General features: G+C 26.7%; 9 protein-coding genes across 9 annotated transcripts; 7 read left to right on the plus strand and 2 right to left on the minus strand.

The window, feature by feature from the left end:
- Positions 1–5,094: 5,094 nt before the first annotated feature.
- OCT59_023863 (uncharacterized protein) lies at positions 5,095–7,412 on the plus strand (the record flags this gene model as incomplete). The annotated part of the gene is made up of 5 exons (XM_025319659.2): positions 5,095–5,334; positions 5,414–5,486; positions 5,566–5,741; positions 5,816–6,152; positions 6,226–7,412. 5 exons carry the CDS (start codon positions 5,095–5,097, stop codon positions 7,266–7,268), a joined length of 1,869 nt encoding a protein of 622 aa, XP_025173224.1. The 3' UTR covers positions 7,269–7,412.
- A 4,442-nt stretch (positions 7,413–11,854) lies between these two features.
- OCT59_023864 (uncharacterized protein) lies at positions 11,855–13,468 on the plus strand (the record flags this gene model as incomplete). Its single annotated transcript, XM_066135015.1, has 3 exons — positions 11,855–12,574; positions 12,642–12,911; positions 12,980–13,468. The coding sequence occupies 3 exons, from the start codon at positions 11,855–11,857 to the stop codon at positions 13,466–13,468; spliced, it is 1,479 nt and encodes a 492-aa protein (XP_065991086.1).
- Positions 13,469–18,635: 5,167 nt separating this feature from the next.
- Positions 18,636–21,545, plus strand: OCT59_023865 (uncharacterized protein; the record flags this gene model as incomplete). The annotated part of the gene is made up of 7 exons (XM_066135016.1): positions 18,636–18,814; positions 18,885–18,921; positions 19,328–19,363; positions 19,448–19,525; positions 19,846–20,083; positions 20,263–20,821; positions 20,891–21,545. The coding sequence occupies 7 exons, from the start codon at positions 18,636–18,638 to the stop codon at positions 21,543–21,545; spliced, it is 1,782 nt and encodes a 593-aa protein (XP_065991087.1).
- A 10,736-nt stretch (positions 21,546–32,281) lies between these two features.
- OCT59_023866 (uncharacterized protein) lies at positions 32,282–36,314 on the plus strand (the record flags this gene model as incomplete). Its single annotated transcript, XM_066135017.1, has 9 exons — positions 32,282–32,287; positions 32,763–32,960; positions 33,032–33,104; positions 33,224–33,357; positions 33,432–33,759; positions 33,835–34,502; positions 34,568–35,372; positions 35,435–35,678; positions 35,774–36,314. 9 exons carry the CDS (start codon positions 32,282–32,284, stop codon positions 36,312–36,314), a joined length of 2,997 nt encoding a protein of 998 aa, XP_065991088.1.
- Positions 36,315–38,454: 2,140 nt separating this feature from the next.
- On the plus strand, positions 38,455–38,774 carry OCT59_023867 (uncharacterized protein; the record flags this gene model as incomplete). Its single annotated transcript, XM_025311281.2, has 2 exons — positions 38,455–38,580; positions 38,649–38,774. 2 exons carry the CDS (start codon positions 38,455–38,457, stop codon positions 38,772–38,774), a joined length of 252 nt encoding a protein of 83 aa, XP_025173226.2.
- A 2,775-nt stretch (positions 38,775–41,549) lies between these two features.
- Positions 41,550–44,808, plus strand: OCT59_023868 (uncharacterized protein; the record flags this gene model as incomplete). Its single annotated transcript, XM_066135019.1, has 4 exons — positions 41,550–41,786; positions 41,863–42,096; positions 42,186–42,534; positions 42,622–44,808. 4 exons carry the CDS (start codon positions 41,550–41,552, stop codon positions 44,646–44,648), a joined length of 2,847 nt encoding a protein of 948 aa, XP_065991089.1. The 3' UTR covers positions 44,649–44,808.
- A 3,729-nt stretch (positions 44,809–48,537) lies between these two features.
- On the minus strand, positions 48,538–48,786 carry OCT59_023869 (uncharacterized protein; the record flags this gene model as incomplete). The annotated part of the gene is made up of 1 exon (XM_066135020.1): positions 48,538–48,786. One exon carries the CDS (start codon positions 48,784–48,786, stop codon positions 48,538–48,540), a length of 249 nt encoding a protein of 82 aa, XP_065991090.1.
- Positions 48,787–52,828: 4,042 nt separating this feature from the next.
- Positions 52,829–54,787, plus strand: OCT59_023870 (uncharacterized protein; the record flags this gene model as incomplete). The annotated part of the gene is made up of 6 exons (XM_066135021.1): positions 52,829–53,065; positions 53,142–53,214; positions 53,301–53,467; positions 53,552–53,885; positions 53,957–54,607; positions 54,765–54,787. 6 exons carry the CDS (start codon positions 52,829–52,831, stop codon positions 54,785–54,787), a joined length of 1,485 nt encoding a protein of 494 aa, XP_065991091.1.
- A 550-nt stretch (positions 54,788–55,337) lies between these two features.
- Positions 55,338–56,694, minus strand: OCT59_023871 (uncharacterized protein; the record flags this gene model as incomplete). The annotated part of the gene is made up of 7 exons (XM_066135022.1): positions 55,338–55,429; positions 55,498–55,647; positions 55,737–55,892; positions 55,958–56,042; positions 56,122–56,214; positions 56,278–56,415; positions 56,476–56,694. The coding sequence occupies 7 exons, from the start codon at positions 56,692–56,694 to the stop codon at positions 55,338–55,340; spliced, it is 933 nt and encodes a 310-aa protein (XP_065991092.1).
- Between the last annotated feature and the right edge of the window lie 4,254 nt (positions 56,695–60,948).

The following is a 60,948-nucleotide window of genomic DNA, read 5'->3' on the forward strand; positions in this document are numbered from 1 at the left end:
AATAAATTATAAATTATGTAAAATTATTAAATCAGTGTTTTAAATTGTCACAGTGTTTACACTAAATTGTTTAAAATTATTACTAAATTTCACTCAATTGTCCAAAATTATTGCAAAATTGTCTCCGTAAATGTTGCATTTATACCGTTTACACTCAATTGTCCAAAATCGGTAAAAAATTTTTACTCAATTGTCCGAAATTATCCTAAATTCCACTAAATTATTCAAAAATTTAGCTAATATTTACCGAAAAAATGCAAAATTCACCACAATTTGCATTACATTTGCATAACATTGCCGAAAAAGTCACCTAAATTTTCAACAATTTACATAACATTACTAAAAATATATTACAATTTACCACAATTTGCATTACGTTTGCATAAAATTACTAAAAATTTACTTAAATTCACCACAATTTGCATTACGTTTACATAACATTACTAAAAATTTAACTAAATTCACCACAATTTGCACTTCATTTACATAACATTACTAAAAATTTACTTAAATTCACCACAATTTGCATTATGTTTACATAACATTACTAAAAATTTGACTAAATTCACCACAATTTGCACTTCGTTTACATAACATTACTAAAAATTTAACTAAATTTCACTACAATTTGCATTACGTTTGCATAAAATTACTAAAAATTTAACTAAATTCACCACAATTTGCATTACGTTTACATAACATTACTAAAAATTTAACTAAATTCACCACAATTTGCACTTCATTTACATAACATTACTAAAAATTTAACTAAATTCACCACAATTTGCATTACGTTTGCATAAAATTACTAAAAATTTAACTAAATTCACCACAATTTTCATTACGTTTGCATAAAATTACTAAAAATTTACCTAAAATTCACCTCAATTTACATTACGTTTGCATAAAATTACTAAAAATTTAACTAAATTCATCACAATTTGCAAAGATTTGCCTAAAATTTTCCACAATTTAATGATAATTTACTGAAAAATTTCTCAACATTTGAATTAGGAATTCTGTAGGAATTCCGCCATTTTGACAAAATTTGCCAAATTGTAAGACCTCCATTATCCCAAAATTGTAACACAATTTACCCCAATTTACCGGGATAATTCTCAATTTGCCAGAAAAATTCCAGGCAAATTTTGCGACAATGACATCTGTTCGACCTGTGATAGGTGGAGTGCTTCACACAAAGTATATCCTTATTGAGTCCGGTCTGATGATCTTTTTGAGTCCAGTCATGTCAGTTTTTAGCACAGTCATGTGAATTTTGATGCAGACCAAATTTTTACTTTGATCAGACTTCGCTACCATCGAACTGAGTTAATTATGCCAAGTCCTGTGATGTTGATCAATCGGACTGAACTAAATTTACATGACTAGGGATGGCAACGGTCGGTTATGGTTGGTCATCAGTCAGTCATAACCAGTCAAGAACCTTTGACCGACCGACCGACCGTTTGACCGACCGGTCTGACTGACCAGTTAACCAACTGTTTAACCGATCCTGAAAACGTTTGCGAAATGTAATTTAATAAAAAAATATTTGAAATACTTAATAAAAAATGTTTTCGCAATGTTTTCTATTAAAATAATTAAAAAAACGTTTGCGAAACATTTTTTTATTAAATTACGTTTCGCAAACATTTTCAGAATCGGTCAAACGGTCAGTCAAACGGTCGGTCAGAGGTCTTTGACCAACCGATATCGGTCACGGTCATGACCAGTCATAACCAGTTAATGACCATGACCGTTGCCATCCCTATACACGACTGATAGTATTTAATATTATTATAAAATAACATTAATATTAATATTAACATGAAAATTTTATAACTAACATTTGGTATTACTATTAGTGAATTAGTTGTAATATTATTTTTATTATTTTCAGTAATGTCAATTACATCCATGTTTTTCTTTATAAAATCAAATACATGAAAAATTGAAAGAAATACTTTGCAAATTTCATTTGGAAGGCTTACAAATTTGAAATTATTAATTAAAATTATTAATTATATAATATTAATGACATTATAATTATTCATTATGGTATAATATTAATATCTTATTAAATTAAAAAAATTTTTTTTTAATGACTCATTATAAAGCGAATGGCAAAAAAAAAGCCCAGCTTTATAATTAATCGGTCCCAAGTGATTTTAAGTGGATCATCGGACCGCATGGTCCAAGGGTCTGGACCCAAATCCACATGACTGTACTAAAAATTGACATGACTGGACTCAGAAAGATTATCAGACCGGACATTGTAAGGCATAACTGCTTCACACGCACTATTCAATATATTGTCTGTTAAACAGGGGTATACTATTGATGTAAACTAAATCGGATTATAAATAGCTACAATTAAAAAGTGATTAGACTCATTACAAAGAGAAATCTATATAAAAAGTGTTCGATAAATCCAAACAACTGGAAACAATTGTTGGGTGGTAATAGTATCTCCTTTGAGATATCAGATCAAACATTAAAGATTAGTAGTGTGATGAACTATCACAGTCCATATCAGAACTGGATGTACATCAAAGTTTTTATCTATATGTTTAGACTCAAAAAGGCCTAAATTAAAGGTGTTACTGGCATTACACTTGTTCGGGCATAATTCAATAATCGTGTTTTCTACTGAAGTGTTATTGATATTTCGATATCATTTTACAGACAGTAAAGGTTTTACGTAGGTGAGACTAAAATCTTGATATTCTCGATTGAGCTCAGTGATTTGTGTGGGCATTTCACATTCTTTATGATGGTCGAGAATGGAAGTTAGTGTTTGGATCTGGATAAAAACCGTTATCCAGATAAAATAATTACTCAATCCAGATAAAAACTTTAATTTTGTAAAAGGTGGAATTAAATCCAATTATCAACAAATTTGAGTACTATGATCGTATTTGTAACACTAAGAGCTTTCAAACAAGCCATAAATCATAAAGTTCTGATCATTAGTTCATGAAATACAACAGTTTATCCAAAATCTGCAATCCGGATAAAATCCGACAAAATCCGGATAAAACCGCAGTTTTTACCCGGATAATCGCACTTTATCCGGATTGACCCGAGTCAAACCGGATTCGGATCCAAACACTAATGGAAGTAAGTTTTTCATGGTATAAGTTAACGTAATGCATGAGTTTATTAATGGCGTATCTTCATTCATTTTGAGTATTTGTTGCGATCCGGTTGCCTGGTATTTCATAGTAAAAGAGATACCTTGACGTCTAGAAAATACTTATTTAACTTTATGTTCCTTCCAAGAATTAAAAAGTTGGTTAGCATAGTAAGACTTGGAAGAAAGTAAAGGAACTAGTGTTTCTATTGGCTTCTTAGTAAAAGTGTATCTTTCAAGATATTTCTGATGGATGATGTAAGCGCATCTGTCATTCAACATTATGAAAGGACTAGGAACATTACACGTAAAGTGATGAATTGAGTGAATGTTTTCAGCCACCAGGTGATTGCAAAGTAAAATCTATAAAGTTTTATAACTAAAGTTGAAAAAGGTTTGCGAAGACGTATTGTGACATTGTAGTTCTTGACCACGTGATAAGATTATATCAATTCTATCCAACAATTTTGAACGAATGAGTCAACATTGTGCTTACTTGAAATTTGTCATTAGGAAAGCCACTCGTGGAGTTGTAGCTAATCGGGTAGTTTCATATGGTAATCATTTATGTGTATCTTAAGATGAATATCATTGGTGCACTCATTTCGATCAAAAAAAGAAACTTTTGGATCTGCGGATTTCGTTGGAACTAGCCCGATTAGGTCTGGTCACATGAAATTTGTTAAACGAGACAAGGAATGTTTTCTTAATATTTGATAAGGGTTTTTTTTATGAGAAAAAAAAAAGTTGAGTTTTTAAGCACAACTGTCTTAATAGCGGTATTAAAGTTCACCCTCATCTCTCTCAAAGGTGTTACCACCAATTTATGACGTTTGGTAGGTAGTAACAGAAAGAAAAATAAGGATCGGTTTATTAATGGTAAGGTAATATAACAATATATAACAATCAATCAGGTAAAAGTGTATATAAAAACAATTTATTATGCGATGTATATGAAAATCAATGATGTATAGTAAAAATCAACAAATATTAATAAATGATAATATTAGTAAACGATATTAGACGATGATAAACAATAACAATATGTGATAAAACGTGTATAAATAATTCGGAAGCAAATCGACAGGTTTATTCGTTAATAAAAAGAATACGATATTACTGCCTCAACCGGCGCTCTGTAATATCCCGATATCTATCTTATAACAATAAAACTAAACGAATTCAAACTGAACTATCTATCTTTCAACACTGGTCCTTTATATAACATTAAATTTTTTTGGACGATTCTGTCCTTCGGACATAATCATCTCCCGGCCAATATCGTTTCCCGGCCAATTGTGGCGATCTGGGCACATTTGTCTATACAGCCACTTGTATTCAGCCACTTTATATCGCTAAGCTTCCGCTTTTTATCTAATCTATAAACAACCAAAAACAACTACAAGTAATATAACTAAAAATAACAAAAAAAAATAAAAATAGAAATAAATAAAAATAAAAACAATAAAAATAAAAAAAATAGAAATAAAAAAAATATCCCGTGACAAAGGTTCAAAAGTTAAAGAGGAGGTCTTTCCGTAGAGGCCACCAAGTGGTCCTCTCTCTTCAAGGATAAAAAGTGTTTGTTGGAAAATTAGTTTTTACTGCGGACTACTAACAAAAAAAACGGAAAGGGAAGAGTTTTTTTTTTCATTTTTAGGATTCTTCATATATTAACGTTATCTCACGTGACTTGCCGGCAAAATTATTCTCCAGGAATTGCTTATCGGTTGTTGTTTTAACCGGAATTTCGGAAATCTTTCCACTTGGATAATTTTGTGACAGTTAACTTTGGCGTTCAGTGACATCATATTATTTATAAATAGTTAAATAGTTAAACAAAAAAAAAAATTATTATTTATAAATAGTTAAACATAAATAGTGAGACAAAAAATATTTCTATTTTTTTTCAATTTTTAAATTTAAATTCCGCAGTAATAATTTTTTTTTCGTACCCAACAATGTCTAATAGCGATGAACATACTAGTAATTCAAACGATTGGAATGAATGGATTGAAGAAGCGATTTCTAAAAAACATATTAAATATTATGAATATGAAAAATTTTATAATATTCAAGAAATTGGTTCCGGTGGTTTTGGAAAAGTTTATCGTGCAAATTGGAAGAATTCTCATAAGCGTTATGCAATAAAATCTTTTTTTAATATCAATGATGCTGCAGTTAAAGCAATAGTTCATGAGGTAATTATAATGTCAAACATTTTTCATTATTATTATAAATATTTAAGTTTTTTGATGTAATAATTTATTTATTGACTAGATTCAACTTCAACGTGAAGTTGATTTTCATGATAATGTTATTCGTTTTTATGGTGTCACAGCTTCTATTAAAGGTATGATATATTCTAATATTATTTATTTCATAAAATACAATAATTAATTGATTAATAAAAATTTTTTTATTTTTTAAAGAAAACCAAAGAAAAGAATATTCGTTGGTGATGGAATATGCTGAAAATGGTACCCTCCGAAAATATTTGAAAGAAAATTTTGAAAATCTCACTTGGGACGATAAATTTAATTTTGCACTTCAATTGGTTTATGCAGTATCATGTTTGCATGATGAAGGGATCATGCACCGTGATTTGGTAAATATTTTACAATTTATTATGTGTTTTATTTTAATTATTCTCTTATTTTAACGTTAATATAATATTGATAGCACTCCAATAACGTGTTAGTCCATCAGAATACTGTCAAGCTAGCAGATTTTGGCTTATCAAAAAGAATTGAAGAAACATCCAACTCTCAATCAAAAACATTTGGATTAATTCCTTACGTTGATCCAAAAAGTTTTAACAGAAGTGCAACAGAATTTTATTTATTAAATAAAAAAAGTGATGTTTACAGCGTTGGTGTATTATTGTGGGAAATATCCAGTTGTCAGCCTCCTTTTCACGGTCAACCATATGATGTTGGTTTGGCTATAAGTATTCTACAAGGCCTTAGAGAGACACCCATTCATGACACGCCTGAAGAATATATAAAAATTTATACTGGTAAATACAATTTAGACTATAACTTATATATTATATTATTTTAATTAATTAAAAACGTTCTTTTTTTTTGTAGATTGTTGGAATATTGAACCTGATGATCGTCCAACTATTAATCAAGTAGTTGATGAATTAAAAGTGCTCATAACAAAAGAAAACATAATTATAAAAGATTTTCACTTACATAATGATACTAATAATGTCCAATCATCAAATAACCATCAACTGCCTGATTTAAATATTTCTGAAAGTATTAATTTATCACATGGAGAATTTTCTCAATTTATTCAAAATTTTGATATGATGAATACAAAAGAAATAGAATCTTCAGTATCATCGATTAACCAATTTGAGGATAACTTTAATATAATAGTTAATAATATGTTCAATTTTTTTGATGATGATGATGTAGTTGGAAAACAAAAGGTTTTAAGTTATCTTAATGAACAAAATATAACTTTGCAAGAGATTAATAATTTATTATTAAATAATCAAAACAACTCAAATTCTATTTACTTACTTGGAAAATTTAATGACTTAGGAATTGGAATTGATGTTGATAATGAAAAAGCATTGGAGTTATATCAAAAAGCAGCAGATTTAGGAAATGCATTAGGAATGAAAGATTTAGGATATTGTTATGCATATGAAACTGGAGCAGGTGTTATTGACAAGAAAAAAGCATTTGAATTGTGTCAAAAGGCAGCAGATTTAGGAAATTCATCTGGTATAAATAATTTAGGAGGTTTTTATTATAATGGAATTGGAACTGATATTGATGTGAAGAAAGCATTTGAATTATATCAAAAGGCTGCAGATTTAGGGAATTCACTTGGAATAAATAATTTAGGATATTGTTATCAATATGGAATTGGAACTGATATTGATGAGGAGAAAGCATCTGAATTATATCAAAGAGCTGCAGATTTAGGAAATAGTTCAGCTCAATATAATCTTGCTATTATGTATGAGAATGGAAATGGAATTATTAAAAGTATTGATGTTGCAATTTATTGGTACAAAAAATCGGCTGAGCAAGGAGATCAATTTGCTCAAAATAAATTATGTATACTACTTGATAATGAGAAAATAAAGAAAAATTCATGTAAAGTAAATTAAAAATGTTTTATTTAAAATATTTATTTTATTATTACTATTATAGCTATTTTTTCTTACATTTTTAGATTGTTATTACTACTTGCTAATTATTTTATAATAAAATAAATTCATCCTAATAAATTTGTTATTTTTCATTATAATTAAATTTTAAAATTGTAAATTGTATTTATTGATCTTTTTTGTATAAAATACTCGCTTGGTAAAAAATTTTTTTTAGTTAATCTTTGAGTTACTTGTACTTGTTATTAACTAAAATGTCATAGTGGCTGAGTGGCTGGCGGTGAGAATATTACGTTTAATTTATACTATTTAATTATTAGGAAGTAAAAATAAATAGAAAAATTATATAATAGTAGATAGATATTTTTGTAAAGAATTTTTTAGTTTTTTTTTCCAAAAACTATTTCGAAATAAGTAATAATAAAATTTTAAAAAATAAACGACTTTAAAATTGAGCACCATCACGTTATTTTTTTTTTTATAAGTTTAATTTTGATAAATTTAATAAAATAAGTATAAATTTTATTTTATGTAGTTTTTAGTAATATCTCAAACATAAATTACTTTTGAAAATAAAAATTTCCAGTTTGTGGCTTATTTTACGGGTATGCGCATATTTTATTTTACAGATATAAAAATTTGCAAAAAAGACAAGTATCGTACTACGTAGTATAGAATATTTGTACGACAATATTGAACTTGAAAAAAAGTTTAACATTAACAATATTTTCTAATATTTATTTCTATTTTACATTGAGAGTATATTCCAATAATGTATATGCAAAACTCAAATCTATAAAATATACTGCAAACTTGCTAATCTTTTAACCGTGATACTGTTATCAGTTATACTGACACTATCAATATCGATATTATAATACTAAAGTAAGTTAAATCACTTTAATTATACAATAAAAAGAAAAAAAAAGAAGTAAATGTTTTAACCAATATAAGAATTAATCACGCACAATGATTTCAAGAAAATTGCACCTCTTGACTATGGTCGTCTATATTTGCACATTATAAAATTAACTCAAACCGCTCTATTGAATAAGCGTAAAATAGCTGGAGATTCGTATGGTATGCGGTAAGCTTTACCTGGCAGTAAAATGGGCAGAACATCAACGATTATAAAATCTAGATTACCGTATACAGTAAATTTCAATAAGTATATTTTTTGGTAATAACTTTATAATTAAATTTTGTGAACATTAATTAATGGAATTTAAAACAAAGAAAAATATTCTTTCGTCCTATTTAAAATATTACGTGAGTGTTCTTTCTTAATATGTCGTAATTTTTAGTTTTCTACAAAAAAAACATTTTTTTAATCAAAATAAGAAAATTATCTTTTTCATGCTTTTGAAAAATACATTAGATTAACGTCAAATAATGTGTCACGACTGTCATGACATGTAATCTTATGTAAAACACTGTTATCTATTAAAATATAATACATACATTTGCGTTCAATAAATGTTACATAAATTTGGAATGTCCGTTTAATTATACCTTTATTTTAAATTTAGTCATGTAATTAACTATTTTCTAGTAAAATAAAACGCTAGAAGGAAAATTAGCAAAGCACATAGAATTAATTGTTCTAGTTTATAGAAATTTATGATTATAAGCATATTACAGTATTATTCAAATATCTAATACATTATATGATTATAAAATTTTAATATTTCAATTATTTCATGCATTTAATCCTAAAAATTATTTTAGTTTGTTAAGAATTGTCTAGCATTGTAATCATTTATCGTTCAAAATGTCGTCAACCAGCAGTAAAGTTACTAAATTTGGAAAGGCTACTAGATTAATAAAAATAGATAAAATTTGACAGGAGCAACAAAAGGCATTACAACTTCGACATCAATGATAATTTCGTAAGCCCATCACGTGTCAATGATATACCAAAAATGAGAAGAGAACGAGACTAAAGTTTCATTTAGATAAATTTGGCTACGTGACAAAATTGCGTATAAAAAATAATTTCAATACCAATCGGAATGGCTGACATTAGACTAACTCCGACAGTTTCGTTTATTGGTTTTCTGACTCGATGAAACTTTTACAAGTCCGGAAAAGATATGCTTGGCAACTTACCAACGAAATAAAGAAATTAATTTTATTATTGTATATGTTAAAAAAATATAAAAGTTTTTTGGCAAAATTATTAGGATTTAATAATAAGGATAAACAAATTTTAATTATATATTTTAAAAATGATGTATCCATTGGAAAAGAATGAAAGAATTTTTGATGGCCTACAAGTAAAATCTCCAGATGAACTTTTTTTGATAAGGAAGGTATTATAATTTTTTTAAAAAAAATCAAATTTCAAGGTTTCACTAACAAACGTACTATCTTTCAAGTTCTAAGGACAGTAGGGTTATTTCATCAAAAAAGGATATAGATACAAGTCTGAACCAAGGTATGAGGGAAGACATTTTTGTTAATAATACTGGGAGTTGTTTCAGCGTCTTTGGACATGGGCACGAAGGAATGTGAGAAGAAAGGGAAATAGGTTTGAAGATGCTTTTGCGTGTTTAAAAAGGATATAATGATGGAATAATTAAAATAGCAATACTATTTTTAGTTATATGAATCATTAGGGTGTACCATCAAATAATTAAACCAAAATATACGAAATTATTTTTTCTAGAAAAATACTCGTCAAATAATAGGTCTGCTGCTCTAACTCGCTCTGCATCAAATTGTCTGGCATCTTGTGAAATTATATTTGTATTATTTTTCAAATCTAACCCCTACAATGGTTGTTTTCTTAGTTTTGATTGTTGTAATTTCTTGATTCATATTTGGAATGCATTTTCCCATGAAAAAATCAGAAATCTCGGAAACTCGATAAATCATGTATTATTGATTTTTATGCAATACCAAAAGACTAAAAAAATACACAATAACTTAAAGAATAACGCAATACCTCGATTTGTTTTAAAAAACAAGTAAAGAAAAAAGTTTTATTATTAAGGATTAACTAAGAAGGCTGGTTCTGAGCGCGGATGACCTTCTTTGAAAAAAACAAAGATGTTACACAAAAAAGACAGCTATTTTGGATATTCTTGGAGAATTTGAAACGTAAATAGTGGGAATCCCTATAAAAAAATCGGATACGTTTTTTATAAAGTTTTTATACGATTTTTTTTCCTTAGAAATAACGTATCATGAAAGGATACGGGAAAATGCACAATTCCGTATCACAATAAATATGGTTTGGATACGGAATTTACACGGGATTCGTATGGAATTTACATGATTTGATCACTGAGTTTATCATGAAATTTATACGATTTGTTACTGAATTTACCATTATATTACAGTTTATTATAGTTGTATTTACATAAATTTAATTCTACTTTATTAAATTAAATATAAATTAAAAATTAAACAAATACAAATATATTAAATACATTATTAAAATTCCCTTCCTTATCAAAACCACCTATTGCAACCCAAATTATCTATAATATGTTCAGGTTCATTCAGAGTCAAAAAACCTAAAAAGAAAAAAGAAACATGAGAATGTTTAACTTAACCGGAAACCAAAACACCCTCATATAGTATCTGCAATCGTCCAAGTCACCAAGGGTTAGTATTCCTACAAAAAAGAAAAAGAACTCCAAAATGTCTGACCTACATAAAAGAAAAGAATCATAAAACGTCTGATGAAAAGAAACCAAAACAACTTACAAGAAAAAAATCCAGAATCTGAACCAAACTTACAAAGAAAAAAGAAAATTTGAACTGACCTAAAAAAGAAAAAAAAATCCTGTACCATCCTACAAAAAGAAAAGGACTCCCAAACTAATTTACAAAAAAAGAAAAAAAGAAACTTTCAAAAAAAATCTGTTGGCCTATGAAAAAAAAGAGATAATATAAATAAAAAAGAAAGGGTAGTGAGTAGGGAATAAAAGAACAAATCAAAAAAATATTTTTCTTTAAAAAGAGGGGTGACGAAGTTAGGAAAGTTAAAAAAAGGGAGGATGTCAAAGTTAGAAAAATAAAAAATTTTTTATAAAGAATAGAAAGAAAATTTTTTTTTTTAAAAAAAAAGGAAAGAGTGGTGAGTGGGGAATAAAAAATAAAGTCAAAAAAAAAATTTTTTTAAAGGAGTGACGAAAAAAAATTTTTTTTTTAAAGGAGAGTGATGAAAAAAAATTTTTTAAAGGAGTTGATGAAAAAAAAAATCTCTTTTTAAAGGGAGGTGACGAAGAAAGAAGAAAGAAAAATTTTTTAAAATAAAAAAAAAAAAAACAAAATAACAAAAGACAAAAGAAAGGAAAGACAAAAAGGAAGATCAAAGTAATTGTTAAGGGTTTATATAAAAAACAAAAAAACGTATTATAACAAAACAATAAACAATCACGTGATCACGTGTTATGATACGGGATGATTGTAAAATTATTTTCTAAAATATTATCGCCATTTTCAAAATTATGCGATTTTCAAAATAATCAAAAAAAAAAATTCGAATTTGAATTTTGTGTAACATTGTGATCTTATGCATCAAATTTAAAGATTAAAAATATATCGCGTAAAAAATTTTATAGCGTCACGTAAAAATGTCTTCTATTTCACCAAGAAACTACCAAATTGGAGTTTGTTTTACATGCCAATTGTGTATGTATTGTGGTTTAGACTTAACATCAAATAACTGTAATTGTGATAAATCCATCAAACCAACCAAAAAAAATCGTACTAAAGAAGTAGCAAATTTTCGAAACTTAACTTACAAGCCAGCCATAGTACATGAAAAAATAAAAAACACTTTATCAAATAGCAATCAAAAATATGGATATAAGCTGGATATAGAACTGCCGTATAACTGTACACTTTGTTCAGCATGTAATAGTCAAATTAACAGAAATGTTAAAGCAGCTGACAAAGAAAAAAAAAATATTATAGTTATTCCTTCTTCACCAACGGATGGTACTTCTCTACCTTCTACACCATTACAAATGGAATTTAAATTGCGCATGTCTATCAAACAAAATAAACAAGTGTTGCCTTTCGTAATAATTAGTTTTACTTTAGATAATCCAAATTTTATTAATTTTAGAGACAAACTTGAATCATATATTTGTGAACAAGTTGGACTAGTTTATAGAAATGAATATACTTTAGCATATAAATCACATTCAGAAAGTGGAGCTGGAACACTTTTAGGTAATGAAGAAGCATTTGATGAATTTCTAAAGGATTATCAAAGTATAGTAGCGGGAAATAAGAAAGTAGTAATTATTGTTATACTTAGAGAATTATCAAAAAAACGTTCACATGAGGTATTTATTTTGAAAATAATTATTTGTATATATTAATTATTCAATTAAATTTTTAATAATATTATAGAATGAAGTTTCAGAACAGGAATCTAATGATGAATCAGAAAATGAAGCTTATCAAAATACCAAATCTAAAAAACAATTAAAAAAACATATCAAAAAACGTATACCTAAAGAAGCTACTTTAAATGAAAATGAAGCATTAGTTGGATCATATGTGATGAAATTAAATGATAAGTATATTTGTGAGATTCAGAATCACAAACGTTGTTTTATTAAAGAAGATCGTCATTTATCTTTAACAAATTTTGCAATTAGTTTATGGGCCAAAGAAATTGTGTGTATTTAGTATTGGAATTATCATTATAAATACATTTTTAATAACATTAAATTCGTTTATTATAGGTAAACAAAAATGCAGATTTGGATACTCCTCCTAATCATGCTATATTTAGTATGATGCATTCAGTAAAGGTAACTAGAAAAGATTCTTCTAATATTGATAATTATCCTCAATCAATGACAGCATATCCTCAATATTCTCAACAAATGTATTTTCTGTCGCCATTTTCATATAATTATCCTGATTGTGATTATAATATTCAAAGCAGAACTTCAATTTCGCAAATATCAGATCATAGCACATCAGTTAATTCACAAATATCAGATCATAGTTCAATAAAAAAAATAGTGCCGAATATGGAAGATTTTCTACAAAATTTGGATCAAGAATTTGGTGATGGTAAATTTACTTGTTATCTATCTATTTTTGAAGAACAAGAAATTCTTGTTAATCAACTTGCAAGATTATCAGATTCTGAATATATTTTAATGGATGTAACAATTATTGGACGTAGGCAAATTTTACGTGATGAAGCAAAAAAATATGAATGATTTTTTGTATATATTTTGTTATAAACTTATAATATAATTTGATTAATTTCTAATAAATAAAGTTAGCAATATTATAAATAATATATTCTTAATATTTTAATTTGTAATTCTAATAATTATAAACATTATTTACAAAAAATAAAAACTATATTTTATTTTATATATAAACCGATTTTTCAAAATAATTTTTTGCCATTTCTGGTGTAATTTGAGCTAATGCAACTAAAATTAAATATATTGGATCAAAATAATCTACAAAATCTCTGTACCTTTTTAACCAAGACTTTAATGCCGAGAAGGCCGTTTCAATAGGATTAAAATCTGGTGAATAGGGAGGCAAATAAAGTACTCTACCACCAATTTCTTCTACTGCTGCAACTAAATCATCATTATGATGTATACGTGCATTATCCATAACCAATACACTATGTTTAGCTGGATATGGATTCATTTGAGGTAACTTAATTTAAAATAAATAATATTATTAATAAAAAAATTTCAATTAATTTAATTATAAAAATAATATAATAAAATATTTACCAATTGTGTTAAAATAAAAGTTTGGAATCTTTCCTTATCACAACTTCCTTCCATAATATCAACAGCAATAAAACCTTCTAAAGACAATGCAGGTAAAATCGTATAACGCTTTCCTCTAATAAAAACAACACTTTTTTCTGCTCTAGTATTAACAGGAGAGTAACCATATAACCTGGTGAGTGTTCTCTCATCCTTTGAAAATTCATCAATAAAAATTAATTGTTCAGCAGTATAATTCATTCCAATATTATACAAATAAACACCACGTAATATCTCACTTCTTTCTTTAGCTGCTTTTTGTATTTTCTTTCTAGTTATACCGCAAAATTGAAGAGAACGCCATAATGTTGGCACAGAAACTAATTTTCCTGTTCTCTGTTCCATTTCATGTACCAACTCATCAAGATACCAATCTATTTTATCTTTAACCAAACTTTTTAACGCCTATAAATTTGTAAACTTTGTTAAATAATTATTATAAAATAATAAATCACAAAAGAGTAACCATCTAAATTTCTTACCGACATATCTTGTGTTGTAAAAATTTTTCTTCTTCCCACTCTACAAATAAATGGGTCCTTTACACATCCCCAGTTTTTAAAAATCCTACAGACTTTATTGACAGTAGCCTCGCTAACATACATTCTTTTAGCAATTTCATTTTGTGTAAAGCCTTCAGCCTGACAATAAATAATACGCCACCTTAAATCTTCGCTTAAACTTTTTACCATCTTGGTCTAAAATTGTTTTAGTAAGAATTAGTATACTTGAAAACTTAGACGTGAATAACTAAAATACTTACATTTTATAGAGTTTTTTGTGAATTTGCGAAATCCGGTTTAGTAAGGGTTAGTATTTTTGAGAATTCGAAGGAAAAAAATACTCATATAGTTATAAAACTTAGACTTTAGTAACTAAAAGTCTTATAGTCTAAAAATATAAAAGGAATTCGCAATATTTGTTTTAAATTTTAAAAGGAGTTCGCAAAAAATTGTGAAATTCGTGACATTTTGTAATATATTGTCACGTGATGTAGATCGCATAATTATGAAAACGGCGATAAGTTTAAAAATTCCGTATACATTCCGCATTATTGATTTTTTCCGTATTTGTATACGGAATCTATAGAAACGTACATAAAATGTATACAAAACGTATCCATTCCATATACAGATTTCTTATAGGAAATGAGTTAGAGTTATGAAAGTGTGAAATTTTGTCTATTTTAATATGAAGTTTTATGAATTATAGTGATCGTCAAAAAAATCTCTGATAGTAATTTTTTATATGGTACTTTACCTATTTTGATTTAATTATTTGATGGTACACCCTAATGAATCATGTAAAAACTTTTTTCTATTTTTATTATATTGTAATACAATTATTAAATAAAATAAAAGATATAAAATTAAATTATTTCACACAAAACATTTTTCTTTTTTCCATTCATTGATCATCAAATTCTTTTTCCACTTTCATTTCTTTTTTTGTGAGCCATTTTCTTTAACAACTTTTCAAAATTTTCCATATTTCCAATTTAATGGCAACCTATTTCTTGTGAAAAAAAAACTTTTTAACTATTTTATCATATTTTTTTGTGAATTGTTTCATTTTAGCTATATTTCTTTTTTCTCTTTAAAAAAAAGCCAACCCGAAAAAGATAAAGTGAAAAAAAAATAAAATAAATCAAAAAAATCAACGTTCTGCTGCGGCTGATAGCTAATCACATGGTGATTGATAATTTCATTAACCGGAATTGGAACGTACACGTTACAGTCATTACACTCGTTACAGTGTCGTTACACGATTGTCTTTACCACCTCAACAAACCGCAGCACCTTTTGGTGTATTAGGAACAGGTGTAAAATATTCAAATGTAAAGATTTATTTACTGTATACTGGTAAATGTATTTATTTAATTATTTATTTGTTGTAATATTTTTTTTTTTTAAGAGTAATAACTGATTTATTAATATGATAGAGAACATAAAATAAATTAGTTTGGAATAAATCCTCCCTTCTTACCCGCCTTCTCCTGTAACTGTATCTAATTATACCTTTTCGTCTCCTAAGAGAAAGAGTAGCGAGTTTCCTCTATTCTAAAACTAATCTATTACAAAAAGAGAAATAATAGATCTAATTTAACTATTCTAAATAAACTAAGCAAAATCCACGCACTGTCCTTTGTTCTAAATTTCTTAACTATCTAACGCCTCCCTGACCCAGTTTAAGCGTACTTGAACTTTTTGTCATATATATATATATCACAATCGTGCAACTTCTTCTTTTTCTAACCTTTTCTTTCCTTCCTTAATAATTACTTATTTATAACCGGATGATTATTTGTCTCACTTTCCAACAAGAAAAAAAAAAGAAATAATAACATATATAAGAAATAAAAATGAATTTAACACTATTGTAACAAATAAATGGTTAACGAAGCGTGTTCGGCAAGATTAAACGACGTTCCACAGAAAAAAATTGAAGAAACCACAGTGGAAATAAATAAATGTGAATTCAATAATAATATAATCGTAAAAATGATCAATTATCAAAACAACAAAATTTTTAGAATGTCGTTGAAATTATTAATGAGAGATATAAATATTGGTGGCAATAATTTATAGGTTAATGAATGTTCTTTTTTGAGAATTGCTAAATATCACCTATGGTGATCGTCACTTCACCAGAATTAGGATAGAATTTTGGGCAGAATTAAAAATGCCATGAAACTCTGCCCGCTAATGCTGGTGCGGTAAGAATCACCTGCGGTGAGATTTAGCAATGCCTTTTTTTGTGGAAATAAAATATTACTAATTTTATTCGTAACTTTGTACAAAAAATTTTACTCATATGAAGATTGTAGACAATATTATAATTATAGGTAAGATCTTTTATTTTAAACTACCCCAATTAGTAATTAAGAAATTAGTAAACAAAATTTATTGTTGAAAGATTAACTTATAATTTTACCATTGTGATGCATTCTTGCGAAATAAAAAATAAATTTTTTAAATTATTTATTAAATTAGTTTAAATAAAGTTAATTTCATTGAAAGATTAAACAGTAAACATCGAAGTTTGATGAAAAATTAGATGATGATAATAAACAAAAAAATACTTTTTTCAATTTTTGAAAAGCATAAATTTAAATTCCGGAGTAATAATTTTTTCTATACCCAACAATGTCTAATAGCACCGAACTTATTAGTAATTCAAATGATTTAAATAAATGGATTGAAGAAGCAATTTCTAAAAAATTTTTTAAATATTATGAATTTAAACAATTTCATAATATTCAAGAAATTGGTTCTGGTGGTTTTGGAAAAGTTTATCGTGCAAATTGAAAGAATTCTCATAAGCGTTATGCAATAAAAACTTTTTTTAATATCAACGCCCTACAAAAAATTTTTATTCGGTACACTCCGATTTTTTTCTGAATATTTCGAAATGTCCCGAATATTACTGAAAATATTCCGATTATGTTGTGAATGTTGTTTTAGTCAAATTTTAGGAATTTAACATAACTGAAAATTTCTAGAAATATTCCGAAAAATAATCCAGTTTTATATTTAATTTGAAAATACTCCAGAAAGCAATTTCATGTAGATCACTTAATAAATCAGTTAAATTACATAGTGGACGCGTTTAAAAATATATGTATAAGTATAAAAAACGCGTTTTAATTTAGTCAAAAAAAATAAGCTCGCAATGAATGATCATTGAAGTATGAAAGTATAGATAAAAACGTATTTTTGCTTTTTAGAACTTAAATCTTATCATTTTTTTAAAAAAATTACTATTACAAAATACTTATAAAATATTCAAAAAAATAAATATTAAATAATAACAATACAATAAGTAATATTATTTGAATAGTAGTTCAAGGATAAAGATTTAATGAAATTTTTAATTATTCTGAATTTACACATAAATACTAGCGAACCAAAAGTTCTGCTATAATGATATCCAACAAACCCCTTCTGCGCCAACTCCAACTCTACTGTTATATCATCAAATACTCCTACAAGAATTATTAACACATCGGTAATTAAATACAAAAATATTTCAAAAATAATATTAGTGATATTAATAATAATTGTTAGTTTCCACATGTTTCAGTATACAAAATCCTATTACCAAAGAAGAATGGAAACAATGGAAAAAAATGAAACAACCAAAAGAAGACTGGGAAGATTTTCTCCATTTATCGTATGATACATATTGGATTTATCAGGCAAGTATAATTTAACAATTTTATATAAATTTAACAATATTTTCTAACGAAGAATTTGTAAATTGCAGAAATTGCAGAGAAACTTCGGGTAAAATTCAAAATGTCATTAATAATTTAAGTTATATATTTATATCTTCCATATTCTTAAACCTAATTAACTTTTCTAAACTATTATTTAGTTTAAAAATGATTTTCCAACATTTCCTGTTTCAGTGGGAGACTTTATTTTGCAAAAATGACTGTAATATCGTTGGAAATTGGGTAATATTTAGTATGTTATTATTATGTACAATTTTAACCTGATATTAATATAAATTTTATAGCTGAGACTGAATGCAAGAAAAAAGTTAAATAAGTTCATTACGAGGTATGATCCACCTCCCAACGAAAATGTATCACTCTCTCTTATCCAAAACTCAAGAAAACAAGTCCAAATTCACAAACACCAAATCATTATCAAGTATTGATATTAATGTCAAATTGTCCTCACCTGAAGTTATTAAGAAATCTGCATCAACTCCTTCTAAAACAATTATTGAAGCATCTTCAATCACTGAAAGAATGAACTGGTGTTTAATTAGTATCTTCACAAATACAAGATGATTCAAGAAATTCTGGTATATTTATAATTTTTGTTAGTGATTACAATATTTATAATATTACAATTTATAATTTGGTAAATATAAGAGGCAATAAAAGTTTAACTAGAATAACGAAATCAAGTTCAACAAAAGAAAAAAACAGCTAATAACCAAATTACTACTTGAAAAAATCATAAGAAAGCTAAAAAATAGAATAAGTACTTTCAGATAATAGCTGAAAAATATGAATAAAAGAACCTGTAAATCTGTAATATTCAATAAATTTTTCTGGATACTTTCGGATAATATATATTGTAAAATATCTGATAATATTCCGTTTACATTCATAAAATTTACTGAGCAATTTCGGGTGAAATCTGTAATTATCATTCCGAAAAATGATCACTTTCTGTAGTAAAATCGGATAATAAAAATCGGAAAATTTTCGGAATACATAAACCAGATAAAAATCAGAATACATCCAAAAAAAATTTTTTATAGGGTAACGATTCTACAGTTAAAGTGATAGTTCGTGAGGTAATTATAATATTAAACATTTTTTCATTAAAATTATTGTAAATATGTAAAGATTGTTAATGTAATAATTTATTTATTAACTAGATTCAACTTCAACGTGAAGTTGATTTTCATGATAATATTATTCGTTTTTATGGTGTCACAACTTCTATTAAGAATATGGTAAATTCTATTATTATTTATTTTATAAGATACAATAATTAATTGGTTAATAAAATTTTTCTTTTTTTTAGAAAATCAAAGAAAAGAATATTCATTGGTAATAGAATATGCTGAAAATGGTACCCTCCGAAAATATTTGAAAGAAAATTTTAAAAATCTCAGTTGTGACAATAAATTTGATCTTGCATTTCAATTGGTTATGCAGTATCATGTTTGCATGATGAAGGGATCATGCACCGTGATTTGGTAAATATTTTACAATTTATTATGTGCTCTATTTCAATGATTCTCTTATTTTAACGTTAATTTAATATTAATAGCACTCTAATAACGTGTTAGTCCATCAGAAAACTATTAAGCTAGCAGATTTTGGTTTATCAAAAAGAATTGAGGAAATATCCAACTCCCAATCAAAAACATTTGGATTAATTCCTTATACTGATTTAAAAAGTTTTGACAGAAGTACAACAGAATTTTATTTATTAAATAAAAAAAGCGATGTTTACAGCGTTGGTGTTTTATTATGGAAAATATCCAGTTGTAAGCCTCCTTTTCATGGTAAACCATATGATGTTGGTTTGGCTATAAGTATTTTACAAGGCCTTAGAGAGACACCTATTCATGATACTCTCGAAGAATATATAAAAATTTATATGGTAAATACAATTTAGACCATAACTACCATAACTTATATATAATATTATTTTAATTAATTAAAGACGTTCTTTTTTTTGTAGATTGTTGGAATACTGAACCTGATAATCGTCCAACTATTAATCAAGTTGTTGATGAATTAAAAGTACTCATAACAAAAGTAAACATTATTATAAAAGATTTTCACTTACTATATAATGATACCAATAATGTCCAATCATTAAATAACCATCAACTGCCTAATTTAAATATTTCTGAAAGTACTAATTCATCACATGGAGAATTATCTCAAGTTATTCAAAATTTTAATATGATGAATACAAAAGATATTGAATCTTCAATATCATCAATTAACAAATTTGAGGATAATTTTAATATAATATTTAATAATATGTTCAATTTTTTTTATGATGATGATGAAGTAGCAAAGCAAAAGGTCTTAAGTTATCTTAATGAACAAAATATAACTTTGCAAAAGATTAATAATTTATTATTAAATAACCAAAATAACTCAAATACTATTTACTTACTTGGAAAGTTTAATCATTTAGGAATTGGGATTAGTGTTGATGAGCAAAAAGCATTTGATTTATATCAAAAAGCAGCAAATTTAGGAAATTCATTAGGAATAAATGATTTAGGGTGTTGTTATCATTGTGGAATTGGAACTGATATTGAAAAAAAAGGCATTTGAATTGTATCAAAAGGCAGCAGAATTAGGAAATTCAATTGGAATATAAATTTAGGAGGTTGTTATGAAAAAGGAATTGGAACTGATATTGATTATCAAAAAGCATTTGAATTATATCAAAAAGCAGCAAATTTAGGATATTCATCTGGAATAAATAATTTAGGACATTGCTATCAAAATGGAATTGGAACTGATATTGATAAGGAAAAAGCATTTAAATTATATCAAAATGCAGCTGAATTAGGAGATTCATCTGGAATAAATAATTTAGGATATTGTTATCAAATTGGAATTGGAACTGATATTGACAAGAAAAAAGCATTTGAATTATATCAAAGGGCTGCAGATTTAGGAAATTCATCAGGAATATATAATTTAGGACTTTGTTATAGAAATGGAATTGGAACTGATATTGATAAGAAAAAAGCATTTGAATTACATCAAAAGGCTGCAGATTTAGGAGATTCATTTGGAGTAAATAGTTTAGGATATTGTTATCTAAATGGAATTGGAACTTATATTGATAAGGAAAAGGCATTTAAATTATATCAAAAGGCAGCAGATTTAGGAAATTCATTTGGAATAAATAATTTAGGAAATTTGTATCAATATGGAATTGGAACTGATATTGATAAGAAAAAAGATTTGAATTATATCAAAAAGCTGCAGATTTAGGAAACAGTTTAGCTCAATATAACCTTGCTAGAGTTCCAAACAGGTCGACCAAATTCAGGTAACCTGACAGGTTGATCTGAATTTATCAGGTCAGGTTTAGCAATTGCAATTCAGCATCAGTTCAGGTTGAATGACCTGTTGACTTGAAACTATGATTTTATATAATAAGTGAATTATGGTATTATAATTCACTTTTTATATTGATTTTATATAATAAAAGTGAGTTGCGATTGGGATTCACTTTTTTATATTGATTTTATATAATAAAAGTTAGTTGCGATTTTAGAATTCACTTTTTATATCGATTTTATATAATAAAAGCGAGTTGCGATATTAGAATTCACTTTTTTATATCGATTTTATATATAAAAAGTGGATTGCGGTACCGGAATTCACTTTTTTATATCAATTTTATATATAAAAAGTGAATTGCGGTATCAGAATTCACTTTTTTATATTGTTTTTATATTTAAAAAGTTAGTTGCGGTATTGCGATTCACCTTTTTATATGATTTTAATATAAAAAACTGAATCGCAATATTTCAAAAAAAATGTTTTGCACCATTTTTTTTTGATATTTTAATAAAAATCCTGAAATTTTCAGGTTTCAGTTCAGGTCAGGTCAAACAGATAATTTGATATAACCTGACCTGACCTGACCCATTCGGAACTCTAAACCTTGCTATGATGTATGAGGATGAAGAGGAAATTGTTAAAAATATAAATGAAGCAATTTATTGGTACAAAAAATCAGCTGAACAAGGAAACCAAAATGCTCATAATAAATTGGAGGAACTTAAAAATAGGGAAATAGAAAATAATTCATGTAAAATAAATTAATATTTGTTTGTTCAACTATTTTAAATTTTTAATACTACTATTATAGTTATATTTTTCATACATTTTCAGATCTTTAATACTACTTGCTAATTGTTTTATAATAAAATTCATTCTAATAAATTTGTTAAATTTTGTTGAATATAATAAACAAGAAATTGGGTTGATTTTTAGAGAAAATATCTGATGTTTTATATATTAAAAAACCTATTTTCATTAGATTTTATATAAAATTGCATTAAAATTTGGTATCATATTAAGGTTTACAGAAAAAATAGGCTATTTTTAAATTTAATTTAAAGAATTAAATAAAAAGAATTTTTCTAACTATTACCGGAGTGATGATTACCGGTGTCTGAAATTATGACGATCGACCAGCATTAAAAAAATATAGTGCCGGTAAAAATTGATAATTCTGGCCAACGGTGATGATCGCCCCCGGTGATTTGAAGATAAAAATAGTACTTAAAATGGATATATAACTTTAAATTTGAAAATTCTGATATGTAGTAACTAATATCTGATTTATGAAATACAGTTGTCCCCTCTATAGTCATCCTCTATATAATCACTCCTCCACTTTAGTTACGCTATCATTTAGTCCCAACCTTTTTAAATAGAAAATACCCTCTTCATAATCACAGATATATTATAAAATATAATCATACCAATTATAAGGCCTGATATTATAGTAGATATAAGAAATTTGCCCCTTATATAATCACAGTAAAAATTTCCCTCCTATATAATCACTATAATCACATGTTAAATGGTATTGTGCGACTATGATGATCCTATAGATATAACGTGCCTATAATGTGCAGTTTGTGCATTTTGCGCAGTTCTTGCATTTTACGCAGTTTTGTGTATTTTCTTTATATAAAAGTGCCACCTATCCAACTAAAAAGAACTATTAGTTTTGATATTAAGAGAGAAATCTGTGAATATAGTATGGTAACAAATCCCAATGTAAATCAAGGTGGTGTTGCTTCATTTTTTAATAAAAAATAGCATAGCAGGCTTTCGATTTTATCACACAAGTTTTTTCGATTTTATCACGTGATATACAATTCCGATATGAAACATTGTTTAATTTTTTGAATAATTCGGCATATTAATATATCCTTAAATTCTATCAATATATATGTCCTATATTAAATTTTAATTATACCAATTTTTATTAAAATCAGATTATTATTGGCTAACTTTTATATGTAACAACTTATTAATTTAACGTGATCAATACATTTTTTTGATATAAATGTTTGGTGAATTCAAAATTCTACATAATAATTATAACTCAAACTTTCCAAATTAATAAATAGCAACTTGATATACTTGTATTCAAAATTTTACTGAATATGGATGTAAAATAAAGAACTTTAATATATATCATCTGTGTAAAATTAAAATCAAACATAATTCTTATAAAAAAAATGCAAATAATTTAACTTACATATAAACTAGGCGGACGTTTTTATATTCACTTTAAATAATAGACCAAGACCTATCCAACAAATTAAAAATTACTTTGGTTGAATCATTGGTTGATGAATAAATGCGTTCAACACATTTATTCCTAATTATGAATTTGATTGTCAACATTTCTATATGTAGTGAATCAATTGGAAAGATCTTTGATTCCAAAATTAGAGTGTGATTTAATCTTTTAAAATGTAGAATTATTTGTTTAGCCAATATACACACTGAGAAAATAATACCATATTACTAATATTACATCATAAAATTTCTTACCAATAAGTTATTTTTAAGATTTTGTATTTTATTCAAAGGAATGAAAAAGAGTCATTCACTATTCAAAGAAAATAAAATAATAGATAGATCAGTTTCTAACAGAGAAAAATTATGTAAATAATTTATTATAAAACCCAAAAAATTTGTTTTTTAAGAAGTTGTTAAATATACAAAGAAAAGAGCTTCTTCAAAAGGGTTCTTCCATCATAAATTTCAATAAACATATAGTAGATTAAAAAGCTTAAGTAAAAACAAACCTTTGAATATGTCTGTTTCCATTGTTGTAAATAGATCTCATATTTCTTTGTTTCTTCAGCTTATTACAATTCGAAAGAAAATGTACTATGCTTATTTTCATTTTATAAGAAGTTTTCAAGTGTTTATAATTTCTGGATTCCATCTCCAATAGCCAGATTCCTTTGTAATACGTTTAAACATAACCTGAAGAATTGATTTTTTTTATCGTCCTTTGCTATTAAATTTTTTGTGGCACAATTAAAATAAATTAGTACAATTATCATATGCCGATACATTTGATATCCAGCCAATAAAATACATATCTATGTAACAAACAATTACGTCAGTGTTACGACTGTTATGTCATTTAAAATTACTTGAAAACTTGATGATTTACTTAAATTTTATTTGTTATTTAAGTAAAAATCACATTTGCCAATCGTCATGTGATTATTTGAAAATCGGAAAGCCTGCTATGCTATAAAAAATATCAAAATTAAATATTGATAGAATGACTATTAATAAAATCTGGAAAAATGGCTTTCTGTTTTATCTACTTCACAAACTTCACATATTTTTTGCCACCGTTCTGTTCGATTTCCAGAACTTGATAAGGCTATGCAAATTTGGACTTCACAAGCAATAGCTGATGGAGTTCCTTTAACTGATGATATGATATTACAACAAAAAGGCTTAGAGTTTGCTAAAACATTAAATGTTAAAGATCAGTTAAAATGTACTAATGGTTGGGTATACAGATTTAAATTGCAAAATGGTCTTCAAAGAATTAATATGTCAGGAGAAGCTAATAGTGCTCCACTCGAGACTCTTCCAGAAGAACGTTTGCCTGTGTACTCTTTTAGCTAAATATAATGAAGAAGATATTTATAATGCAGATGAAACAGGACTTTTTTTTCGAATGGAACCAAATCAAACACTTGGTACAGGTAAAATTTCTGGCCAAAAAAAGGTAAAATTAATATAATTTATATTAATTAAAAATTTGGTTTATTTATTTATATTTTATTTTAATTTTGTAGGATAAAACCCGAGTTTCTATTCTTTTTTGTGCTAATGCTACAAGTTCTCATAAATTTCGGCCTCTTGTAATTGGAAATCACTTAATCCTAGGTGTTTTAAAAATTTCAACAAGTCAGCCCTTCCTGTAATTTATCATGCTAATTCAAAGGTGTGGATGAGAGCAGATATTTTTATTGAATGGCTCCATCACCTTGATAATTATTTTTGCATAATGAATCAAAAAATATTACTCCTTATTGATAATGCAGGGTCTCACTTTAATCCAAAAGTATTTGAAGAAACTAATTCTGACTTAAGTGAGAGTGATGAAGAAGAAGTTGCAGAATCATCTCATTCAGCTCAAAATAGGAAAAAGGCTAAAAAAAAAGGTAGCAAAAAAGAAACCTGATATTAAACTTACTAATATTGAGATTGTTTATCTCCCACCAAACACTACAGCCCATTTGCAACCAATGGATGCAGGCATTATCCATAGTTTTAAAGCAAAATACAAAAGGAAGTTTTATAATCACACAATTCGTCAATTTGATAGGGGAATAAACTGAGAAACGTAAGTTTAATCATTTAAGTTTATAGCATTTATCTGTTTATTTTACAGTAATTTAATATCTTTTTTTATTTAGAAATTAAATATCAAAGAGGCAATTGATTACATTGCTGAGGCATGGGAGAATGTCACGCAAACAACTATCCGAAATTGTTAGGTTAAAACAGGAATATCACCATCTTCTGATTGTATTATAGACGATGTTAATATACAAGGTATTGAGTTAAATAAATTAAACGAATTAAATGAAATTAATCTTGATCTTTTACCAGAAGCTGATGATTTACAAGAATATTTTCATATGCTTGACCATGATATTCCAACTGAAGAACATCTTACTTATGAACAAATTATTACAAATTATTAATTTGTTGCATGATGAAGGAAATGAAAGCGATAGCGGGGAGATATATCAAATGATAAGAAAGCAATAATAGTAACAGAAAAAAAGGAGTTGGAGCATTAAAGCATTAAAAACATTTATTAATTATTTTGAGCAACAAAATGATCCAGAATTTAATATTGATGAACTGCATGTTTTTAGAAAATACTTGCGAATTATCAAAGTTAGAGAGTTTATTTAATTCAAAGCATCAAACTACACTTGATATCCTTTTTAAAAGATGAAATTAATAGTTATAATACCATTAAAATTAACATTATAATATAGTAATAATTATAGGTAATATAGTAATATAATTTTATATCAGTAATAAAGGGGTGCATTCTTATATGATTTTACGTGTTTTTTGTGTATGTGTTTGTGTACTGTAAATCAAAATTGTATAAGTTTGAAATCGGAAGGGTGGGTAATGGGAAATCAAGATTTTTTTAAAATGTGTTAATTCTGCTTTTATTTACTTAAACTTTTCATTAAAAAATTCATATATAATAAAAAAAATTTCACATATAATCACACTAATTCAAAATTTTATGTAAATGTGACTATAAAGTAAAGCTTCACTAAAAGCACTCTCCTTTATAGTCACATCATTTGGTGGTCCAAAGGGGTGTGATTGTAGAGGGGGACACTGTATCACAATTTTACTAATAAATTCAATGTATTTTAATTATTTGAATAATTATGACAGATTGAGCAGAAAAATATGAGATAACAAATAATAAATGATTAATAATTAATCGGATAATTTAATAGTTACTAATTAATTGACAAACAATTTTAACCTGCCACGATTCACATTTTATTAATTTTAGCGTATTAATTTTTCGATTTGCTGCATCTTAATAAAATTTCTGTATTTTTATTTGTTTATTTTTTTTTAACACTGCTTATAATTTTTGTAATTGAATATTTATATGAATAAGTATGTAATAAATATATTTCGGTTACTTATAGTGAACTAATAAATTTTTATTTATTATTTAGAAGAAAATACTCAAATTTTTATTATTATTAAAAGAACGTTTCAATTATATGATTAAAATATTACTTTATTAGCAGCAAGTGTGAACATTTCAATATATTTTGAATTTCTTTTGGCGAAAAGAATTTTCATTTGCTGTTGTTAGCTACTAGTTGTTATTTCCAAAAATGATGACCTTTAGAAATTGTAGTGAAAGATGCAAGCTTTGATGACTCAAGTAAAGTTTCTTCAATATTTTCAGAAAATCATCATTCAGTTCATTATCACACATGTTAAATAGCTACTTTATAAAATAAGATGTAATATAAAACAAAGGTTTATTCTATTAAACAAAACAATTTTTTTTTTACAAGGTCAAACCAACTAAATATATTAAAAAAAAACTTATTAAAGTAATAATTATTTATTTCGATTAACCTAGAATTGAATAAGGTTTAGCTTTAAAATATAGGGATGACTTTTACAATATTATTTCAGTATATTAGTATTATATTTACGGAATTTTTTTTAGGAAACAATTCATAGCCAATAGAAGCGTGTTGATTTGTCTACTTATTTTGTCAATGAATAAGTACTGATTGATTTAATTTAAGATAAACAATAAAAGACTTATTGCTGAAACCGATATGATGAAAGCGGTACTGTATATAATTCAGTGATGAACGATAAATATAAAAATCTTAAAAATTTTAAAGTATAAATTTTATTTTACGTAGTTTTTAGTAATGTCTCAAATATAAATTACTTTTTAAAAAAAATTTCAATTTGTGATAACCTTTTTATTTTACGGGTATGCGCATATTTTATTTTGCAGAGATAGCAATTTGCATAAAAGACAAATAAGTTTCCTTAAGGAGATCGTGCTACATAGTATAGAATATTTGTATGACAATATTGAAATTACAAAATTTATTTCTATTTTACATTGAGAATATATTACTATATTTCAATGATGTATATGATGCAAACAGTTGATATAACTCAAATTTGTAAACATAAAAATATACTGATTAAACTTGCAAATCTTTTATTTAATGCCGTTCCAACTTAAAGTACCCACCTCTCTATTTTTTTTAAAAATCTAAATTTTGATAAACATATAATGACACATGTTTACTCTATAAAAAATTTTATCACGTGTCTGAGTTTCTTCGAAATAAAAACTAGAAAAATGATCATTTATCGGAGTTTTTTCCAGAATTTTTTTATAGGGTTAAACCCCCCTTCAAACTATTCAGAAAATCTAGACGTTAAACAAACAATCAATATGTGCTCTGGTAATTTTCCTTCTAACGCTTTAGTTATTTTAATAGAAAATAGTTAATTACATGACTTAATTTAAAAAAAGGTTTAATTTTAAATGGACATTCCAAAATCACTAATTCCAAATTTATGAAACATTTATTTGAACACAGATGTGTATTCTATTTTAATAGATACAGTGTTTTACATAAGATTATGTATCATGACAGAATAAAATTTTTTTTTTTGTAGAAAACTAAAAATTACGACATATTAAAAAAGAACACACACGTAATATTTTAAACAAGGCGAAAGAATATTTTCTTTGCTTTAAAATTCCATTAATTAATGTTCACAAAATTTAATTATAAAGTTATTACCAACCCTGTAAGAAAAATGATCACATGTCTGAGTTTCTCCGGAATAAAAACCAGAAAAATGATCATTATCCAGGAGTTTTTTCCATAAATTTTTTTATAGGGCAAAAAATAATCTAGGATAGTGCTTCGATCCCGTCATCAGGGTTACACAAAAAAGGATCCGGATTTTATCCGGATCAATCCAGATTCTTATCCGGGTCAAATAATCCGGATAGAAACCGGAATCCGGATTGGATTTACAACTGATCGGCAATAATTCTGGCCAGAATTCATAACGCCGGCCAGAATTACAAATTTGTGTAACATTAAAATTCTTCGTGGCACTATGCTTAGCCAATAAAAAATGTTTTACCCGGTGGCTAAACTATTTTTCCGGTATCACGTGATATTAATTTCGGCCAGAATTACATATTTGGCCAAATTATCTAAGACCGCGAAATTTTCATAGTTCCAATTTTATTCAATACTTTTTTTAACCAATTACATATTATTCAGCATTTTTCAGACTATTGTTTAACATTTATTTGTAAATTAACTATTAAACTATGAAATTTTGGATAAACAAAATGTTTTGTATACAGCTGAAGATTACTATAGATAGATGTTTTGAGTTAGTAAGGCAATTTTTAAATGTTAAAATGAGATTTGTTTCTTCTTTCAAAAATTAAAGAATCATTTGAATCAAATTATATAACACTAAGGTTTTAATTTTTAAAAAAAAGTTGTCTCAAATTTTATAATATCCCAATTTTTTTCATTTAAAGTCAGTTGACCAAACATGTCATTCAAGTGTTTTCAGTGTTTTCACTTTTCAATATTTAAAGTTTTGTCTATAGTCGTACTTTAATGAAAAAAAACATATACTTATTTCTTGTAAATCTTAAAATTACAGTGCTATGAAAAAAAAAAATATAAATATTCATTTCATCTGGATTACAATCCGGATGAAAACCGCAAAATCCGGATATCCGAAAAAAAAAATATCCGGATCGATCCGGATACGGATCGAAGCACTAATCTAGGAATTTTATAATCGTTGGTATTTGCCCATTTTACTGCCAGGTAAAGCTTGCCACATACCACACTATTTTTAAATTTTCGTCAGCAGTTTCACGCTTATTCAATAGAGCAGTTTAAGTTATTAATCCTATAAATGGTTTGCAAATAAAGACGATCATGATGGTCAAGAGGTACAATTTACTTAAAATCGTTATGATTAATTCTTATAACGGTTAAAAATTTTGCTGCTTTTTAGTGTATAATTAAAGTGATTTAACTTACTTTAGTATTAATATCGATATTGAAAGTGTCAGTATAACCGATATCGTATCACGGTAAAATGTTAATCAATAAAGCTGTTCCAACTGGAATTAGTTACTTTTTCAGGTTTATTTATACATAAGAAATTTATGTTTGTAAGCATATCTTATAACACATTATATGATTATAAAATTTCAATTATTTCATGCATTTAATCCTAAAAATTATTTAGTTTGAGATTGTAATAGTATTTATCGTTCAAAATGTCGGGAATCAGCAAAAAAGTTACTAGATTTGGAAAGGTTACTTAGCTTCTAGATCAATAAAGATTAGCGTTAGTTTATTTAAAAAAGTAATTCACATGTCGTTAAGGAGTTAAAAAAAAAATGAGCAACAAATGGTATTACAAAATCGATAAAAAAGGTTGATTGATCCGGTAAAAAGAGTACCCATAGTCAATCAGTCAATCAGTCATACTGTCATACATCATGAAGCCATCACGTGTCATTGATTTTTTTATATATCGAAGAAATGGGACAAGACTAAGCAACATTTAGATAAACTTGGCTACGTGACAAGATTACGCATAAAAAATTATTTAAATACTAAACGGTAAGGGCTGACATTAGACTTACTTTGGTAGCAAGCGAACAATTTAGAACGGGGCTTGTAATGTAGTTTTTACAAAAATAATAGAAAATATTTCGTTCATTGGTTTTCTGACTCGATGAAACTTTCACAAGTTCGGAAAAGATATGCTTAACAGCTTACCAACGAAATAAAAATATGATCAATCCGAAATTGAAATCCAATTTTATTATTGAAAATAAAAAATATAAAGGATTTTTGTTTATATTTTAAATGAAAATGGGATGATGTACACATTGGAGAAGTCAGAACTCAGAAGTCTATTCAGGATTAAGGAATTTCTGATGGCCTACAAGCAAAATTTCCAGATGAATATTTTTGATAAGGAAGGCATTATAATTTTTAAATTAAGCATCAAATTTCAAGGTTTCACTAACAAACGTAGTCTTTCAATTTCTAAGAACAATAGGGACGGTATGTAAAGATATCCCTTGATCAGCATAGGATACAGATACAAGTCTGGACCAAGGTATGAGGGAAGAAATTAACAAAATTAATAATACTGGGAAATGAGAATTGTTCAGCGTCTTTGAACATGGACACAAAGGAAACAAGTTTTGAAGATGCTTTTGCGAGTTCAAAGAATTTAGAAAAAGAAGAATACAGATAGGACCTTCCAGATTAAACTTTCAAATCAGTAAATATTAGTTTAGTGATATTAGAATTAGGATATTGCAGAAAATTTAGAAAATTAGAAAAATACTGTAAAAATTCAAAATGCATACTTTAGAAAATATTTTGATATTCACATAGGAGTCTGCTTTTGATAGACTAAATGATATTTGTTTATATTTGTATATTTTACACCTGATCCTAGTACACCAATAGATTATGCAAAGATTTAATATTTATATATTTAATTATTTGTTGTAATAGTATTAAATTCATTTCATTTCTTATAAATATACTTCATATTTTTGTTGGAAAAGTGAGCCAGATAATCGTCCGGTTATAATAAGTAGTTATTAAATAGAATGCTAATTTTACAATAATATAATTGTAAAAGAATCAATTATCAAAACAACAAAATTTTTAGAATATCGTTGAAATTATTAATCAGAGAATAATTTTTTTAAACGTGTTAAATAAAAAAATACTAATCTCATTCTTAGATTTTAGACAATATTGTAATCTGATATAACTATAAGATCTATTACACTCTAGTTAGTAATTAAGAATCAGTAAACAAAATTTTGTTTTTGAAATATAAACTTTGATTTTATAAATTTTTAAAGTATTTGTTGATAAAACGTTAAAATAAAGTTATAATGATAAACATTTCGATCATCAAAGTTTGATGATCTAACTTAAAAAAAGTAAATAATCGACAGTTACCTTTTATGGAAAGCCGTCCTTGACAAAAGGTTGATGTCCAGACATCATGAAATATAATGTTTAGACATCATGATGGTATGTCTAGACATCATGTTTGATATATGTAGGATGATGTTTATACATTATTTAACATGATGTAAAAGACATCAACCGACATGATGTCTAGACATCATGCTGATCAAATTACCAAATATAGTATATTATAAGTTACACAAAATAAAATTTACTATATTTGGTAACATGATGTCTAAGACATCATGTCGGTTAATGCTTGAGCATCATGTTGAATGATGTACAAACATTATTCTACATATATCAAACATGATGTCTAGACATTATCCAACATGATGTCTGGATATCAACCTTTTGTCAAGGACGGCTTTCCATAACCTTTGGCGTTCTGTGATACCATTTTATTTATAAATAATCAAAAAAATTTTCTTCATTTTTTCCATTTTTGAAAAGAATAAATTTAAATTCCGCAGCAATAATTTTTCTATACTCAACAATGTCTAATAGCGCTGAACTTATTAGTAATTCAAATGATTAGAATGAATGGATTGAAGAAGCAATTTCTAAAAAACATATTAAATATTATGAATATGAACAATTTTATAATATTCAGAAAATTGGTTCCGGTGGCTTTGGAAAGGTTTATCATGCGAATTGGAAGAATTCTCATAAGCGTTGTGCAATAAAATCATTTTTTAATATCAATGATGCTACAATCAAAGCAATAGTTCGTGAGGTAATTATGATGTCAAACATTTTTTCGTTATTATTATAAATATTTAAGTTAATAATTTATTTATCACCTAGATTCAACTTCAACGCGAAGTTGATTTTCATGATAATGTTATTCGTTTTTATGGGGTTACAGCTTCTATTAAGGGTATGATAAGTTCTAATATTTATAATATTATACAATAATTAATTAATTAATTTATAAAAATTTTTTTTTTAAGACAATCAAAAAAAAGAATATTCATTAGTGATAGAATATGCATGCAGAAAATGGTACCCTCCGAAAATATTTAAAAGAAAATTTTGAAAATCTCACTTGGAACAATAAATTTAATCTTGCATCCCAACTGGCTTATGCAGTATCATGTTTACACGGTGAAGGGATCATGCACCGCGATTTAGTAAATATATTACAATTTAATTAGTTATTTTATTTTATTGATGTTTTGTCTTAATGCTGGTTCAATATTGATAGCACTCCAATAACGTGTTAGTCCATCAGAATATTATTAAGCTAGCAGATTTTGGTTTATTAAAAAGAATTGAGGAAACATCCAACTCTCAATCGAGAACATTTGGATTAATTCCTTATACTGATTCAAAAAGCTTTAATGGAAGTGCATATTTATTAAACAAAAAAAGTGATGTTTACGGCGTAGGTGTATTACTATGGGAAATATCCAGTTGTCAGCCTCCTTTTCATGGTAAACGATGTGATGCTGGTTTAGCCTTGAATATTTTACAAGGCCTTAGAGAGACACCCATTCATAATACACCAGAAGAATATATAAGTATTTATACTGGTAAATACAATTTAAACTATCATAACTTATAAATAATGTCAGTTTTAATTAATTAAAAGCATTCTTTTTTTGTAGCTTGTTGGAATGTTAAACCTGATAATCGTCCAACTATCGATCAAGTGGTTAATAAATTAGATAAATTAAAGGCAAAACAAAATATAATTATAAAAGATTTTCACTTATATAATAATGACAATGATATACAATCATCATATAACTACCAGTCTAATTCAGATGTAATTTCTGAAAATATTGATTCATCACATGGAAATTTATCTCAAATTATTCAAAACTTCAATATAATGAATACAAAAGAAATAGAATCTTCAATGTCATCAGGTAACCTATTTGAGAATAGCTTTGATACTATAGTTAATGATATAATTAATTATCTTGTTGGTGATAGTATTGAAGTAGGAAAACAAAAAGTCCTAAATTATCTTAATAACCATAATATAACTTTACAGGACTTTAATAATTTATTATTAAATAATCAAAATAACTCAAATTCTATTTACTTACTTGGAAAATTTAATGACTTAGGAATTGGAATCTGTGCTGATAGTCAAAAAGCATTTGAGTTTTATCAAAAAGCAACAGATTTAGGAAATGCATTTGGAATAAATGAGTTAGGATATTGTTATGAAAAAGGAATTGGAACTAATATTGATAAGAAAAAAGCATTTGAATTATATCAAAAAGCAGCAGATTTAGAAAATTCATTTGGTTTATATAATTTAGGAGTTTGTTATGAAAAAGGAATTGGAACTAATATTGATAAAAAAAAGCATTTGAATTATATCAAAAGGCTGCAAATTTGGGAAATTCATATGGAATAAATAGTTTAGGACATTGTTATCAATATGGAATTGGAACTGATATTGATAAGAAAAAAGCATTTGAACTATATGAAAAGGCTGTAGTGGATTCAGAAAATTCATTTGGAATGATTGATTTAGGTTATTGTTATGAAAATGGAATTGGAACTGATACCAATAATAAAAAGGCATTTGAATTATATCAAAAGGCAGTAGAATTAGGAGACACATCCGTAATAACCAACTTAGGATATTGTTATGAAAAAGGAATTGGAACTGATATTGATAATAAAAAAGCATTTGAATTATATCAAAAAGCAGCAGATTTAGAAAATTCATCTGGGATGTATAATTTAGGAGATTGTTATGAAAAAGGAATTGGAACTGATATTGATAATAAAAAAGAATTTGAATTATATCAAAAAGCAGCAGATTTAGAAAATTCATCTGGGATGTATAATTTAGGAGATTGTTATGAAAAAGGAATTGGAACTGATATTGATAAGAAAAAAGCATTTGAATTATATCAAAATGCTGCAGATTTAGGAAATTCATATGGAATAAATAGTCTAGGATTTTGTTATGAAAAAGGAATTGGAACTGATATTGATAATAAAAAAGCATTTGAATTGTATCAAAAGGCTGCAGATTTAGGAAATGCATCTGGAATGAATAATTTAGGAGGTTATTATGAAAATGGAATTGGAACTGATACTGACAAGAAAAAAGCATTTGATTTATATCAAAAGGCAGCAGAATTAGGAAATTCATTTGGAATGCATAATTTAGGAGATTGTTATGAAAAAGGAATTGGAACTGATATTGATAAGAAAAAAGCATTTGAATTATATCAAAAGGCTGCAGATTTGGAAATTTATATGGAATAAATAATTTAGGAAATTGTTATCAATATGGAATTGGAACTGATATTAATGAGAAAAAAGCATTTGATTTATATCAAAATGCAGCAGATTTAGAAGATGCATTTGGAATGAATAATTTAGGATATTGTTATGAAAATGGGATTGGAACTGATATTGATATGAAAAAAGCATTAGAATTATATCAGAAAGCGGCAGATTTAGAAAATTTATCTGGAATGTATAATTTAGAAGATAATTATGAAAAAGAAATTGGAACTAATATTGATAAGAAAATGCATTTGAATTATATGAAAATGTAGCTGCTGAATTAAGGAATTCATTTGGAAAAAATAATTTAGAAAATTGTCATCAACATGGAATTGAAACTGATATTGATGATAAGAAAAAAGCATTTGAATTATATCAAAAGGCAGCAGAATTAGGAGATGCACTTGGAATAACCAACTTGGGATGTTGTTATGAAAATGGAACTGGTACTGATATTGATAAGAAAAAAGCATTTGAATTATATCAAAAGGCTGCAGATTTAGGAAATTCATTTGGAATATATAATTTAGGAAATTGTTATCAACATGGAATTGGAACTGATATTGATAAGAAAAAAGCATTTGAATCATATCAAAAGGCTGCAGATTTAGGAAATTCATTTGGAATATATAATTTAGGAAATTGTTATCAACATGGAATTGAAACTGATATTGATAAGAAAAAAGCATTTGAATTATATCAAAAGGCTGCAGATTTGGGAAACAGTTTAGCTCAATATTGTCTTGCTGTGATGTATGAGAATGGGGAAGGAACTGCTAAAAATATAGCTAAAGCAATTTATTGGTACAAAAAACAGAATACTTGAGATAATTTAGAGAAATCTAAAATTAGAAAATAAGGAACAATTTATGTAAAGTAAATTAATAATATTTATTCAAGTATTTTTCAAAATAAAAATGCTACTGTAATAGAAATACTATTTTATAATAAAATTTGTTCTAATAAATTTGTTAAATGTTATTTTTAATAACTGTTATATTGAAATTTATCATATATAATTTATAAAATCCAAGTAATCATGATAAATTGGTTGATATATCAGAAATATCTTATATTTCAGAATTATTGTTTTTAATAAATTTTATATAAAACTTGCATTAGCAGTTAGAATCAATTGTATTAAGATTTGCAGAAAAATAAGCTATTTTAAATTTAATTAAAGATCACAATACTTTATATTACTGATTTTTTTTATTTAAAAGAGAATTTTGCTAAAGGATCTTTGGATAAAATGTGTCATTTTACCAAAACTATAACTTTTTTATATAAAGATAGAATAAACTGAGTAACTGACTTCAAAACCATCCGATTTGTTAAGATTTTTTCCAGAAATGTTGACATTCAGTGTGCCCACGAGTCTTCCGAGTCTACCAAAATTGTCACCTCACGTGACCAATAAATTTCGATTACCTTTTTTGTATTAGTTTGTTTTTAATTATATTTACATTGCGAAACACGATAAAATACAATTTTTTCTGACTTTATTTTTTGATGAACATGTCCAGCTTAAGTTTGTTCAGGCTGTTATATAAAAAAAAATATAAATGAGTTTTTAAGTAAAAGTATTATAAGAGCAACTTGTAATAGTTGTGGAAATAGAAATTTAAATATAAAAAAAAGAAAAATAAGACAAAGAAGCGCTTATTTGATAATAGAGAAAATAACAGACTACCTAGTCAGCTTTTTAATATCGTTTATGGGTATTTATTAGAAACAAATGAAACAAGTGAGTTTTTAAAAATTAAGGTACTCGATTTATTATAGGAGAAATTTTACATATAGAACCTTTATTTAAAGAGTTGCCGAATACAATAACTGAAGAAGAAAATACAGTCAACTCACAATATAATGAACCCTCCAGTTTTCACCTCAATTCGTTATAAGGCTATACAGTATATAATGAAGAATTTTAAAAAATTTAATTGGTTGCTTCATTTTATTTATTTTATTTATTTTATTTTTACTTCAGAAAGGCAAATACACTAGAGAGATACTAAAACATTATGTGTAGAAACTAGACATAAAGAATATTGATCTAAACTAAGTGTACAAAATCTAACAGGCAGACTCGCCCTTCGTTGGAACGACCTGACTAATGGAGAACTAGTCGCCATAGCAGTGAAAGAACAAAGGGGATTAAACACTATAGTAAATACAAGGGGAAAGAGAGGAGTCAGAAAAATTAAAACTACTTGCAACCAGTTCTGAACCAAAAGAAAAATCTAAAAATTGAAATCACGGTAAATTATGTAAGAAGTAAAATAGATCCACATGACTTTATTGTCACGTGATCTCAAATCATCACTGTTTGGACACCGATATTGCCAAACAGGATGTGCGTTACGTAAATTAATAACGTCTGAGTCATCTGATGATGTGTGCAAACTATCTTGATCTTTTTTTCGTCGGTAATTTATGAAACTTTTTTTCGTTATGTTGTTAGCGCTTTTCCAGGCTTTCAAGTGTGAACATCGCAATTTCCAAATCGATTTATAGATTTCTGCATGTATAACGAGAGTTATTATCGTATTTGATTGGTTAAATGTCACATGATTCGTTATATGTTATATTGAGAGTTGACTGTAATAAAGAAATTGCTAATAGAATTTTCAAAAGTGAATATCAATATGTATGTCACTCTAAACATATACAAAAATTACAATTTTATTTCACGGTTCAAAATAGAGAAAACTATTTAACAGACCAACAAAAATGAATATGTGTGTTCTTGTCGACTAATTGTTTTTTATTATGTAAACATTTTTGTTGTTCCGATTGGCAAAATGGAAACACATTTTTTTAAAAAGGTTAATTTGTTTAAATATATTTTATTTTTATTCAATTGTATTTTTATTTTATTTTAATAGGTTCAAAGAAACAGAACCCATCCTTTAATATTTCAGCCTAATATAACAATTTGGCAGGAACTTGGAAACCAACATATAATGAATGAATCTAATATATCTAATATTAATTCTATTTTGACAATGGAAAATTCAAATAATGAGGATGATGAATATACAGAATTCTGTGAAAATACAATAATCAAATTTAAGAATTTATTAAGAGAGGTGATTTTATTTTTAAAAACTAATGAATAGGTTTATTATTTAAAAATATATTAATGATTTCTTTATAGACACAAGATCTTTTAGATGAATCTATCAATTTACCTCAGAGAAAAAAGTGGTGGGAAACATCTCTTCTACGAATGGTTCAACAAATAAAAGAACATAAACGTCGATTAACAATGCCGAGAACATGAAAGGATAAAACTAAAAACACATTTTATTGGTAATTATAGCAATTTTTACAATATTATATCAATCGTTAAAAAGGTTAAAAAATTAAAATTTTTTGTTAAAAAAATAATTATTTTGTTAAGTTAAAAAAGTTTAAACTTTTTAAATTTTTTCGTCTAAGTCGTTTAAAAATCATAAACAAGTCACGTGAAAGCAACAAATTTATTGTGCGAGTTAAATTTTCGGCTGCAATCGATGTTTCCAAAGTTTTCCATCGTCTAATTTCGGACCACTACTTTTTGGCTTGACTAGTACATTAAGAAGATCTGATTGATATAATTTATATTTTCTCATGCCTATGCAATTATTTTTGACATAGTAGATGATAATGATTTTGTTGATGAAGATAAGGAAATCTACAGCAGTTGTACTTCAGTTATTTGACTGATCATAGAACATTTGGTAGAATCTAGTAGTATCAGATTTCATCATCAACTATAAATGAGTGTTAATTTTTCGACAACATTATAGTATAATAAAGCAATTATAATGATACTCCAGTTACTTTATACTATACTATAATATCATGATAATTCTACTCATCTGGATATTGTTAGATTAGATAGTTAAATTTAATATAACGATATAAATACAAGTATATAGCATAATTCAATTAATATATTGACGGTCTTTATTAGTGTTATAGTGAAAGTTCAATATGACGACTTTATTGAAATTTTATTTATATGATGATGATATGAAAATATGATGGAAAGTACGAAGCAATTATAAAAACATACTGTAAATCATTTATTCACCAAATTGTAATATTGTATGTTAAATATGGCTAGTATACTAGACATAAACAGCAGGTAAAATTTACACAAATTTGGATGTTTTCTTTAAAAGTTAAACATAGATTTTCAATGAAAGCTAAAAATGGTTGGTTGTCTTTCTAAAAAAGGAAACTACTTGAAGACAAATTTTATTGTTTTCTGTTTGTTTAGCCAGTCAGTCAGCTCATTAAAAAACGTAATATAAAGAGATTAAATTTTTCGACCAAAATTAAAATAATCACATTTAATTTTTCACCCAAAAAAAAAATATATAAATTTAACTAAACCAAAAGAAAACAAAAATGAAAAACTTCCTTTTTTTAAAAAAAAATTAGTAACCTGGAGTGGAAATAACCATTATGTAAAATACATTAATACTTTCTAATTATTTAACATTAAATAAAATTTTTTATCATTTTGTTTCGCATAAATTTAACTACCTAAATAATTAAGTAAAACTAAAATTATTTTTTATTATATTATTTTTACTGTTCCATACCAAAAAAGACAAATTCTTTTATTTTTAAAAAAAAATTGGTAATCCATCATAATGATCAGATTTAATTATTTTTCACCAAAAAAATATATATTTTTAATATAGTGTTGCATAATAGTCATGATTTATTATTGTTTACTAGGAAAACTGAAACCGTCAGCGGTAGGAAATTAAATCATTAAAATATATACAATAATAGCAAATTTAAAAGGGGAAAACGTGTCAGAACATCAAGAAACTTCAGACAAACGTAATTATCCTCAGCTAAAACTTCGGACAAATAAGAATATGTTTGTGTTTATTGTTTATTATAAAAGAAATAACATTGATTATAAATTTCTTACCATATTTAAATTATAGTAATTTTTACATTGATAGTTAGGTAATAATAGTTCATGTAAAATAGTAATAGAATATTTTTTATTAAATTAGACGAATTTATTATATATTTAATATTTTTTTTTGCAAACCTAATGTAATAATAAATAATTATGATCAACAGTTATTACGAAAGGAATTTTTTTCAAAAAGAGTATTATATTTGTTTTTTTTTGCATGCTCTAATTTGTTGAAATTCAGTGTCAAATTAAATTTAACTGGCACATTATATAAAACGTCTTTCAATCATAAAGTATTAATACTAATTCTATTATTTATTATTATTATAGATACTACACCAAAAATGCATGATAATAGATTTTATTATTTGTTAACATTTAAAGTTCCCTGCCATGTTTTAATGTTTATTTGTTAAATTATGCATTTTGCTGAAATTTAATTTATTTTTAATGATTTTATCCATTTTTTTTTTCAAAATAAAACAAAAAAAGACTTTTTATCCAGATAATAGGGAAAACCTGGTAATTTTATTCGGATAAAGACCATAAAGACCGCACTATCAGGATGAACATATTTGTTTGGATCCAGATCCAGATTACTTGCAGTAAAACAAAACAATTATATTATACACTTTTTACAATATCTTATTTCTGATATTCATTCTATTTTTGGATTTCTAGTCGTCACACAAATGTCATTGAAACCAAATTCAATTAAATTTGTTTCACTTACACATCACACAAAATTTGCGGGATGTAACCTTTTTTCTTTTTTTCCTTTCATGTCGATCATAAACATTTCTCCCCCTAATTTTTAACAATCAAAAACAAAAAAAAAAACCTTTTGTTTCCCCAAAAAGGAAATTTATTATTGAATCTTATGGTAATTCAAATGAAGATCAATGATAATTAAGTAATGATTGTCAATGGAGAAATTTTTAAAGTATGATCGACTTAAAATATGCAGACAACGCTTAAGCAAAGACAGTTCGTTTAATTATTTATTTAAACTCGAGCGGTCGAGCTGCAAACTCACAAAACTCTATAAAAAAAAAAATTATTATTTTATTATTTTTTTTTTTGATATTAAACAAAACTTTATTTATTTATTTATTTATTTTTATCAATATGTCAACGAATAGTAAAGAACAAACTAACAATTCCGATTATATTGATTGGATAGAAAAAGCAATTGAAGATAATTATATTACATATTTTGATTATGATGAATTTACAAATAAACAAGAATTCGAAAATAGTGATACTAGTTCGGTTGGAAAAATATTTAAAGCAAATTATAAAAACAATGATACTCCTTTGATCGTAAAAACATCTAGATTAGATATTAAAAAATTTATAAATGAGGTATTTTAAAATTTTAACATATTTTATATATATTAATAATTTTCACAAAAATCCTATTAATCAAAATCTATAACAGCTTAAAATCCGGAAGGAAGTTGATTTTCATACAAATATTTTACAAATTCATGGGATTTCAAAATTTGACAATCAGTATTCATTAGTTTTGGAGTACGCTGATGGTGGAACATTGTATTCGTACTTAAAAGAGAATTTCACTAAGCTTGAATGGAATGATAAATATCGTTTAGCGTTACAACTTGCAAGCGCTATAGAATGTATTCATAATAAAGGAATAATCCATTGTGATCTGGTACGTACAATATATTATTTAATATTTTTTTATTTATCTAATACATCTCACTAATACGAAAATTAATGATGATAATAATTAACCTTTAGCATGCACACAACGTGCTAATACATAAAAACGATATTAAAGTAGCAAACTTTGGCTTAGCTAAGAAAGCATCTGAAGCATCAAATTATTCTATTGAAGTATATGATTTACTTCCTTATATAGATCCAAGAAACTTGAGTAATATCAAACATAGAGATCAACCCTGTATAATGGATTTCAAATCAGATATTTATAGTATAGGAGTTCTTCTCTGGTTACTATCAAGTGGTCGAAAGCCTTTTTGTGATGAAGGTATACAATACGATGCTCGTTTAGCCATGGATATAGTAGGTGGAAAAAGAGAGGAGATTATCAAGGGTACGCCTATTAAATATAGTAATATCTATAAAGGTAAAATATTATTAATTTTTATAACACGATTGGATGGTTTATGTAACGTATTAATGATGTATAATTCTAATTTAATTTTTTTTTTAGCGTGTTGGGAAAATGATCCTGATGAAAGGCCATCCATTCAAAAAGTCGTTTCATACCTTACATCATATCAAGATATTAATGAAGAAACAAATTCTATCAAATTTGAAAAAAAAAATGAAATTAAGAAAGGAGCATCAAATAAGGATTTTGATTACATCATGATAGATGATGATTTAATTATAGATGAAGACATTTTAAATTCTATTATACAAAATGATTTACAAAATGATTTATTAATTAATATAACAGATTCTGATGACATTGAAAAAATTATTAATAAGTTGATAGACCATTTAATCAAAATGCATGATGAATTTGGTTATGGTTTTGCAGAAGTAAAACAAATTATTGAACAAAATATTAAAAATATTAATCAAACCTTACTAAATAATATTCCTAATTGGCTTAAAAATCAAACATCATCACCTAAATATAATTTCTTTCATGGTTTTCTTTATTTTAATGGAATTATTGTAAAGAATAATGGAGATAGAGCATTTGGATTATTTTCTAAATCATCAAAAGAAAATTATCCTATGGCTCAAGTTTATTTAGGTAAACTGTGTACAGTTCCTAAAATTCAAATTGATTGGTATCAAAAATCGGCAAAAAATGGAAATAAACTTGCAGAATTTTATTTAGGTAACTGGTATGAAAATGTTAAAAAAGATGATTTTAAAGCATTTGAATGTTATGAAAAAGCAGCAAATGTTGGAAATAAAATTGCACAATTAAATTTAGGTTATTTTTATGATAATGGTAGAGGAACGGAAAAAAATAAGGAAAAAGCGATTGAATGGTATGAAAAATCTGCAAATCAAAAATGTAGTAACGCACAACTTTTTCTTGGAATATTATATAAAGGAACTAAAAAAGATTCTAAAAATTCATTTGAATTGGTTGAAAAAACAGCAAAAAGTGGAAATAAAATTTCACAATTTTATTTAGGTAAATATTATTATCATGGTACAGGAGTTAAAAAAGATTATGGAAAATCATTTGAATGGTATGAAAAATCAGCTAAACAAGGATATAATGATGCATTATGTGCTTTAGGATATTTATATTTAAAAGGTAAAGGTACTGAAAAAAATTTAGGAAAAGCATTTAATTTGATTGAAGAGGCGGCAGAAAAAGGAAGTAAATATGCACAACATTATTTAGGTACAATTTATCGACATGATAAAGGTGATATAGTAAAAGCAATTGAATGGTATAAAAAATCTGCTGAACAAGAATATAATGAGGCACAAAATAGTTTGGGATGTTTATATGAAGAAATTTATCAAGATTTAGATGAATCATTATATTGGTATGAAAAAGCAGCAAAGAATGGAAATAAATTCGCACAATATAAATTAGGATGTTTTTATGAAAATGGTAAAGGAAAACAAAAAGATGTAAAAAAAGCAATTGAATGGTATGAAAAATCAGCTAAACAAGGGTGTAGTTTTGCACAATATTGTTTAGGATATTCATTTGAAAATGGAGAAGGAATTGATCAAGATTTAGGTAAAGCAATTTATTGGTACAAAAAAGCTGCTGAAGATGGAAATAAAACTGCACAATATAGAATAGGATATCTTTATGAAAATGGTAGAGGAATGCGAAAAGATATAAAAAAAGCAATTGAATGGTATGAAAAATCGGCTATACAAGAGTATAATAATGCACAATGTAGTCTAGGATATTTATACGAAAAAGGCAAAGGAATCGATCAAGATTTAAGTAAAGCAGTTTATTGGTACAAAAAAGCAGCAGATAATGGATATGAAGCTGCGTATTATTGTTTGGGTAAATGTCATCAAGATGGAATTGGTATCGAAAAAGATGAAGTTAAAGCATTTGAATATTATAAAAAATCAGCTGAAAAAGGATATTTAAATGGAATATATATACTTGGATACTGTTATGAGAATGGGATTGGAACCGAAATTGATAAAGAAAAGGCAGTTGAATTGTATAAAGATGCTGCTAACAGAGGAAATAAAGATGCACCAATAAGACTAGAAATGATGAGTTCATAATTTTACATTATTTAATCAGTCTAATCATATTTTATAATAGTTTCTATCATTCTACTATTTTGATTATTTTTTTTTTATTTTCTAAAATTATTATATATTTTGTATAATCTCACTATTATTTATTTTATATTCATTATTAAAATGAATGACTTAATATTATAAATTTAATTATTAAATAAAATATAACTTGAAGCAAGTATTTTTAATTGAATTGTATCACGTTATATATTGGCGGTGTATGGCGGAGTCTTCAAGATTTTGCACATGTACAGAATTGAAATTTTGCGAAAAATAGTGTTTTTTACATCCGCAGACCGCAGTATACAATTATTACGTGAAAATAAGGAAAGAAATTAAAAAAAAAATAAAATTGGCACCGAATAAATTAAAATTGATTGAATTATATCAAAAATATGGAATTGTTGCTATTTTGATAAATGTCAAAGACCTGCTATGAGTAATTGCAGTTCTCTTAACCAATAAATTAAAGAGGATATTATTTTTGTATAGCTTCTACTACTTTAAATAAAGGTTATAGTAAATTAATTATTACTGCGTATTCTAATCATTTCAATAACAAAACAGGTTCCAAAATTAAAAAAAAAACCATTTTGCTTTCATATCCCACCTGAGTAGATCCAAAGAAACTTTGTATCGTTACATTACATCTCATGTCTCTTTACGTCATCTAATAAATCTAATAACAAAATATCAAAGTAATTTCATATCTTATATATCTTATTTACAATAAAAATTGATCTTTACTATCTATTTAAAAGTAATAAAGTCTATATAAACTTGATGCAAATATAACTGAATTTTGTATACGTAATTGTTAAATATAATTAAACTGATTAAAATTATTTTTGTTCTTTACTTCATTGCATGTATTGGCACAGGTACCGTTTTTTCTTAATTATTAATTATATAAAGATGCAATGTATGGTAATATTTAATAATACTTTACATGTTAATTATGGGATTAGAGATTAGATACTGTAATATCGTTGACTTTATATGAGTAATAATGCAAACTAACATATTTTATCGATACGCAGTATATTATAATCAGTACATAAACTTGTTATACTTACATCTGTAAATTTTCCATATAATTTAGATAGACTTTTAGTATACTTTTTTTATAGTCCGAAACATAAGCATAGTACACACTTCAACTCTTAATTAGGGAATATTAAATTCTAGGATCTTGAGTAACTATCGAAATCTCATTTTGCTATCATGTATATCACGCGTGATTAGATAAAATATTTAATAATACTTTACATGTTAATTATGGGATTAGAGATTAGTTACTGTAATATCGTTGATTTTATATGAGTAATAATGCAAACTAAATACGCAGTATATTATAATCAGTATATAAATTTGTTATACTTACACCTGCAAAATTTTCCATATAACTTAGATAGACTTTCAGTATACTTTTTTTATTGTCCGAAACATAAGTATAGCACACAATCAACTCCAAATTAGGGAATATTAAATTCTAGGATCTTGTGTAACTATCGAAATTTCATTTTTTGTTGTATATCACGCGTGATTAGATAAAATATTGATAATACTATTGTGAGATTAGAGATTAGATACTGTAATATCGTTGACTTTATATGAGTAATAATGCAAACTAACATATTTTATCGATACGCAGTATATTATAATCAGTTTATAAATTTGTTATACTTACTTCTGTAAATTTTCCATATAATTTAGATAGACTTTTAGTATACTTTTTTTATAGTCCGAAACATAAGCATAGTACACACTTCAACTCTTAATTAGGGAATATTAAATTCTAGGATCTTGTGTAACTATTGAAATCTCATTTTGCTATCATGTATATCACGCGTGATTAGATAAAATATATTGATAATACTTTACATGTTAATTATGAGATTAGAGATTAGAGATTAGATACTGTGATATCATTGATTTTATATGAGTAATAACATATTTTATCGATATGCAGTATATTATAATCAGTACATAAATTTGTTATACTTACATCTGTAAATTTTCCATATAATTTAGATAGACTTTCAGTATACTTTTTTCATAGTCCGCATAGTACACACTTTAACTCTTAATTATGGAATATTAAATTACGCGTGTTTAATTTATTTAAGCTTTCAAATACACTAGTACACTCAAGAGCTGAACTTGTAATGTATACATGTATATGTATGATAAAAACTTTAATACTTCAAAAATAAATTTAGCTTGATAAAAATTTTTTAATTAACAATAATAAAAGCTTTAATAATATGGGAATATTACACAATATCATGTAATCTTCAATTATATGGTTTATAGGGAGTAAATCATACTAACAATCATTAAATCAATTAATATTACTAGTTTAGGATAAATAACTTATAAATTAATTGTGACTCATAGATAATATAGATAATCTTGATTTTTTTTATCTATTTTGTTATTAGTCACTATGTATCTATGTATTCAAAGGGTTTTAAAAAATATATAAATACCCTTAAATTTCCTCAAGAAAAAAATCAAAAACCAAATTTCAATATTATTATTTTACAAATATCAAACCAAAATTTTTCTAAATTACAATTCAAATTTTTAACTTGCAATTACAAAATGTCTTACCATTTGTGCTCAAATATTGTCAACACTATTTTAAATGAATTTCCTATCAACAAATGTTACAATCACCCTCAACCTATCATTGAAACGTCTCAAAATTATTTACCATTACTTACCGGATTTTTTTACATTCTTTTTATAATTCTCCTCATATATACCAACATTCTCACCAATACAATTGTCCTAATTCTTCACTTATTGAAATTCATGTGCACAATAATCATTTCTCTCAACCAACTCCCTTCTCTTCCTTCATATCTATCTAATATATTTTATTCTTTTAAACATTTATTATTATCAATTCTTTTTCGTATTTTATTTACATTATTATCTATTCTTCTTCATTTTCTTTATTTACTCAATTGCATAATTCAGATTCTCATCTTTTCTTATTCTCTACTTTATAAAATAACCTATTTAGTGAATATTATTCTCCTTTTAATCTCCCAATAGCTTAATTAAATAATCTTATATTACGTAGCTTGGCCCATTGCTTACCAAATATAGCATGGAGACGTAATCTTTCCCCTTTGGTCAACTTGGGATTACTTGACCATTCTTAGATAGATAATTTTTACAAGGGGATCGTTTGCATCGCCCATGAAGCATTGCACTGCGCTGATTGGTGTCAGAGAGATCCTTTGTCTTGTAAAAATTTACCCTTTCTTGATCATTTGACCATTCTTAGATAGATAAATTTTATAAGGGGATCGTTTGCATCGCCCATGAAGCATTGCACTGTGCTGATTGGTGTCAGAGAGATCCTTTGTCTTGTAAAATTTACCTTTCTTGATCATCTGATCTATCTCATGTGATTTCCTTCTTCACATGTGATACCCTTTATTTCATTCCTTTGTTGAGTTCTTTCCTTAATAACTTATCAACTCAACAAAATCCATCGCCGTTGGTTCCACAATTTTTGTGTCCAAGTTCAATTCTTGGAGGTGATTTTCTTATTAATTAATTTATCTTCTTTTTTCTTCTTTTATAGGGAGTTCCAGACGATTTTATGTCAAGCAGGCAGGGGAAATATTATTAACAAGATGTAGGTGACTAGACCAAAAAATAAAATTACCTAAGGGCGGGTATCTTCATAGTTCCCACCACCACTGTTTACCTCTCAAACAAGAAATTATTTTTTTTCCGCATTAAAACAGGTATTTCGCAAGGTATTACGCAAGGTACTGTATTTTTAAATAACTTCGAGTATCTATTGGTTTGGAACGATATCAAAAACTTTCTAACAAAGCTTATTTCATCAAAAGTATTTGAAAGCATCGTGCGGGTCGAAAATACGTTTATCGTGATGACGCTGACGTTTCTCATCCGGTTTACTATAAGAAAAATCTAAATTGTAATTGTTATTAACCGTTCGCTTGTTATGATGAGTCTTGACTTCTTTGGCATCATCCGAAGTCATTGAAAAATCCACATTATAAGAGTCTTGGAGAAGATCTGCCTTCATATGCTGACAGGCAATAGGGAATCGATCCGTAAATTCTTTCATCTCTTCGACCAACTATTTTGGGTGTAAGGGTGCGGTAGTACGTCTTGCACGTTTTCTGAACTCAGACATGTGCTCATGAAAAGCATTGTTGATGTCGGTAAGAGATTGTTTTTGTATATCACGCAATCGAAGCTTTTTCACTGAAGTGCCATTCTTGGCGGCTCTGACTGATTCAAAGTCATATGCTTTTTTCTTAAATTCATCCAATCGTTCAGATATGGAACGCTTGGCCACTTGGGGAACTTTGTCTTTAATTCGTGTATGATGCCGTAATTGAGTAGTATCCTTCTGGTGGTACAACAACAGGTGATTTTCCTTTGTGATAATTTTTAGGCAGAGAAGCACAGCCACTTGAAGGTTGTTGCGCACGTCGCGTATAACAAAGAATTAAAAATGGGTAAGCGTCCACGTTTGGTGCAGTCTTCAACGTATTATATTTTAAGTATCTGACAGGCTTCTTCACATATTGTGAAGGAAGAAAAAGAAAACGATATTGCTTGGAGATAGCCAATTTGTCAGCAAGTTAGTGTGTTTGTCCCGCTTTCGGTTTTGATTTAGCAAAAATACGTTTACACGACCGTTCAAACCGTTGTTGTTGTTGTTCTTTTGTATGTGGATTTCACTTGGAGTAAACTGGAAGTTGAAAAGTCTCTTCCGGTACATATACTTATTACCTAATTGTAAAATCGATTTCGCGTCTCGAGCGTGATAAGTACTACTATATGTGATACCTAGTCTATTAGAAAGACATTTTTGATCGATCATCTTGCCAACGACAATAAAGAAGATTGGCGTGTGAAACTTTGTCATTATTAAATTCAGCGCTGGTGTCACGCGTTTTTTTCCGTATAGGTGTGAAAGCCGGCCCTTTAAACAATTGCGAGTGATGAACTCCACAAGCTCATCTGTCTAGTGACATGATGATAAGACTAGGGACTGAACAGATATGTTATAGCTCGTTGATGTGTAATTTTATTATTGCATGGGAGAAAGATGCCAGAGTAAAATCTGTATCTTTAGTACGAAAAATTAAAGAAAGTTCTTGTTGTATGATTCCGATATGAAATTATTTGTCCACGTGGTGTCGGGAAATTGATAGATAATCTCAAAAAAGAAACTTTTAAAATCGTAGATCGTTTTAAAACCTGATTCTTTTACTTTGGTCACGTGGAATTTTTCAAAAGAGACGAGGAAAAAATTATCTACTATACTAGAGGTAGAAATTAAAGGAAAGGAAGTGTTTGAAGAAACATTATCTTCGATTAAAGTGTCATTATAGGAGATGTAGACTCGAAAGGTTCACTATTGAAGACATAGTCGTCTGGTGAGAAAGAACTAAAGCCGTACGGAGGAATATAATTTCCGTCTGCCCGAGGAAAAGAACACATAACCCAAAGTTGCGGGTATAAAAAACTCTGTTTTTCTGAAAAAACTGTAGCGTATATTACGCTATTAGCAAGCAACGGGGCCACCGTGTGGTCCTTCCACCACGAAATAAAAACTAATTAACGGAACGGTAAAACTAGTGTTTACTGCGGAAAATTAACAAAAATAAAAAAGGGGGAAGAGTTTTTTTTTTTTATGAAAATGATCTAGGTGAAGTTGAAAAAAGTTCTCGTTATTGTATTTCTTATGGCTTATTAGAAGCACGTGATTTTATAAGGTGTAAACGATCCAAAAAAAGAGGATAGTGGAAGTATTAAAGATAGGGTGTATAAAGACTTTGATAAGTGACTGTATAGTCGAAACTTTTACCATATGTATATATATTCGCAAATTGGTTTTGTTTGTTAATAAGCAATGTACAAAAAAAATAATAAAAAGTCTATTTTTTCCCTCAAGTACCTGAAAGATAACCCAAAGATTAACTGAAAAATGTTTTACCAGTTGTTGATGGTAAGAATATTATAAACTATCTAATTAAGGAATTCACTGTATATTTCAAAATTTATTTAATCAACCCCTTGGGACTTGGGTAACTTTTGGTTAATTGTCCTGAAAACTTGATTGTTTCACTGCAGTAAACTTTAAACTAAATTCGTCTAAAAATTCATCTACAAGATTTGAATTCATTTCAAAAGCAAATTTATTGTTTTTCAATAAAATATAATTTTAGAATATATAATTTATTTTTCCATTTATATTAAAAACTTGAAATATGTCGAAGAAAAATAATGTCTAAAAAGTCAACTAACGATTAAAATTTAGAGTTAGATATAACTTGAAATTATATATAAAATTAAAAGAATTTTAAAAAGAATTAATAAATAGAAAAAATCATACAAAAAAAGTCGACGCACAAGGATTTTTTAATAAATTTTCCAAAAATTATTTCATGAAACATTGACCGCATAATCAAATAAACTCAATTTTGATAATTTTGATATTCTTCTAAAATAAGTACTACGTAGTTTTTAATGTTATGAATTTTCCTTCCCAGGAAATAAATGAGTAGTCCCCTGGAGCATGTCACTCATTTAATATTAACTATTTTAACTATTTTAAACTAAAATTAGTAATTTCCCGGCTATCTATATGAGACCGGGAAATAACTAAACGAAGATTCCCGGTCATTTATAAACTCAGCTAATCACTCGTAATTTTTATAATTTTTAAAAATTAGTATGAAGGTGATCATAAGTGACACTTAGTGCGACAGGGGATTAATTTACTTATACATATAGTTTCGTAATACGATTTTAATGCCTGATACACCTGATACACAATTTATTATAACCATTTTTATTATAAATCACATTACACCGGATAAAATGATGATATCTGTACGACATATTAATCAGATTTAATAATAATTTCATAACAACATTTCTTTATATATTTTAATACTATTATCATTAATATTATTTGTATAAATATATTATATTCAATAATATAAAAAAAAAAATTCAAATTCAGTGATTCTTGAAAACTCTGCGTATAAAACGAAAAAAAAGTTGCTTAGCGCTAATCTTCAAAATTTATTCTAACATTAAAAAGAACTTATATTATTCTTATTATTCTAATGATACATTAAAAATTCGTTATTTAAGAATTTTAATTTGTATATTCAATAAGCAAAATTATATATTTCCAAATAGTAATATTTAATATTACCGTATATTTCTTTTTAAGAGTTAAGTTTGTTAAGGAAATTGTTGGTAAAAAACTTTTTTCTTGATAAATATAAAGTGAACTGATACTATGCTATCCTTATATAGTAAATAATAAAAAGATTCTTATATAGAAAATTTTCTAATAGAAAAGTAAATGATGCGAAACAAAAGAATTAATAAAAGAAAATTTTTAAATACCTATGGGAACTGAAAAGATTTATAAGGATTGAGATTCGTAAAACCAAAAAAAAATCGTAAATCCTTTAATTTATTCAGAGCTTGAAAATACGCTGTTCTTTTTCAGCTTGCATGAACTTCCCCAGAAAAATGTCAATAAAATTTGTTTATAAAAATAAATTTTCTTGTACTAAATAATTGTTAACGTTACCATGAATCCATAATACGTTTAAATAATTCTTATATTTTATTGAGAATAAATAATAATAATAGTAGTAAGAAATATTACCTCCTGCTTCTCTTATTTAGATGACATCACTTTCATATATATATTAAATAGAACATTATTATTATTTTATTTATTTTAAAAATAATACCCATAAAAATATAACTGATAATTATAAATTAATAATAAACGATATGGCGAACAATAAAAAAAGATAAAATAGATAGAGTAGTTAGTTGCAATAAACTATAAAAGTGATTCGTTCAAAAAATTATTTTATGTATCGATGAGCACAGTATACACTTTTAGAAATGATCAGCACAAATCACGTGAACGTTACATTTTTCTGCGGGCAACTGGGAAGTTTGCTGCATGCTGAAGATCAGTAAAATTTCGACATAGAAATGTCTGGTGTCACTATTTTTATTATAAATAGTTTTACAAAAAAAAAAATATTTTTTTTTTCAATTTAAAAACGTAAAATTAAATTCTGCCACAAAATTTTAAAATTTTTGTATATCCAACAATGTCTAATAACGCTGAACTTACTAAAAATTCAAATGAGTATAATTGGATTGAAGATGCAATTTCTAAAAAACTTATTAAATATTATGAATTTGAACAATTCTGCGATCTGCAAGAAATTGGTTTCGGAGGTTTTGGAAAAGTTTATCGTGCAAGTTGGAAGAATTATTACAAACAATGTGCACTAAAATCCTTTTTTGATTTCAACGACTCTACAGTTAAAGGAATTGTCCGTGAGGTAATTTTAATATCGAACATATTTCAATTTATATATGTACATTTCTATTATTAACAAACTTCTATTTATTGCTTAGATTCAACTTCAGCGCGAAGTTGATTTTCATAATAACATTATCCGTTTTTATGGTGTCACAGCTTCCAGTAAAGGTATCAAAAGTTCTAGTAATATTATTTTTTTTTTATATTAAACTGTAATTAATTATCTAATTTGTAAATTTTTTTTTTTTTAAAAGAAAACCAAAGAAAAAAGTATATGTTAGTAATGGAATATGCCGACAGTGGTACTCTCCGAAAATATTTGAATGAAAATCTGTCTTGGAATGACAAATATAATCTTGCATTCCAACTTGTTTGTGCAGTATCATGTTTACATGGCGAAGGGATCGTGCATCGTGATTTGGTAATTAATTTATAACTTATTATGATTGCGTAGTGTATTTAGTTTATCTTAATTTAATTATTTTAATTTAATGTAATTGAATAGCACTCCAATAATATATTAGTTCATCAGAATACTGTCAAGCTAGCAGATTTTGGCTTATCAAAAAGAATTGAAGAAACATCCAACTCTCAATCAAAAACATTTGGATTAATTCCATATGTTGATCCAAAAAGTTTCAATAGAAGTAAAGAATTATATGTATTAAGTAAAAAAAGTGATGTTTATAGCATTGGCGTATTGTTATGGGAAATATCCAGTTGCCAGCCTCCTTTTCATGGTAAACAATATGATGTTGGTTTAGCTTTAGATATATTACAAGGCCTTAGAGAAACACCCACTCATGATACACATGAAGAATATATAAAAATTTATGTTGGTATGTATAAAATTACATTTGTATGATTTATAACCATATAATTTTAATTAATTGAGGATAATTTTCTGTAGATTGTTGGAATATTGAACCTGATAATCGTCCAACTATTGATCAAGTAGTTGAAGAACTAAAAGTACTCATAATGAAAGAAAACATAATTATAAAAGATTTTCACTTATATAATAATACCAATAATTCTCTGTCATCAAATAACCATCAACTGTCTAATTCAACTGTTAAAATTTCTGAAAGTACTAGTTCAATACATGGAGATTTATCTCAAGTTATTCAAAATTTTGATATGATTGATATGATAAATACAGAAGAACTAGAACCAACATTATCATCAATTAACCAATTTAAGGATAACTTTAATATAGAAGTTAATATTATGTTCAATCTTTTTAATGATAGTGATGAAATAGGGAAGCAAAAGATCTTAAGTTATCTTAATGAACAAAATATAACTTTGCAAGAGATTAATAATTTATTATTAAATGATCAAAATAACTCGCATTCTATTTACTTACTTGGAAAATTTAATCATTTAGGAATTGGAATCAGCGTTGATAATCAAAAAGCATTCGAGTTATATCAAAAAGCAGCAGATTTAGGAAATTCATCTGGAATAAATGATTTAGGATATTGTTATTTAAATGGAATTGGAACTGGTATTGATAAGAAAAAAGCATTTGAATTATATCAAAAGGCAGCAGAATTAGGTAATTCATCTGGAATAAATAATTTGGGAGATTGTTATCAATACGGAATTGGAACTGATATTAATAATAAAAAAGCATTTGAATTATATCAAAACCCTATAAAAAATTTTGATCCGTTTTTTTATTCCGTTTTTATTCCGTTTTTATTATTAAATAGACAATTCCGTGTTTATTCAGTAAAGGTCTCATATTCGCGGAATTTATACGGAAATTTTACTGAAATTATCTATAAAAAAACTGAAATTTTATTGAATAGATTTAATTAATAACACTGATAATAAACTAATAAAAAACTGATAAATTCATAGAATAATTTATTACGTAAAACTGATAAAAAACTAATAAAAAACTGATAAATTCAAAGAGAATTTATTGATATAAAATGGATAATAAACTAATAAAAAACTGATAAATTCATAGAATAATTTATTGTATAAAACTGATGAAAAACTAATAAAAAACTGATAAATTCATATAATAATTTATTGTATAAAACTGATAAAAAACTAATAAAAAACTGATAAATTCATAGAATAATTTATTGTATAAAACTGATAAAAAACTAATAAAAAACTGATAAATTCATAGAATAATTTATTGCGTAAAACTGATAATAAACTAATAAAAAACTGATAAATTCAAAGAGAATTTATTGATATAAAATGGATAAATTTCGGATAAAAAACTGATAAATTTCCAAGATACAATTTCAGGATTTCTCCCTACTTTACTAATCAGTTTTCTTGCTAGAAGATCTTGTTATTCGTGAAGTTTTTGGAGTTTTTACTGGGGTTTGTGAAGATTTCCTTTTTCTTTTTTTATCTATAAAATTGGAAAACATAATAAATATAATTATATTTATTTGAAAAAAAACAAAATTTCTGCCTTACTAGAAGTTTCTGCAATTTTATCCATAACAGGCGTAATATGGAGAGCATTGTCCTCAGTTTCAGAAGTATTAACTTCACCTGGAGTGGGAGATGGTGGATCCTCAGTACCTGGCGTATTAGCTTTGGAGATGGGAGTTGGTAAAATAATTGCTTTTGAACAGTAAAAATAATAGTGTTTATATTATTTAATATATTAAATATTAATATAAATTACTATGGAATAATTATAAAAATAATACTTGAAGTACTTCCAGAAGCTTGCAAGCTACCAGTAATAGAATCACTCATGTTACGCTTCTTATTATTAGGTGGTTTGATATTTTTCTTTTTTGGCTGCGGTAGTGGAAGACCATGTTCTTTTGCATCAGCAATTTTCTTTTTTTTGGCTTGGTCAACTATAATAAAATTAAGTAAAAATTATTTAAAAAAAATACAAAAATTTTTGTAATAAAGCACATACCAGTACTATTACAGTACAAAGCAAGCCATTCACGAAATATAAAGTTAGCTTCGGAAACTGGAAATGTTGGGTTTGCTTCTTTGAACTGTAATAAAATAATAAATATTATTTATTTTTATATTTATTTTTATATCTTCACTAAAAATATGAATTTATATACTTACATCTTTAATAATCTCTTCAACTATCCCCTTTTGCTGATGGGACATTGGTTCACCACGAGTAAGTCTAGAGGCTGCACGATTTCGAAGATCATTCTGTAATAGTAATTATATAAAATTAATAATTGTTAGGCAAACACTTAAACTGAGTATATTTACCCTAAAGTTTAAGTATTGCTGCTTATCAAGTTTCAAGAATTCATGCCATTGGAACTCTTTTTTATTTTGCTTTTGAATTTGCTTATATTCTCTATATTCCTGAATTTTGATTGGATTCATCACAGTTCCTTTCGGAAACTGTATATAATTGTTATTACTAATTAGTAATTCAAGAAATTATTTGTAAACAAAGTATACCTGTTCATTAGTAGTGCCATTCACAGCACTACGTGCATCTAGAGATGATCCTGCAAGTGAAGGCTCAATGGTTATTAGCTCTGTATATAATTTATGACGCTTTTCAGAACTTAAAACATTAATAAGAGATATATCTTCCAATAATACAAGAAATAGTTGTTTGCGTTCTTCATAACTAAGTTCACTAATATCAATAGCATGATTAGTACTTTGTGACATCTTTTAAAAGAAATTTTAAAATATTTATTATTAAAGAAAAGAAGAGTTGAATGTTTAATTAAATAAAAGTTTGAGTTGTATTTATAATGAAAAGTATATGATAATTGATATGCGTTTTACAAATTTGAAAGTATAAATAGTTTAATATTTATAATACAAAAGTATATAATAGTTTAATAATTATACGCGTCTTACAAATTTGAAAGTATAAATAGTTTAATATTTATAATATAAAACTATATGAAAGTTTAATAATTGATACGCGAAATTATAATAAAGTCAATATTTAATACTACTATTATATTGTATAAGCATTAATTATTTTGATAATATTTTTTTTTAAATATATGGAATTTATCAGTTATATGAAAATTAATAATTATATAAAAATTCAAAACTCTGATTATTTTTAATATTTTTAATAATTTTTAATATGGTTAAACAAGTTCTATGCACCTGTATTTGGTGTCTTCAAGAGTCAAATGGCCAAGGAAAATCAGTAAGCAAGGCAACTCGTGCAAGGCATATAATAAAACAAAAAAAAACTTGGGCCAACCCAGCAGGCATGCCTACATTACAGCGTCATATAACTACTCCCATTTCTCAGACTACTTCAGCAGTATCACCATCTACAGTAATGCTATTGCCTACTAATACTACAGAAGAAATTTCAAATTATAATCATGGTGAAGATATTAATATAGATTTTTTTGAAAATATGATGAGTGATAGAAATGAAGAAATCATATCTGAACGATCTTCTAGTGATGAAGAAGATCAAATTGAAGTATTAGAATATGAAGAAAATGAAAAGGATAATGATGATGAATATGATGGGGATGATGATAATGATGATGATAATGATGAAGGTGATCATAATAATAATAATAATGAAGGAGATGATAAAGGGAATAATGAAGAAGAAGAAAATAATAAGGAATATAATGGAGAAATTTCAGAAGATTTAATTAAAGGTTTACGGCTTCTTAAAATTAAAGACAAATATAATATCCCAGAAGCTGCATTTAATGAAATTCTTAAAGTTTTTGAAATTTCTAAAGTATCTCTTTTTAAACTTCGAAAACTTCTTGGAAATATTGTTCCATTAGAACCAACTCTTGTAAATTGTTGCATCAACTCATGTGTAGCATTTACAGGCGAATTTATTAATGAAGATCATTGCCCATATTGTGGGGAATTTCGTTATAAATCTAGCCAAGTTGCTCGAAAAAATGCTTCTTATTGGTCACTTATTAATACACTTAGAGCACAATATAAGGACAAAGCTCGTTCTGAGACTCTTCGCTATCGACATACTTACACCTCAACAAATGAGTATACAATTGGTAATCAAATAAGTGATGTATTTGATGGTTTTCGTTATAAAACTCTAGTTTCTTCTGGATTTTTCTCAGACAGTCGGGATATTGCCCTAATAGCATCTACTGATGGATACCAGATTTTCTGTCAAAAAAGAAATGACTGCTGGGTTATTCTTTTGATAAATGCAAATCTACCACCTGATGTGCGTGTCAAACGTGAAAATTTGATGATTTCTGCACTTATTCCAGGACCAAAAGAACCAAAAAATTTTAATTCTTTTTTACAACCACTAGTTGATGAATTAAAACAATTACAAGGTATTTAATTTATATTTATTAGCATATGTCAGATATGTTTAGATTATAAATAAACTTATAATATATAATACTTATAATTCAATTATTATAATAATGAGTATAGAAGGTGTTCAATGTTTTGATGGTTTAACAGAAAGTACATTTACCCTTCATGCACATATTATGAGTTTGTCTGGTGACATTCCAGCACTTGCTAAAGTTATGTGTACAACAGGACATAACTCATATAAGGCTTGTCGATTTTGCACTATTAATGGAGTGTATTGTCAAGAAAATCGACATGTATATTTTCCACACAAATCTGCTAATAGGAGGTATGATCCTGAAAATCTTCCATTACGAACACATGAAGGTTATATTCAAGATGTTATGGCCATAGAACATGTAAATGGAACTTTATATAGACAAGAAGTGCAAAAGAGAGGTGAGATATAAATTGTTTATAAATTGAATAAAATTTTTATTCATTTATTTGTTGTTTTTGTAGGTGTAAAAGGTCGAAGCATTCTTTTGGAACTTAAGTCAATTGAGTTCCCAGCTTCATTTCCCATCGATATTATGCATGGATTATTTGAAAATATTGCACCAGCAATGCTTCGCCATTGGTTTGGTACTTTTTTTAAAAAAGATTTTGCCTCTGAATGTGTACTTTCTAAAAGTATTTGGAATGAAATTGGAACTATAATGGAAAAAAATCAAAAGAACATGCCTCTTGATTTTGGCCGTCCACCTATTGACATTCAAAAACATTTTGCAGGATTCAAAGCAGAGGATTGGACAAATTGGGTGATACTGTATTCACTTCCACTCTTACAGAATTATCTTCCTGAAAGGTAAATTTGCTTGCAACATATATATATAATGTTACCAAGTAATATTTACTATTAATTTAAATTTTAATATTTTTAGGTATTTAAATGGATGGGCAAAATTCGTACATGCTGTAAAGCTTTGTCTTAAAAAAAATATTAGTATATCAGAATTGACAGAAATAGATAGATTATTTCGTGAATTTGTTACACATTATGAAAGGTATATTTTCATAAATAGTTATTGCAATCAATTCTTTATTTAACTTATTAAATATAATTTAATTTTATTAGAGAGTATATTCAGGATGATTCCAGACGATTTTCGGCAGCACTAATTTCTTATCATTATTTACTGCATATTTCTACCTCCATTCGTAATACTGGGCCTGCATGGGCAACTTGGCAGTACCCCATGGAGAGATTATGTGGGATGCTAGTGCCATTAGTGCATTCCAAGCAACATCCCTATACAAACCTTCGAAACCAAATTACTATATGGACTCAATTCTCACATCTTCAGTACAAAGCTGAAGTGAACCAGAAAGTTTTTGGAAACAAGTTGAGAGAACTTAGTACAATTGAAGAAGAGTTGTACTCACTATCACGCAAGTATTGTATGAATAGAACTGAGTTACAACGCCTTAGAGCTTATTATGTAACAGTATTGAATAAGCCTGCAGACCAACTTATGGTGAGCTATGATGTTCCAATTTTAATCTTTAAAAACTTTAGTTCTCTAACATTTGCTTAGCCAATTACAGATTCCATACAGAAGTATGGGAAGTTTCGAACAAAGTATGGACTGATTATTAATTCAAAACTATCAAATCGCAAGGGTGATGTTGCTCGTAAAAATTTCTGTATTGCTGTATGTATATCATTAGTACTAATGATTTTTCCAAGAATTATCATTTTAATATTAGCCACTTTTAGGTAAAGCTTTTGGTTGATAAAAATGCTCATCGCCCAAATGCACCAATCATTCTGGAAGAAAGGGAGTTTTTTGGAGAGGTACAATATTTCTTTTCACATCAATATAATGGTTGCTGGTCCATGTTAGCATATGTGCAATGGGTGCGAAATCCTCGGCCTTCTGGACATGGTCCATTAAAGTTCCGGGATCTTGGTGCATTTGAAGTAATTAATATTAGTGCAATTGATAGAAATGTTGGATTTCTCAAGATGCCAAACAATGAATTGTATATTATCGATCGAGAAAATAGAGTTAAATTCAGATAATTATTTGTTGTTATTTGGATAGTATAATCAATTAAATTTATTAATTTGCGAAAGTCAAAAAACTTTATTTATAAATTATAGTTCATTTCGTTACGGTGTTGTATTACATAAAAAAAAAAAACTGGGATCCCAGACCCCAGGCGTTACTGACTAGTGAATTTTTATTTGCTTTTTTATTTTATTATATTTCTGATTTATTCATATTTTTTCCATTATTATTCCGTTTTTTATCATGGTTAATTATCAGCAAATTATCAGTTAATTTTAGAAATTTGATAGTCCATTTTAATTCCGTATTTATATTGCTGAAATTACTGAAAGAATCCGGATTGTTACTCAACCGGTTACTATTCCGAAAAAATTCACTGAATATTTACGGAATCCAAACAAAATCATGGAGTTATAACGGAAATATTCTGGAGTGTCATTTTTTATAGGGAAAGGCAGCAGAATTAGGAAATTCATCTGGAATAAATAGTTTAGGATATTGTTATCGAAATGGAATTGGAACTGATATTGATAATAAAAAAGCAATTGAATTATATCAAAAGGCTGCAGATTTA

This window comes from Rhizophagus irregularis, chromosome 4 (assembly GCF_026210795.1).
Source record: "Rhizophagus irregularis chromosome 4, complete sequence".
NCBI lineage: Eukaryota > Fungi > Glomeromycota > Glomeromycetes > Glomerales > Glomeraceae > Rhizophagus > Rhizophagus irregularis.